This window comes from Oryx dammah, unplaced genomic scaffold, assembly GCF_014754425.2.
Source record: "Oryx dammah isolate SB20612 unplaced genomic scaffold, SCBI_Odam_1.1 HiC_scaffold_27, whole genome shotgun sequence".
Taxonomy (NCBI): Eukaryota; Metazoa; Chordata; class Mammalia; order Artiodactyla; family Bovidae; genus Oryx; species Oryx dammah.
Window position 1 is genome coordinate 72,139,369 of NW_024070211.1, and position 72,089 is coordinate 72,211,457.

At 38.7% G+C, this 72,089-nt stretch overlaps 1 long non-coding RNA gene across 1 annotated transcript; it reads right to left on the reverse strand.

The window, feature by feature from the left end:
• Positions 1-34,638: 34,638 nt before the first annotated feature.
• On the reverse strand, positions 34,639-46,555 carry LOC120854410. Its single transcript, XR_005718977.1, has 3 exons — positions 46,545-46,555; positions 36,904-36,910; positions 34,639-34,730 (listed from the first exon to the last, which is right to left on the reverse strand). It is a non-coding gene; the product is annotated as an uncharacterized LOC120854410 (long non-coding RNA).
• Positions 46,556-72,089: the final 25,534 nt, after the last annotated feature.

Here is a 72,089-nt window from a genome sequence, read left to right on the forward strand (position 1 = left end):
GAAATGACCTTGGATTTAAATTTGAAATACTAGCACAGGCTAAATGCCTGAAAAGGGGCATTGCATTCAAGAACAGGAGGTAAAGTGTTTCTCTGTTCTTTTTTGATGTGTGATGCATCCATCAGATCACTTGCAAGAAATGGATTGTTGCATTCTTCCACCTCTGGCAGCTGTAAAAAAATTTCTTGTCCCCTTCCCCTCCCCTCCAAGTAAGAGCAGCCTTAGTCTTACAAGGTGGGACCCAGACTGCAGCCAAAACCAGGCAGGAGATCATTTGGGAAGAATTCATCTTTTCACTTTATTGCTTTTTTTGCACTAACTGTAAGGGTGGATGTGGTTCGTGGGATCCTCCATTTCCCAAAGGGTCTATGTTTCTTGCCTGTCAGTCAAAGACAAAAGGAATTCTCCCGTCAAAAAGGGTTCTTGTGTTATTTTGTTGGTTTGTCTTTTATCTTCAATAATATAGCAAGACTCCTTGCACCCCATGAAATGACATGATATCTGAGATTCACTTTAAATTATTCTACCCAAGATGAAAAGGCTGGGGGAGGGGAATGTGGCAACTAACAGGCTCTCCCTATGGGCTCCTGCAGGGTATTAGAGACCTCTAACTTCGTTCTAAAAGAGAAATGCTAAAACATCCTCTCTTCTATCAAACCCCCTTCAAATATCCTTGTTTTCAAACTTCCAATCTTCTCTTTCACAGACTAAGCAGGATGGAGGTTTTTACCTAATTTGCTATAACACATCCTATGTACGGATTTCCCAAGTGGTGCTAGTTGTAAAAAAGCTGCCTACCAATGCAGGAGATATAAGAGACGCGGGTTCAATCCTTGGATTGGGAAGATCCCCTGGAGGAGGGCATGGCAACTCACTCCAGCATTCTTGCCTGGAGAATCCCATAGACAGAGGAACCTGGTGGGTTATAGTCCATAGAGTCTCTAAGAGTTGGACATGACTGAGGCAACTTAGCACACACACAGGCATCCTATATAGAAGTATTTGGCAGTACCCTATAGAATGTGGGTGCACTTAGCACCCACAGATTTCAGCTTTGACATGTGAACCAAAATTCTTGGACATCAAGAGAGGGATTTCAACATTCTGTTATGTTCACAATACACACATTATCAATTTTTCATACAGACTAAGAGTAAACTTTTTCTTCATGGATAGTTCACTGCTGCATCTGGCAGCATATGGCTCATAGGCCATAATGAACATTTCACATTTTTTAAAATTCCAACACCATCAATAAACTTTTGAATTCACAGGGAAGATAAGAAGGAAATATGAAACCAGAAAATGCCAGAAAGTTTTCTAGAGCAATATCCCAAGCTTCATTATGGAAATACGATATTATCTTGAAAAGGAGAGGTAGGCATTGGCAGAATATCTGCATTGAGTCTCACAACAAAAGATACAATTGATGGATTCCCACAGGACAGAGAAAAACCTGAAACTGCTAAGAGCATCTGGGTTGAAAAAGCACATCTTTATCCTTTCCTGATCTTCCATCTCAAATATACTCAGTGTTGTTTTTAGCTAGAACATTTAAAAGGATGGTACTTCATTACACGATCAATCACCCATATTTTTCTCCCAGATAATACATATCGAAGTACTTTTTAAACTGCAAAATGATGAGTAAATGTAAGATACCATGATCATTAGACTAGCAGTTTATTCTTCTGGTTATAAGATCTCGGTTTATGATCAATGTAAATATTCTCTGTAGAGGAACTTCATTTCTTCTTGCCTCTTTGTTAATGTGTGTGTGCTCCTCCAGTGGAATTTCCCAATCCAAGGATTGAACTCTTGTCCCTTGCATCTCCTGCATTGGCAGGCAAGTTCTTTACCACTAGCATCACCTGGGAAGCTCCTCATCATTAATATGCTGGCACTAAAAAATGCTAAGAAAAGTGGAGACACAAGTTTCTCATTCCTATATTTGCCACAACATAGTAGTATGTTAAGATTGGGGAGATGGACCCTATTAATGCCAAGAAATACTTAGCTTTGTCTGCCTGACATTTAAGAAAGATTGAATAGATTAAAGCCTTCTTTTATTTTTTTAAGTGTAGTTGATTATGTTGTGTTAGTATCATGTGCACAGCAAAATGATTCCGTTACCTATCTATATTTTCAGAGTGTTTTCCCTTATAGGTCACTACAAATATTGAGTACAGCTCCCTGTACCATATGCAGATCCTTGTTATTTATTTCATATATAGTAGGGATAAAGCTTTCTGCAATGCTATCCTTAAGAGGATTTTTGCTGTTCGATCACTCAGCCCTTTAGGAACTTGGACTGAGTACCTACCATACAACATTGATAAATAGCAGGTACTGAGAAGGAATGGAGAAGGCAATGGCACCCCACTCCAGTACTCTTGCCTAGAAAATCCCATGGACAGAGGAGCCTGGTGGGCTGCAGTCCATGGGGTCGCAAAGAGTCAGACACGACTGAGCGACCTCACTTTCACTTTTCACTTTCAGGCATTGGAGAAGGAAATGGCAACCCACTCCAGTGATCTTGCCTGGAGAATCCCAGGGACAGGGGAGCCTGGTGGACTGCCGTCTCTGGGGTCATGCAGAGTCAGACACGACTGAAGCGACGTAGCAGCAGTAGCAGCAGCAGAGAAGGAATCCATCCGAATGGATGCTACAAAATAGATTTCCATGAAGGAAACTTAGAATGTTAAGAAAGAAAATAGTGAGAACAAACAGTTGAGAAGGGCTAGGTAGAGAGCATCCCTAGAGCTGAAGTAAAGCTAAATTTAAATATCCAAAGTCCCACCTCAAAAGCATTTCCTCCTTACTTCTCCATGAATCATAGAGAAAAATCATAGAATGGGGATTTCCCTGGCAGTCTAGTGGTTAAGATTCTGCACTTTCATTGCCAGGGGGCCAGGTTTGATCCCTAGTCAGGGCACTAAGGTCCCACAAGCCACCTGATGTGGCCAAAAATAAATAAAAGCTAAAACGACCTTTAAAAAGATCATAGAACAGTAGAGTCAAATCCTAGGCCTCCATGTAGACATTCCCTTAGTAACACCTCTATGACTTTTGATAGAATTATTTCCCTAAATGAAAGTTCACAATATGGGGGGAGGTGGTGGTAGGGTATTCCACCTCTCTTATGTTCAATGGATGCAAAACTACTTTGTAAGGGAAAAGATTTATACAGATGCCCACTGCTATGATTATGGAGAATGATTTACTTCCTTAAGACTATCCTGCAATAATACCAGCCCAGGACTAAATGTAAGGTTATAATAACAGTAGCTGCATAATATTTATCTAGCTCTATTGCTCACCAAGAAATTTTAGCCACTATTCAGTTATTCAGAACAAGGAAGAATGTGTTTAACATTAGCTTGAAAGTAGAATAATCAAGGATATAAAACAGAGTTAGAGATTCCTTCTAACCCAATCCTTTGGCTGTGATGTGGCCCCAGTCGCTACTCTCCTGCCTGCTACAGAGCTGTCTATGTTGTTTCCTCAAATCCATGAAGTTAATGTCCTATACAGCTGCTTCTGTTCCATATGGAGACTGGCTCCACTTTGTTCCAAGACCTCCCTCTTCATTCTCTTCCCTGTATTATGGGTGGTCCAGCATTGCCTTTACTGAAGTGGGAAATCACTTGCATAGCACATGACTATACTGGGGCTATAAAACTGGAATTGGTTGTGTTCTTAAGAGTGTTAAAAGAAAAAGAAAGCATTCTTTTTAGTTTCTCACAGCTTCTTTCTCGTCACTCTTGGTTAAGTTCTTGAAGAGAGCAGTCAAAGAATTTTCTGAAGCAGCCCCTCCCACCATCCATTGTCAATGAAGCAAGTTCTGTCCCCGTCCTCCCCATAAATTTCTCAGGTCCTGCTACAACAAAACCCCGGTACAGATGTACTATGTTGTTCCAGGCTCCTGGAGCAAGACTACCACGGACCAGCAATGCTCTATCCTCCTTCTCCATCTGTGGTTTATGTTAAAGGCACTCTTTCAGACACTAGAATTTTGGCAGCACAGCTGAAGGGATGAAAAGGCTCAAAACAACAGTAAACAAGTTGGCAATAATTGCAGCACAATTGCTACACGATGTTTTTCAGAGCATGTAAAAGCTGTCAGTTATTGGTCTATTCATTTAGTGTCTCTTCAACATTATGATGCTATTTGAGTAGAACCATTCCCTGCCCTAAAATCTCTTTATGGACTCAAGATTCAGAACCCTGGCATGTTTCAGTACATATGTGATGATTTTGGATGCCATGTAATACATATCATACTCTTAATGACAGTTTTCATTTAATGTTCCAGCTACAAGAGACAGCTCTAAGAGGAAAATTTTAGATTTTTAAAAAAGTTTACGGATTGATAAAACGTAGCAAACCTAAAAACTGAAAGCAAAATGAAATAACCTGGGTCTGAGTTGTCGGCATGATGTATAGAGAGGAACCACTCAATGACTTCCACTAAACATCTTAATACACACCAAGAGGGGACACACACATACACACACACACACACAGAGACAACTACAATAAACAACTAACAAAGGGCTTAAACTTTTTTCAGTAATCTATTGTTAGGATACATTTGCTGGTTATTCCCAGACTGTTGCATATACACTGTAAAATAAACCAAATTAGTAATTAGGTTGATATCATTGTAAAGTGATAATCAACCACTAGAAAAAGAAATACAGGTGTAAGATCTAATGGTTTAGTTAAAATTCTGTGGTCTTGAATATGAATCAGAAAAATCTGTATTTAAATCCATGATATACTTTATCTTTATAAAATTATATAATTATAGTATACATTTTCTTAGCTCTGAATGATGAAAAAAACAGCTGGAAACAATGACCAACCCTCTAGCAATGAGTCCTCCAAGAAATCAAATCAGGCTTTCCAAATACCAATTTCCACCAGAATGAATCAGGGTTTCTCATTAAGATCCCATTCAGAGGCAGGAGGTAGACACAGAAGGACTGAAATATCTTATATCAGAGAGCAAGGAAGCTTCCAAAGACCTCTAAGCTCATGCCAAAAAGATTCAGGCACCAGTTTGAAGAGGAGGCTCCTACTGAACAACATGAGAAAAAAATGACCCTCACTGCAATGGTTTAAAACATAATGTGTTTTTAAATGTTAAAGTACATAATAGTATTTGTAAATGCTTAGTCACCATAGGAGGGTATTAAAGAACTAACTTATGACTTTGAAAGCAAAGAATCAAGGCTCTCCTTTATAAAATGTACCACAGGCAACATGTAGGTGAGGGAAAGTTTCCTTTTATCAAACTATTCTGCTAGTAAATGAGGATCAAGGGATACAATTAGAATCTTGCTCCCTAGATCCATAAAGAATTAATGGATCTAGGTAATAATCATTCATGATTATTATTCTTCAAAGACAGACAACCTGATAATATGTGCATACTGAAGGAAATATATAACGATATCATCTAGAACATATTCTGGCTCAAAAATAAAGTAAAATGAATTTAATCAAGCTTCTAGATCTAAATACCAAGTTAAAGGAAATGTAAGCATAGAGAAACATGGTAAACAACACCATAAGATTCAATCAGCAAAATCTAGAAAAGGAAAGACTTTATAGGACAATCTATTTTCTTCAACAAATACATTGCAAGGGAAATAAAAGAGTCTTAGCAGCTCAAAGAAAATTAAGAGATGTAGCAGCCAATCACAGTGTATTTACTTACTTAGACTCCTATTTGAAGTGTAAAGAAATTATGACACAATTGTGAAAATTTTGTATTAAAGAATTATTAATATCTGGGGTATAATAATGACATTACTATGCTTTTAAAAGGTCTTTATCTTTCAGAAATAGATGTTGAAATAATAAAATATCTGTCAGTGGAATAAAAATTCATATTTGAAAGCAGGACAGGAAAGCGTAAAATGTTTTCACTGCCCTTCAGCCTCCTCCCTCCCCTCTCTCATCTGCATCTTTCATTAACCTGAACTCCCCAATGGCAGAAATACCTGCTCACCTATAAAGATCTACATTTCTCCTTCTGGCATCACCCATGTAAATCCTTACATGATAACATACCTTTGTCAATCCTTCATGACCCACTACTTACCTTGTACGTGCAGCCATCTTTGGTGAACTTTATGTAAGATGCTAATATATCGTTTCCCTTAAAGACAGGGGTTGGTGCAGAACAAACTAGTCAGACAGTCTGGGGAGATACTGGGCAGCACCCATTGGAAGTTCTTAGCTGAAATACTTACTTATGCCCTTATTAATTTTGGTAGTTATATCACTCATTATTCTGCCTATTTTATAAGATCATTCTGTCTTGCGTTAGCAAATATGTGACTGAGCCTCCAATTAAAATAATGATGACTAGGCAACTTGAAGAGACTGATCAAATATATAGCCCCATAAGATCCCTGATTGTAATAGTGTCTAACTCTAGATACAGGAAGAAGCCTATATAAGAGGGAAACATTCCCCAAACTGTAACAGATGTTTGTGTGTGTGTGTGTGCGTACTCAGTCATGTCCAACTCTTTGTGACTCCATGGACTGTAACCCACCAGGCTCCTGTGTGGATGGAATTTTCCAGACAAGAATACTGGAGTGGTTGCCATTTCCTGCTCCAGGGAATCTTCCCAACCAGGGATTGAATTCACGTCTCTAGCATCTCCTGCACTGACAGGCACATTTTTTACCAACTGCACCAGCTGGGAAGCTCCAGACTAGTAAAACAGGCAATTCAGAGGCTTTTGGTTACTGTTAAAGGTCTAGTCCAGTAATAGTACATTGAATAGCTTATCAAAATCCTCTCCTGGCCTGGGAGTGAGCATTCCCAGGGAAAATTGATCATGAAATGTTTCTCAAATCTTGGTCAAAATTAAGACCAAAAGGGAAGGCATTATAAAATGAAGAATGTTGCTCACTATCCAGTTCTGCAAGAATCAAGTCATTAGCTACTGCAGTCACTGACCTATAGTACACTCTGAAAAGAATTCAGAGCTAAGAGCAGGATGAGGCATTTTGTACTCTCAGAAAACTGACAGAACTGACCTTCAGATAGTTAGATATTTCAGAAGAAAATTTTGTGAACCCAGTTTCTTGCGTCTTCCCATACTTAGAAAAGCACTAAAACCATTAACCAAGATATCTGCTCTTCCCAAATTGTAGCAACCTTCTACTAAGATGTATTTGATTGCACATAACCCTTTACCAAAAATCATGTATACACTGACCTCCCCTTTTACTTCTTTGGAATAGTTTTCTGAAAGACTGTCTTCCAGCTTATAATCCTCAGGTTGTCTTGAATAAAATTTTCCATTTCTTTCTTAGACTATTGATTAAGTTTTTCATTGACACAAATAATCTGAAAATTGTGAGGATATAAGAACAGATAAACTAATTTGGGGTATTTATAGATAATTTTTTAATCTGGGAAATAGATACATAGAGATTTTCTATACTATTCCAAGTTTATATATGTTTGAAATCACTCAGGATAAGTCTTTCAAAAAGGTGTATATATTTTAAAAGAAATTGAAGAGAAGTAGCTTTTGAGGAAAAAAATAGTTTATGTAATATCACATGCCAAAATAAATTTCAGATGAATTAGTTAAATGTTTAAAAAAGGATATCACACAAAAAGTAAAGGCTATATAGATGAATAAATATTTTTACATTGGCAGTAATAAATTTCCCATCTTAAAAGCAATGAAATAATCACAGAGGAAAATATATGGACTACAGAAAAGCTTAAAATTCCTGTATCTTAAAAACAAACAAACAAAAAAATATCTGTATAAACTCTGACAGAATAATGGTTAATATTATTCCTTCATAAAAGCCATGAACAAATCAATGAGAAAAATACAAGGACCTCAGGGAAAATGGGCACAAAAAGAAAATTCACAAAGCAGAGAATATAATGGATAATATTTATGAAAATATCAGTTTCCATGGGTAATTAAGGAAATGCATGCAAAATAAATAATATGTACAATTTACGCACTTAAAATTTTAAATATTTAATGCTGCCATAAATGTTTTCTATAGGCACTATAATAGACTGCTGTTAAAAATGCAAACCAGCAGAAATTTTCTATAGGGTAAGTATGTCAATATATAGTAAGAAACATTTATAAACAAATATTTATATTTTCTGAGGCAGTCATTCTGTTGGGTTGGCCAAAATGTTCATTTGGGTTTTTCCATTTGATCTAATGGAAAAACCCAAAGCAATTTTTTGGCCAACCCAATACTTTCAGAAATTCAAGGAAAGTACAGCAAGTTACAAGGGCTTCCCTGATGCCTCAGTAGGTAAAGAATCTGCCTGCAATGCAGGAGACACAGGTTCGATTTCTGGGTTGGGAAGATCCCCTGGAGGGGGAAATGGCAACTCACTCCAGTATTCTAGCTTGGAGAATCTCACAGACAGAGGAGCCTGGCAGGTTGCAGTCCAAAGGATCACAAAGAGTCAGACAGGACTGAGAGACTGAACGTGCACACATAGTAGGTTATATGCAAAAATGGTTGCAAATGCCATTATTCCTCCCAGTTTTCAGGCCCCTTCTCAGCATGATTTTCTCCCCCTCCCATCAGGAGGTGGAGTCCATTTGTCTATCCTTTGAATATGACTTTGGCCATGGCACTTTCTTTAGCCAGCTGGACTTGAGAAAATATGACATAAGCGGAAAATTAAAAACCACCTGGCTTCCCAGGTGATGCTTGTGGTAAAGAACCTGCCTGCCAACACAGGAGACATAAGGAGACACAGGTTCAATCCCTGGGTTGGGAAGATCCCCTGGAAGAGGGCATGGCAACCCACTCCAGTATTCTTGCCTGGAGAATCCCATGGACAGAGGAGTCTCGTGGGCTACGGTCCATAGCAAATGCAACGAGTTGGACATGACTGAAGTGACTTAGCATGCAGCATGCCCTTTCCTACTGTTGGGGACCCTTCTGCCATCATGAATAAGTCTGGGCTAGATTCCTGGAGGATGAGAGACAATATGGGGAGAGGCCCAATGACCTCAGCAATGCCAGTCATCCCAGACACATTAGTTAGGCCATCCTAGACCACTCAGTCCTGGCAGAGCCAACCCAGACCAGAAAAGCTTATGTTCTGTCAATCAACAGAATCATGAAAAATAATAAATGTTTGTAGGTTTAAACCATTAAGTTTGAAGTGGTCTCTTAGTAAAAGCTAAATTATTGAAAAGTAATCAGAAAAAAATGGGCAATTACATGTACAAAGATGTTCATTTTAATATCATCTATACTAATAAACTGGAAACAATATGTGTCCAACAAGAAAGAATTAGGTTAATAATAACTACAGATCTGAGATCATAAATTATTAAAAATCATATTTTCAAAATGTAATGACATTTTATCAATGATAGTTTGATCAATGATAAAATATTTAATGATATTAAAATATTTGCAAGAGAAAATTGATTACAGCTGATTAAAATTATATGTAAAATATGATTTCCAATTATGCAAATATGTGTGTTGTATCACAGATGGAGATTTGGTCTGAAGACTTTTTTAAAAAAATTACGGTTTTCAAATTTTCATGCAAGATCTCACTTTGTCTTTAGGGAGATTACTCCTGACTTCTGTGTGGTCCCTTGAAGTTATACAACCTAAAGCAAGAGTGAATATGTAAATGTGTTGAAGCAATCTATATGCAGAATGTTCTGACTGAGATGTTCTGTTTAATAAATGTAAAACAGCTGCATTTTAAAATTATATCTCTGAAGATCAGTTCCTTTAGAGAGTATTTTTTCTTTAAATTTGGACTCAGATGACACCACCCTTATGGCAGAAAGTGAAGAGGAACTAAAAAGCCTCTTGATGAAAGTAAAAGAGAAGAGTGAAAAAGTTGGCTTAAAGCTCAACATTCAGAAAACGAAGATGATGGCATCCGGTCCCATCACTTCATGGGAAATAGATGGAGAAACAGTGGAAACAGTGTCAGACTTTATTTTGGGGGGCTCCAAAATCACTGCAGATGGTGATTGCAGCCATGAAATTAAAAGACGCTTACTCCTTGGAAGAAAAGTTATGAGCAACCTAGATAGCATATTCAAAAGCAGAGACATTACTTTGCCGACTAAGGTCCATCTAGTCAAGGCTATGGTTTTTCCAGTAGTCATGTATGGATGTGAGAGTTGGACTGTGAAGAAGGCTAAGTGCCGAAGAATTGATGCTTTTGAACTGTGGTGTTGGAGAAGACTCTTGAGAGTTCCTTGGACTGCAAGGAGATCCAACCAGTCCATTTTGAAAGGGATCAGCCTTGGGATTTCTTTGGAAGGAATGATGCTAAAGCTGAAACTCCAGTACTTTGGCTACCTCATGCGAAGAGTTGACTCATTGGAAAAGCCTTTGATGCTGGGAGGGATTGGGGGCAGGAGGAGAAGGGGACGACCGAGGATGAGATGGCTGGATGGCATCACTGACTGGATGGACGCGAGTCTGAGTGAACTCCAGGAGTTGGTGTTGGACAGGGAGGCCTGGCGTGCTGCAATTCATGGGGTCGCAAAGAGTTGGACACGACTGAGCGACTGAACTGAACTGAACTGAACTGACTAGATGGCTATATACCATCAAATCATTGCTTGTCCTTAAAGAGAGATGTGCTGTTGTTCTGTGAGGAATAGCTCAAAGATGGAAAGATTTGATCTTCTGTTCATGTGACGTTGGAGGATATCTGGAAGTCAAGGTCCATGTTGGGCTTCATGCAGCAATAATCTTGACTTTGGGAAATATACTCTAAGAGTGGTACAAGTGAGTCATCTGCCCCACTGGTCAGACAGATCATCTCCCTGTGGGTGGGGCTGGGGTCTTCTATTCTCTGAAGGGAATGGAAGTCCCTACTTTGAATCATTCTGTAAAAGGGTTAACACTGAGGCATTCAATAAAGAGTCAAGAAGGCTGCTCTTGGACTCTACTAGAGTGGGTGGATTTCCATTCCATTAAAAACTGTGGCCAGTTTTATGAGTAGGCATTTCTAGAAGCAGTTTTAAGCCGTTCTCTATGTCAGATTTCTTTTCTGTATACCCTAAACGTCAGTAAACTCTTCTGGAAAATGCCCCATTTCCTCAGCTGTGCATCAATGAATTAGGGAAGGGCTGTCCCAAGAATTGATGGGAAAGACCACAGAATGAGCTGTGTCCTGTTCTGAAAGGTGGAGTGGCCATATCACTAGCAGTCATCAGAGAGGACCAGGAGAAGAAACACCTAATTGATCAAGTCCCAGGGGCAGCAGCTGCCGTAGCATGGCTGCATATAGTAGAGGCCATAGCAGAGCAAGTTTATTTTTAAGCTTTTATGAGGCTAAGCCTCTGAAAAACTCTCAGAAGCTGCTGAGGAACACTGTCTCGCAACTCCATTATTGGAACACAAATTTGCATCAATTCAGCTCAGTTCAGTTGCTCAGTCGTGTCTGACTCTTTGCGACCCCATGAATCGCAGCACGCCAGGCCTCCCTGTCTATCACCAACTCCCAGAGTTCACTCAGATTCATGTCCATCCAGTCAGTGATGCCATCCAGCCATCTCATCCTCGGTCGTCCCCTTCTCCTCCTGCCCCCAATCCCTCCCAGCATCAAAGTCTTTTCCAATGAGTCAACTCTTCACATGAGGTGGCCAAAGTACTGGAGTTTCAGCTTTAGCATCAGTCCTTCCAAAGAAATCCCAGGGTTGATCTCCTTCAGAATGGACTGGTTGGATCTCCTTGCAGTCCAAGGGACTCTCAGGAGTCTTCTCCAACACCACAGTTCAAAAGTATCAATTCTTCAGCACTCAGCTTTCTTTACAGTCCAACTCTCACATCCATACATGACCACAGGAAAAACCATAGCCTTGACTAGACGGACCTTAGTCGGCAAAGTAATGTCTCTGCTTTTGAATATGCTATCTAGGTTGGTCATAACTTTTCTTCCAAGGAGTAAGTGTCTTTTAATTTCATGGCTGCAGTCACCACCTGCAGTGATTTTGGAGCCCCCAAAAATAAAGTCTGACACTGTTTCCACTGTTTCCCCATCTATTTCCCATGAAATGATGGGACCAGATGCCATCATCTTCGTTTTCTGAATGTTGAGCTTTAAGCCAACCTGTTAACTCTCCTCTTTCATTTTCATCAAGAGGCTTTTTAGTTCCTCTTCACTTTCTGCCATAAGGGTGGTGTCACCCGTATATCTGAGGTTAGCATAACTGGACATTAAAAATGATGATTAAAGCAAGCAGGCCACAAGACCAAGTCCAAGGTACTGCAAGGCCACTTAGTGGGCTTCCCAACTTTCTTCTAATAAACAGAACAAGATGGGAGTAACAGTGTGTAACTTCCAAGACCAGGACACTAGGACTCCCTCCTTGCCATTTTGAGAATCATCACTGAGGAAGCCAGTAGCTACATTGTGAGGACATGCAAGCCGCCTTATGGGGAGACACACACAGTGAGAACCTGGGACTTTTTGCCTTTTTGAAAGCAGGTCCTCTAGCCCTGGTCAAGCGTTCCGATTACAGTCTACTGACATCTTGATTGCAATTCCATGAAAGACTCTAAATTAGAACCACCCAGCGAAGGCACTGCTGAATTCTTGAGCCATAAAAACTGTGAGACAATAAATGTTTACTGTTTTGTTTTTTTTTAATGAGGGTTAAAGAAAACTAACAAGGTCACCTTATTTTGTAGCCTCAGGGAAACAAGTGCTGCTGGGGTTGATAGTTTATGTGCAAATATGTAAATGTCTATGCAGGAAAAAAGATTAGAAGGAAATGCACCAGGATGTTAGCCAACTGGGTCAATCCTTACTGTGGGGTTATTAGAAATTTTTATTTTCTTTTGTATTCTTTCCAAGTTTTTGCAAAATTTCTATCATAATAATCAGAAAAAAAAATGCTACTTAAAAAAAACTTACCAGATAGCCTTCTTTAAGAATAATATACTGTGACAATTTGGAGGGATGGAGTGGAGAGGGAGGTGGGAAGGGGGTTCAGGAACGGGGTTCAGGAATGAGGAGACACATGTATGCCTATGGCCAATTCATGTTGATGTATGGCAAGAAACCATCAAAACACTGTAATTATCATCCAATTTAAGAACGAGAATAATGTGTAGCTGTGTGAAAGGCTGAAGCTCCCCAGAACTCTTCTCTCTTACCCTACCTGCTTCAGAGAGTCTCCATCTCCTCTTGGAAAGTCTATATTTTGCATTCACAGTGATATAATTTCTCTTTCTCATTCTTCAATCTATCATAAAATATTCTGTTCAATGCTGCCACCCTAGGTTTTTTTCAGGAAAATTTAAATTTTAACAGAGGTGTAAGTTAAAGAGATGCAGCCATCATCAGTGAGAATCTAGTCAATAGCCAAAAGCCAGAAAGGTATTTTGGATTGTTTGGCCTTCCCAGAAACTAAGAAATTATCCCTACAGGCCCCTGGATAATTGAATTTTCTTTTTAAACTGCATTGCATATAAAGCCAGATTCCTTGAACCTTTTTTCAGAGATTAGAACCTCAAAGGACCTGATGGAAGATTTGAAGGACTTCCTTTCCTCCATAGTCATGTATAGGGCTGCCATGTAGCAGCCACATATATAAGCTAAGAACTACCAGTTTGCATCTGGGGAAACTGGCAGCTAAGGCTGATCCAGAGCACACTGGCTTTCCCTTCAGGCCACTCTGCAGAAAGAAGTGACGCCAAGTTCCCAGATCCTAAAAGAACTGAATGAGTTTGTCCACAGCCAGTTTACGAACACTAGTGAACCTAGGAAGGTGATACAAAAAGTGGATGAAAGAGTGGAAGTGGGGATGGTAATATTCCTGAAGGCAAGCTGCCTGCTTCATGACTTGACCAAGGGGCGCCTCATCAACAACCACACAGCTCTCCCTTCCCTGTGCAAATGGAAGCCTTCATCAGCCAGCCAGGGGCTATCTCTCAGCATACCCAGGCAGTCTCATGATCTTATCTAACACACTGTGGTGGGCAACCAGTGCCCAGCGTCCACTGATGGGAGTCAGCCTGGGAAAGAATAGCCTTCTGCCATTTCCAACCTAGAGTAAATGTTCTCCCTCACCCATGGTGCCCCTGAAATGGAGCAGGACTGTATAAGGCCCTCGTGGAAACAAATCCTTTCTGCATCCCCCATTTTTTATTTGTAGAAAATGGGCTTCATTCAGCCAGTCTACATTGCCTGCGTTCCAAAGGGCAAATTCAAACAAACTCCTTCCTTGCTTATCAAGGAAGGGAGGGGATGCAAAAACAAAGGAGGAGCAGCCAGCCAAGAAAACAACAGTATAACTGTGGGACAGGTCCTGATTCCTCTTCAAGAAATATATATATATACACATATATACATATATATATATATACACACACACATATATATATACACACATATATACATATATATATGAGTTCTTCTGTAGGGACCAATGCCCCCGTGCAGGTGAAGGATGGTAACTTCAGGCTGAGCATAAGATTCCTAGAGCACTACTCTGTTACCTCACCACTAACCAATCAGAAGTCACATACCCTGCAGACCTCATCCTACATTTTGCCTACCAAAACTTCTCGCCCCAAATAAGCAGGGAGTTCTGGTTTTTGAACATAAGCCACCCATTATCCTTGCTTGGCTCTGCAATAAACCTTTCATTGCTCCAAATTCTGACATTTAGGTTTGTTTTGCTCACCTGACTTGTGCTCAGTAACACATCTTTAAATTAAGGTATCTCAAAAAAAATGAGAAATGCAAGCAGGAAGTGTATGAGATTAGAAAGCAGCATCCCTGCCATCAAGCTTAAGCAAAGAGAAGAATATAAGAAAGCATACAGATGGAGGACAAGCCTACCTTTCATGATGTAATGAACAAAATCCAGTTTGTGTGTAATAAACCTGGTTAATCCACATCCCAATCCTGAGAGATGGATGGTATCAACTTCATTTTATAGATGAATATAAAAAAGGTTGAGAAAGTTTATATTATGATTCAAGGGGTAGAGCTGGGTGGGATCTGAATCTAAATCAGTCTGATTAGGAGCTTCCCATGTGGCACTAGTGGTAAAGAACCGACTTGCCACTGCAGCAGACAGAAAAGATATGGGTTCAATTCCTGGATCAAGAAGATCCTCTGGAGGAGGACATGGCAACCTATTCCAGTATTCTTGCCTGGAGAATATCATGGACAGAGGAGCATGGTGGGCTACAGTCCACAGGATTGCAAAGAGTCATATACGACTGAAGCAACTTAGCATGTACCCACACATGCAGTCTGATTGGAAAATTCAGGTTCTTTCAATGACACTAAATAGCAGGCCTCTGAAAAATAAATATACCATGATTGACTGGGCTCATGAATAGAGCCCTCTTATCCAAAATCATATAATCTCAAAAAGAACATACTGTCTTGTACTAGGGCTGAATAGACGAGATCGCTGGGTTGTTCAGCACTCATAAGTGCATTCTGAGCAAAGAATACAGTTTAATCCCTCAAACAGAAGCTCTTATCTGTACATGGTTAGATGAGGATTTTTACCAACCACTTCAGTCTTACCTTAATCACCATGCAGCTCCTCTCCAGCTATTATCTGTTAAGCCTCTTTCTTACTCACTGAATATTTCATACATGAAGTAATGGAATGCAGAGTTATGGGCTGAGTACTAGCCTTTTGGTTTCCATTTAAATTTACAGCTTACTGGTATGAAGAGAGTCCCGGGGTGCTAACTAAGGTGGTGATTATACTATCCATCAATTAGCTTGCATTTCAGCCCAACGTTCATGGCCCTTTTCCACTCCCTCATAACAAAAGACTGTTTAACTCAACACATACACACACGCATGCTTTCTCCCAAGCATTTTTACTGAGTTACAGAATGTGTGTCACCCAGATGTGCTTGCCACAATACGTTAATTGTATTGGAAAAATGATCAGAGACATATTTACACTAATCAACTCCCATAGCTGAGACCAGTTTTTCACTATGGTAACTATTTTCTCACCACCCCACTTTAGAATTAATTACCCTGTTGCCATGTTAACATTCTTCTCCACACTTAAAATTTGCAAGCTAGGAAATTTTTGAGAGTTTTCCAGGAAGAATCATTTTTAGGGAAACTTCATTTCTGAACATGGAGAGCCTTTGTGTATTTTTAGATGATTCGATGACAGCAACAAGAATTCGAAGTGGTAAAGACATAAGGTTGCCAGATAAAATACAAGATGCCCAGTTAAATTTGAATTTCATATAAGTAATGATTTTTTCTATTGGATGTCCCATGTGACACTGAAATATATACTAAAAAATGTGTGCTTTTTTATCTGAAAATCAAGTTTTGCTGATGTCTTTGATTTGAAAAATCTGGCAACCCTAGGCAGAGAAAAAGGAAGGAGGACAAGATTCCTAGGTATTACAGGGGTTATAGATATTTGAAGGTGATATAATAGTGCAATCTTTTAGAACAAATGTGCTAAACAGGCATAAGCTGGGTTTTTTTTTGTTTGTTTTTTTTTTGTCACTCAGTCGTGTCCGACTCTTTGCAACCCTATGGACTATAGCCTGCCAGGCTCCTCTGTCCATGGGATTCTCCAGGCAAGAATATTGGAGTGGGTTGCCATTTCCTTCTCCAGGGGATCTTCCCAACCCAGGGATTGAACCCGGGTCTCCTGCATTGCAGGCAGAGGCTTTATCCTCTGAGCCATCAGGGAAGCCCATAAACTGTTTAGCACACCTCTAATTTACACACTGTGATGATTTTAAAGTAGGGAAAGAAAAAAAGCAATCTGGAGAAATGAATGAACAGACAAAGGCCATGGAGGTTGGACATTTTCTGGGGGACCTTTTCATGACATTCTAGACTTGTGACCATCAGTCTGCATGAAAATACAACATAGAAGTTGAACCCTCTGATAATATAGGAGATCAAGGGAAATACTCTTCCAAACTGAAAATGAAGATTCATACTGCTATGTAGCTCTAGCAATTTTTCTAAGCTGATCTTCAGTTTTTGAATAAAACCTGGTATGATATTACAAAGCCTATCTAATATATCCTCATAAACACTATAGAAAAGCACCTTGATTAAAAACAAAATTTTTGAAGGCTACCAAATAGACAGTCTTGTGCTCAAAATTAAAGTGATAGGATGAACAACAGTTTGTACTCCCGAAATGTGAGAGAGATACAAAAATAACTATGATAGCACAAAATATATATGTTGTATTAATAGCAAAAGCATTAATAAAGCACAAATGCACAGCCAGCTGAAGGTGGGAATGTATTCCACCTTCACCAAGGGGAAATCTGACCCTAACCTTGAAGGAAGGGTCTGATTTCAACATAAGACAGCAAACACCAGCTACTCTAGGGTTATGAACAAAGGAGTGAAATGGCAACATGGTCCAAGAAGCACAGAGCAGTACAATGAGTAGAGAACTTGGTAGCTGAGAAGGCTGGATAAGGTATAGCTTAAGAGTCACATTATGGACGAATTTTAAGGCTAAAATGATATATTTGGCAGTTAAAAGCGACCAAAGATTTTCAAAGGCAAGAATACTCATAAGATCTGTTTTTAAAAAAGGTTTTCACAGAAAACAATTTGTAACAAGTCTGCAGAGTTTAGAGATCAGGACACTAATTTAGGAGTAAACTGGTTATCCAAGAAGCATATTTATACCAAAGGAAAAGCAGAGGGAAAGAGACCCATCAGAGACGACTGGCGATGGCTGGTCAGAGAGACAGAACAATATGAAGAACTGGAGTCATGAAAGTCAGTGAACGAGAAAGGATAGTCAAGGAATGAAAGTTTTCAAGTAGGCAGCTCTCAAGAAGGGACAGAGGATTTAGCAATAAAGCATCCCAGGTAGAACTTTCAGAGTGCAATTTGAGAACAGTGGTAAAGGCTAAGGCTTGTTTAGGAGTGAATGGAAGTGTTTCTGTTTCCAGTAATATAACTGATGAAAATATAGCAAATGTGCTTTAAAATGCATATCTCACTTGCAAGAAAGGGAAATATCCTAAGCACTAAAAATACCTAATGACCAAACGAAAAAGGAAACAGAAAACCAGAAAGGAAAGCAAATGCTGGATCAGTAACTATGCTGATCGGATTTCCCCATCCCAGGGACCTGGAACTTGGGGAATAGGGCACAAAGCTTCCACAAGGTGGGGAGTTGGGACTTAGATGGAAACCCAAGAACTCTGAAAGACTAGATGCTCCGTGAAATGACAGATTAGAAAAAGATTCTCTTCACCTACAAAGGAAGACAATATGTAAATTTATCATACAGTTTCAGCTCTTCTTAGGAAAACAAAATTTCTCCATCCACTGGCCACAAGTAGCCAGATAAAAAAATTAAAACTAAGAAAAAAAAAGTGCTTATTATCTACCTGAATATCAAATTTAACTAGATGAAAAAAAAATATTTTGTTTCCTGATAAATTTATTGACTTTCCCACCCCTTCCCCACAACCAAAAGTTATTAAATATAGGCCTATTCCATGTGAGCTTGGGGCTCAAATTTACACAAACACCAGGGTTTGGAAGCCCACAAACCAAAACGCTAACTGAATGATGTTCTAATTGGTCAGCATCGCAAGATTTGTGGTAGAAGTAAATGCAAAGAAATACACACTCACCTAGAGCTCTCAGGATTCTCACAGATAAAGAGCAGATATAAGTTCTCAATATAAAATAACTTAAAAAATGATGACTCACTATATTGTACACCTGAAACTAATATAATACTAATCAACTATACTTCAATTAAAAAAGAAATTCAAAAAACATATCTAAGTAAACAGGCCACTAGGGGAAAGCATTTGTAGAAATAAAACCTTCAAAAGTAGAATTCCTAGAAGTTCGTATATCAGTTTGTGAAAGATACAAAATACAAATAAGAAATCTTTTTAAAAACCAAATTAGACTTACAGAAATTAAAATATAATGATTGATATAAAATAGATATATAATTATTGAAATTAAAAATTGTTCTGTTGTACAATACTGTGACTAAGCTATATTTTCTTGGGCTCCAAAATCACTGCAGATGGTGACTGCAGCCATGAAATTAAAAGACGATTGCTCCTTGGAAGAAAAGCTGTGACCAACCTAAACAGCGTATTTAAAAAGCAAAGACATTACTTTGTCGACAAAGGTCCGTCTAGTCAAAGATACGGTTTTTCCAGTAGTCACATATAAATGTGAGAGTTGGATCATAAAGAAAGCTGAGCACCAGAGAATTGATGCTTTTGAACTGTGGTGCTGGATAAGACTCTTGAGAGTCCCTTGGACAGCAAGAAGATCCAACCAGTCCAGCCTAAAAGAAATCAGTTCTGAATATTCACTGGAAGGACTGATGTTGAAGCTGAAGCTCCAATACTTTGGCCACCTGATGCAAAGAACTGACTCACTGGAAAAGACCCTGATGCTGGGAAAAACTGAAGGCAGGAGGTGAAGGGGACGACAGAGGAAGAGATGGTTGGATAGCATCACTGACTTGATGGACATGAGTTTGAGCAGGCTCTGGGAGGTGGTGATGGACAGGGAGGCCTGGCGTGCTGGATTTCATGGGGTAGCAAAAAAGTCAGACACGACTGAGCAACTGAACTGAACTGATACAAATATCCCCTCCCTGTTGAGCCTTCCTCCTACCCCCTCAACCTGCTCAATCTTAATCATAAGCAAAACGTCTCTGAGGTACTATCATACTTCCTGTCAAATTAGAAAAAGTTAATACATTTGGACATTATTAGTTGTCAGAGAGGATGTGGACCAATGTATTACTCTTAGCATATGACTGGTGGGAGTATAAATTGGTTCAACGATTTAAAGAACAAATGGCAACCTCCAGGAAATCGGACAAGGTACAATGCCCACAATTCATTAATTCTACCCCTAGTTACATATCCTTCACAACTCTTGTATATGTACACAAGGGGATATGATCATAGCAACAGTATTTGAAACAAGAAAAAACTGATTTGTAGTGACAAATGACAATCCATAAGGTGCTCCCTCCATACTGCCTGGTAAGAAATTAAGTGCATTACAGGCATCCCCCTTAAACCTTCACTTGTGAGGTAACTAATGTCCCCAGTGACTGCAAACAGTTCACATTTCACCTTCATACTGACACCAAAGCAGTCTGCCCACAAGTCTTACAAGGCTCTTATCCTATTCAGTTCACAGAAAGAAAGAGTGGCAAGAGGGGGAACATCCCACTGGTGGACTCTGTCTGCAGGAGACCCATTCCACAGTGCATCCAAATGCTCTGGAGCTCAAGCACACCTCTGAAAAGGATGATGAGACTCTGACCACTTTCCTGCCAATGAGTCCCTTTTTACACAAAGTGATACTAATATCTGTCCTGACCCCTTGACACAGTAGTTGCAAGCAAACTAAATGTCCATCCACAGGAGAGTGTGGAAACAAATTATGGAAGTTCGTACAGAGGAACACCATCATCACGGATGAACCTTACCAACACAATAGTGAATGAAAGTACCAAGATACCAAATGATAGAATAATACATACACCTAACGAGATCCAACCAGTCCATTCTGAAGGAGATCAACCCTGGGATTTCTTTGGAAGGAATGATGCTAAAGCTGAAACTCCAGTACTTTGGCCACCTCATGTGAAGAGTTGACTCATTGGAAAAGACTCTGATGCTGGGAGGGATTGGGGGCAGGAGGAGAAGGGGACGACCGAGGATGAGATGGCTGGATGGCATCACTGACTCGATGAACGCGAGTCTGAGTGAACTCTGGGAGTTGGTGATGGACAGGGAGGCCTGGTGTGCTGCGATTCATGGGGTCACAAAGAGTCGGACACGACTGAGTGACTGAACTAAAAACTAAATACCATCATGTAAAGTTTAAAAATATAGAAAACAATATGATGTAATGATTAGGGATGCATGCATATCTAGTATGACTGTAAAGAATGATATAGAAATGAAAATATCAAATCCAAATTTAAGATAGTTGTTACATGATTGCACATTTGAAGGAAGTAAAATGCAAGGCGACAGGAACTTCAATTTTATTGGTAATGTTTTATTTCTTAGCCTGAGTGGTAAAACATGGGTCTTTATGAAATATTTCATAATATTTCATATACTGTTTCTGAAATATTTCATAATAAATATTTTGAATGAATGGGTATGAAGTAAAGAAGTAGAGTTAGAACATATCACTCTTATAAAGGAGGAAATTCATAAAGATTGAAGAAGGTTTCTCCTAGGTTAGGGAGATGTAGAATCTCTGGGAGATCACTTGAAGGGGATTCGAAAGGGAGACATTCTCCAAAATATTCTGGAATCATTTTACAGCACTGAGATGATTATAAATAAAATATCTTCACTGGCCTAGGAATTATATAATTAATATCAGTTCAGTTCAGAGAGGGTTCTTTAGAGTTAACCCTAGTCATGTCTGACTCTGTGACCCCATGGACTGTAGCCTACCAGGCTCCTCTGTCCATGGGATTTTCCAGGCAATCGTACTGGAGTGGATTGCCATTTCCTTCTCCAGGGGATCTTCCCGACCCAGGGATCGAACCCGGGTCTCCCACATTGTAGACAGACGCTTTACCTTCTGAGCCACCAGGAAAGTCCCATAATTAATATATATATATATTTAAATAATGAAGCAATCTTCTTCAACAAGTAATCCATTTTGCCAATCTTTCAATATACTGGGTTGACCCAAAAGTTCCATTTGGGATTTTCTGTACACCTTATGGAAAAAGCTGAATGAACTTTTTTGGCCAACCCACTACTAAACAACCTCTATACACAATATCACTTCACTTGCAAAAAAAAAGTTTCGAGATTATTTATGCAAATGTCAAAATTTAGTCTGGAATTGCACCGATATTCATTATATATATATATACTTATATATATATATAAATACATACTTCTGGTCTTGTATGGTAGTTCTCTCTGTAAGTATTTTCCCAGTGAATGGATGAATAAACAGAATGAGTGAAAACCACTTAAAGAATTAGAGTGTGCTGAAAAGATTCAAATTAATGCTGACTGCAACCAAAGTACAACTTTCAACTAATATGAAGTTCCACCCCACCAGTTAAGCCCTGTGTTAGACAGTGGAGATGTGAAGACAGTTAAACTGCTTCCTAAGAATCTACACCATATTTGCACCATAACATTCATACCTCTCAAGGTAATGACTCCCGTACACTCCTGTACCCTTTGTGAAAACAAGGACTTTGCTCCATTTCTCTTTATCCCTCCTCAGCAATTAGGCATAGACACAGTGGATAAATTCAACAGTTAAATTGTAGAGTCAAATACAAGTTCTTTGGAGGCTCTCTGGTATTTGAGGATCTTATGCACTTATGTGCATCTCTGTTCATGTGGGCAGCAGAGATTTCTTAATAGCTATAAGAGCAGCAAATGTTAGCAGCTAGATATTTCTCTGCTTTCCCACAGTAAAATGTTCTAATTGTTTTCTTTCCTTCTACCTGTCTTATTGAGGTTCTCCCCTACCCATGCCTTCAAGCAATCCAATTACTTTATGAGAGAAAACATAGAAGACTATTGTATAAAAATATCTTATAAATACCACATTTAAAAATAAACTCTAATTTTATTTTAAAAGATCAATTATTTTTACCTTTCTCCACCATCTTCCTCCACAGCTGCATCTGGTTCTGCTTTCTGGCCACCAAGAGTGAGGTTCCTGAAATTTGATCTCTAATCCACTGCAGGATGCCAGCCAAGATCTGGGACTACTCTGGAATAATGTTTCTAGAGCAGGCTAAAATCAGACACTGACTGCCCTGTGCATGGCCATCCCCTGCTCCTGCCTGGCTGCGCTTGGAGCTAACAGAGTGGGAGATAATGAAGGCAAGCACGTGGGCACAGCTTCCTGCCAGGGCAGGAGCCAACCCTGAGGCCACGGACTGAGAGCCTGCTCTGGGAGACTGTGGTCTGTCCAGTTTAACCAGCTCAACCTGAGGGAACCCCACGCCTCAGCATGTAGGGACCAGAGGAGGTAGTGGGACTTCAACAAGTCAGACATCTGCTTAGCAAAGTTATCTTGAATTCAAATTCTTTCAGGGAGAATCATCATCCATCACCTCTACCATGTAAATGGAAAACCTATTGTAGCAAGACACTTTTCTCCATTCTCCACATCTATACTGGTTAAACTCTCATTAGCAGATCAGCCCAAGTAATATTTTACCATTTTATCAAGATGAATATATAGAAAGACTTGTCTTAGAATCAGGCAGCCTCTGTCTGTATTCATTTTTCTTGTAGTAACAACTCAGAGAATGTATGAATCAGTCAGTCAGAGGGGAGGGGAAAGAAAATGTGCTTGATACACCCTAAAGAGTGGGGGTGGGGAGTTGAAATATTTATAACTACAGCATAGTCTTCATAGAGTGAAGCTGAAATATTTCACAAGCAGGCAAAACTGTAAAAGTGCAAAATTGAGATATTCATACATTTCACATTGCCTCTGAATTATTGACAGGAAAGACCACTTTCAGAGCACTCTTTATAAAGCTGAGATAAAGTAGTGAGAAATCCAACTGCTGAGGAACTGGATTCCTGGCTTCTAACAGAGCTTGGTCCATTAATTTATGGCAGTAAATAACTGTTATGAAAGTTCATGTAGAAACCATTATCTAAATGGCTAAATAAGAAAGACTTGCGTTATAGCCAGGCATGAATTTCTGGCAGGGGAAGTACAAGTTCGCTCACAATGTCTTTTTTTAGATTACTTTGAGGAAGAATGTCATCACTGGAATACTGCAAACCTTAGCAAGTTTCATCTTTCTCTCTCTCTCTCTTTTTTTTAATGGAATGAGAAATGACATCAGTTTACATGTCATCTGAGAAGAAAGGAATTTATTTTGTTGAAAGGCATCCAAATCTCCCTTTCTTTGGGAGGCTTTGTTACTGAAACAAACTTTATCATTGTTAATTGTTTGGCCATTTATGGGATTGGGAGCTAAATAAAAGTTTGTTTAATCAACAAGTCTGTACATTTGTGCACACTTTATTGACCTAGTAATTTTACAATTACTATACACCTATGACAGTCTTAAGGCAATGCTACCATTTAAAACCCTACTATTCTAAACTCAGTAGGAAAATGCCATAAAGAATGGGAAATTCATATATATATATATATACACACACACACATTTATATGAAATTATCTCAACCTACCCCACAATTCCTCCATGACCTAGAAACTGTAGCTCCTAACATTTAACTGTCCTCAATTTTATCCCCATTGCTACCCACACAACCCCTGTGTTCTGTTCTTCAGTATCTTTCATCTGAATTAATCCAATATCCTCTCAATCAATCTCCCTACCTTTAACCTTGCTGTCTACAGTCCAACTCCACTATCCTAGTCATTTTGAGGCTCCCCCAGTCTTGTAATAAAGTCCAAAAGCCATCATGGTACCCCAAATCCTTTATAACCTGGGTTAGTTTTTCTCCCTCCAAACTCTTTGCCCAGTTTCCCCATTCACATTTCATAGACCAACCTCAGGAAAATAGCTACAGCTCTTGAAAACACCAAGTTCTCTCTTACCTATAAGCTTTCATACGTTTAGCTTCCCCTATTCTTTCCCCAACTTCCCCACCCCTCCCTGAAACTTTTTCCTGTTGAACACCTACTTGCCCTTTAGGGCTTTCACATGGAAGTCTTCCCAGACACACCTCTGCCCCTACACCTTGGTTTCAGTGCCCTCTGTACTCTCTCTGCGTACTATGTGCTTAAGATATGTAGAATGAATAATTTACCCTAACAAACATCTCCAATTGCATGAAACCTCTGATGTGTCCATGATCATTGCTTGTCATCTCATGAACACACCCTGTACATGCCCATCTCCACACCTGTGCTCACACTATTCATTCATCTTGGGATGGTTTCCTTCTTCCTTAAAGATTTCTCTGAACATTTCAACCCTAGGCAGTAATTCTGACCTCTGAATTCATGGCACATTTTGCATATGTTTTTCTTTTGATATTTATTTCTACACAGTGCCAGTGACATCATTTCTATTTTAACTTTTGAGTTATTTAACTTTTTTATAGATATATATCTAGTCTCCTGCCAATTGCTTGGTCTGTGGCAGGAGCCATGCTTAAAATAACTTGGTCCAAGTTACTTTAAGCAACTTAAAAACAGGAACAGAACTACTCTGCATTCCTCTTCTTTCTTCTCTGAGTTCACACAGTTTGCCACAGTGTACATAAGAGATAATCAATACATATCCTTTAACATTTATTATATGATGAGGATAAAACTAACTAATAAAGACTACACAATGTAACAAATATGTTTCATTTTCAAATGAATAAATTATTTCAGATGAGATCATAAACAAAATGAGAAATTCAGGACCATAAACATAATTTACTGTAGACTGGCACATGAATGTAAAGCCTAGGGAAGCAGCAGCTGCAATGGAAACTCTTGACTATCATGCCAAGAGTGTGAATGTACTCAGCTGTAGGACAAGCCAGATATCGATCAAAAGTGAAATGAAAACAAGATGTACACTCTCCACACCAACTTGTATGTATATTTAATCAAGAGCTCACAGCCATATGGCAAGGGTAAAATAAAAATAAAAGGAACAGTAAAAAAAAAAAAAACACTAAATGTTAGAAGTAAAATAAACATATTAACACAGTAAGTGGGTTAAACTCCCCTAATAAGCCCCTAATAAGCATCTCACACTGCATCATAAACAAAATCCAATTATATGCCTCCTAGAAGAGATACAAATCAAACAAAATGACTCCAGAAGGTCTGTTCATCCTACAGACACTTTTGTAGGATATCCCCTGTATACCAGTACCACGCTAAGTGACTACGTGATCTCTCGCTTCAGTCATGTCTGACTCTTTGAGATCCCATGGACTGTAGTCCACAAGATTTTCCTGGCAAGAGTACTTGAGTGGGTTGCCAAGCCCTCCTCCAGGGGGTCTTCCCATGAAAGGATCGAACCCGCATCTCCTGTGTCTTCTGCATTGCAAGTGGATTCTTATACCACTGAGCCACCAGGGAAGCCCAGTGACAAAAACTTAACATGTTAAGAGAGACAGGTATACATGGCAAATGCAGACAAAAAGAAAGCAAGAATCACAATATTAACATTAAAGAAGCAGTGGTAAAGCAAAAAGCATTTATGTAAAAATATTTGTCTTTTATTTACATGTCTGTTAATGAAGAATAAAATCCACAAGGATCCCCACTGGAAGTGATAGATATAGCCACCTTATTATAAATGTGTCATAAGTATTAAATAAGAAAATTAATATAAAACACCAAACTCAACACCTGCCACACAGCACATGCTCAAAAACTAATAGTTGTTTTTAGTATCTATATCAGTAATAGTAGTATTAGTAAGATATAATTGTTATTGGTATTAATACTACAGATAACATAGCATTAAAGTCTATAAAGAAAAATACTGTAAATACAAGAAAATGCATAAAATCATAAGATAAAATGAGTAAGTTTTACCAGTTTTTCTGTTGTTCTTAAAGCAAAAACTGACCCCAGAAAAGGTAACAAGATGTAAACAATGATGACTGACTCTATGTGTTGTTTTGTTTGTGTATATGCATATATGTCCTGGCTTCCCAGGTGGTGCTAGTGGTAAAGAATATAACTGCCAACGCAAGAGACACAGCGACACGTGCTCAGCGGGTGTGGAGAGACCCAGGGAATATGGAAGATCTCCTGGAGGAGAGCATGGCAGCTCACTCCAGTATGCTTGCCTGGAGGATCCCATGGACAGAGGAGTCTGGCGGGCTAAAGTTCAAGGGGTGGCAAAGAGTTGGAGATGACTGAAGTGACTTAGCATGCATGCATAATATATGTACACATACACATTTTTACATAGTCTTCAAACTCTATGATCTACAAAATAATATGTTTCCTTTTCCATTACTCATGGAATATTTACCAAATATGAACATTTATAAAATAAAAATCACATTCCTAAAGCAAAAGATAGGCATTGTTCTATGATATCTATGAGAAAAAACTTAGAAATAAACTAATAAATAGTAGCAAACAAATTGTTATTGTTTATTTATATTTAGTTTTATTTATTGTTTATTTATTATTTATATTATTATTTATTATTTATATTATTAATTATTTATATGTATTGGTTCAGCTAAAGAGCTCTCAGATCAAAGACAACATAAAAATTAAACTTATGGAATAATTAAAAACAGAAGTGGTAAAACACTATGTAAAAAACTTGTGAGATGCAGGGAAAATTGTATTCATAGGTAAAGCAACATCTTTTAAAGATTTCAACATTTAAGAGTAAGTAATAAATTACCAAATCTTAATCTTCAAAAATACTGAGATATAAACTTAGAAAAGCATAGAAAGATTAATATGGATTGAAGTAGAAAGGATTTTAAAAACAAAATATAAACAGTTTGAAAATAAAATTAATGTCTAATTTTCATAAGGACAAAATAAACCCATGATAATACTATGATGAAAAAAAAATTTACAAAGATTCACAAATAAAAATTATAAAGTGAATATGAGAGTACATGGAGATAATAGATCTTTCCCCCTCTCTCCCTCTCTCTCTCTATATGTATATATTCAACTATATAGAAATACAAATACATGCTGGTCTTGTTCAGTCCCTCAGCCATGTCTGACTCTTTTGCGACTACATAAAATGCAGCACGTCAGCCTTCCCTGTCCTTCACCAGCTTCCAGAGCTTGCTCAAACTCATACCCATTGAGTCAGTGATGCCATCCAACAGTCTCATCCTCTGTTGTCCCCTTCTCTTCCTGCCTTCAATCCTTCCCAGCATCACGGTTGATTCTGAGTCAGCTCTTTGCATCAGGTGGCCAAAGTATTGGAACTTCAGCTTCAGCATCAGTCCTTCCAGTGAAGAATAGATTGATTACCTTTAGGATTGACTGGTTGAACCCACTGCACTCGAAGGGATGCTCAAGAATCTCCTCCAACATCACAGTCCAAAAGCATCAATTCTTCAGCAATCAGCTTCCGTTATGGTCCAATTCTCACATCCATACATGACTACTGGAAGAATGATAACTTTGACTACACAGATTTTGCCACTAAAATAATACCTCTGCTTTTTAATATGCGGTCTAAGTTTGTCATAGCTTTTCTCCCAAGGAGCAAACATCTTTTAATTTCATGCCTGCAGTCACCACCCACTGTGATTTAGGAGCCCAAAAAAATAAAGTCTGGCATTATATCCATTGTTTCCCCTTCCATTTGCCATGAAGTGATGGGACTGGATGCCATGATCTTAGTTTTTGAATGTTGAGTTTTAAAGCCAACTTTTTCACTCTTCTCTTTCACTTCCATCAAGAAGCTCTTTAGTTCCTCTTCGCTTTCTGCCATAAGGGTGGTATCATCTGCATATCTGAGGTTATTGATATTTCTTCTGGCAGTCTTGATTCCAGCTTGTGCTTCATTCAGCCTGGCATTTTGCATGATGTGCTCTGCATATAAGTTAAATAAGCAGGGTGACAATACACAGCTTTGAAGTACTCCTTTCCAATTTGGAACCATTCCGTTGTTCCATGTCCGGTCCTAACTGTTACTTCTTGACTTGCACACAGATCTCTCAGGAGGCAGATAAGGGGGTCTGGTATTCCCAGCTCTTCTAGAATTTCCCACAGTTGTTGTGATCCATACAGTCAAAGGCTTTAGTATAGTCAATGAAGCAGAAGTAGATGTTTTTTCTGGAATTCTCTTGCTTTTTCTATGATCCAGTGGATGTTGGCAATTTGATCTCTGGTTCCTCTGCCTTTCTAAATCCAGCTTGAACATCTGGAAGTTCTTGATTCACATACTGTTGAAGCCTGGCTTGGAGAATTTTGAGCATTACATTGCTAGCATGTGAGAGGTGTACAACTGTGCAGGAGTTTGAGCATTCTTTGGCATTGCCCTTCTTTGGGATTAGAATGAAAACTGACCTTTTCCAGTCCTGTGGCCACTGCTGAGTTTTCCAAATTTGCTGGCATATTGAGTGCAGCACTTTCACAGCATCATCTTTCAGGATTTCAAATAGATCAGCTGGAATTCCATCACCTCCACTAGCTTGCTCATAGTGATGCTTCCTAAGGCCCACTTAACTTTGCAATCCAAAATGTCTGTCTCTAGGTGAGGGATCTTACCATTGTAATTATCTGGGTCATTAAGACTTTTTTTGTACAGTTCTTCTGGGTATTCTTTTCAACTCTTCTTAATGTTTTCTGCTTCTGTTTGGTCCATATCATTTCTGTCCTTAATTGTGCCCTTCTTTGCATGAAATGTTCCCTTGGTATCTCTGAGTTTTTTGAAGAGATCTCTAGTCTCCCATTCTATTGTTTTCCTCTATTTCTTTGCATTGATCCCTGAGGAAGGCTTTCTTATCTCTCCTTGCTTTTCTTTGGAACTCTGCATTCAGATGGGTATATCTTTCATTTTCTCCTTTGCCTTTTGCTTCTCTTCTTTTCTCAGCTATTTGTAAGGCTTCCTCAGACAACCATTTCGCTTTTTTGCATTTATTTTTCCTGGGGATGGTTGTGATCACTGCCTCCTGTACAATGTCATGAACCTCCATCCATAGTTCTTCAGGCAATCTGTCTATCAGATCTAATCCCTTGAATCTATTTGTCCCTTCCATTGTATAATCATAAGGGATTTGATTTAGGTCATACCTAAATGGGCTAGTGGTTTTCCCTACTTTCTTCAATGTAAGTCTGAATCTTGCAATATGGTGTTCATGATCTGAGCCACAGTCAGCTCCTGGTTTGTTTTGCTGACTGTATAGAGATTTTCCATTTTTGACTGCAGAAAGTATACTGAATCTGATTTTGGCTTGATATTGACCATCTGGTGATGTCTATGTGTACAGTCATCTCTAGTGTTGTTGGAAGAGGGTGCTTGCTATGATCAGTGTGTTCTCTTGGCAAAATTCTGTTAGCCTTTGTTCTGCTTCATTTTGTACTCAAAGGCCAAACGTGTCTGTTACTCCAGGTATCTCTTGACTTCCTACTTTTGCATTCCATTCCCCTCTGATGAAAAGGACATGTTCTTTTTGGTGTTAGTTCTAGGTCTTATAAGTCTTCATAGAACCATTCAACTTCAGATTCTTAGCATTAGTGGTTGGGGCATAGTCTTGGATTACTATAATATTGAATGGTTTGCCAGGGAAATGAACAGCGATCATCCTTTTGTTTTTGAGGTTGCACCCAAGAACTGCATTTCAAACTCTCTTGTTGACTATAAAGGCTACACCATTTCTTCTAAGGGATTCTTCCCCACAGCAGTAGGTATAGTGGTCTTCTGAATTAAATTCACCCATTTCTGGGCATGTTAGTTCACTGATTCCTGAAATGTCAATGTTCGCTCTTGTCATCTCCTGTTTGACAACTTCAAATTGACCTTGATTCATGGACTTAACATTCCAGGTTCTTATGCAATATTGTTCCTTACAGCAATAGACTTTGCTTCCATCATCAGTCACATTCATAACTGGCTGTTGTTTTTGCTTTGGCACAGCTTCTTCATTCTTTCTGGAGCTATTTCTCCACTCTTCTCCAGTAGCATATCAGGGGTACCTACCGACGTGGGGAGTTCATCTTTCAGTGTCCTATCCTTTTGCCTTTTCATACTGTTCATGGGTTCTCAAGGCAAGAATCCTGAAATGGTTTGCCATTTCCTTCTCAAGTGGACCATGTTTTGTCAGAACTCTCCACCATGACCTGTCTGTCTTGTGTGGCCCTACATGACTTGGCTCATAGTTTCATTGAGTTAGACAAGGCTGTGATCCATGTGATTAGTTTGTTTGTTTTCCCATGACTAACCCTTTCTCCTGGGTTCTGCTGTGCACAAGATTTTTTGTGTGTGTGCCCTCCAGGAGTCTGTTTCCTCAGTCCTGTTTAAGTTCTGTAATCAAATCCCACTTGTCTTCAAAGTCAAATTTCCTGGGGGTTCTCAGTTCCTTTGTGGATACCCAGATTGGGAAATCTGTTGTAGGCCTTAGAACTTTCCCAATAGTATGAAAATTTATTTGGCATAATTGTTCTTCACTTTGTGAATCGTCTGCTCAGTGGCTCTCTGGTGGGGCTATGGGCGACCTCCTCCAAGAGGACTTATGCCACAAGTTGCGCCTCCCAGGTCTGCTGCAGCAAGAGCCCCTGTCCCTCTGGCAGGCCACTGCTGACCTGTGCCTCCAATGGAAACACTCAAGCACTCAAACTGGTCTGGCTCAGTTCTGGTGGGGTACCTGGGTCCTGGTGTCCACAAGGTTGTGTTTGAGCCCTCCAACCATCTCTGGAGGGTAAGAGGTTTGATTTTAAATGTGATTTCCCACCCTCTACTGTCTTGTTGGGTCTTCTCCTTTGCCCTTGGATGTGGGGTATCTTTTTTTGGTGGAATCCAACATTCTCCTGTCAGTGGTTGTTCAGTGAGTGGTTAGTTGCAATTTTGGAGTTCTCTCAGGAGAAGATGAATGCATGTCCTTCTACTCCACCATCTTGAAGAGGCCAATATCACAGTAATCCTAGTCTATGCCCTACCACTAATGCTAAAGAAGCTGAAGTGGAATGAAGACCTACAAGATCTAGAACTAACACCAAAAAATAGATGTTCTTTTCATCATATGGGAATGGAATGAAAAAGTAGGAAGTCAAGAGATACCTGGAGTAACAGACAAATTTGGTCTTTGATTACAAAATGAAGCAGGGCAAAGGCTAACAGAGTTTTGCCAAGAGAACACACTGGTCATAGCAAGCACCCTCTTCCAACAACACTAGAGATGACTGTACACATAGACATCACCAGATGGTCAATATCAAGCCAAAATCAGATTCAGTATACTTTCTGCAGTCAAAAATGGAAAATCTCTATACAGTCAGCAAAACAAACCAGGAGCTGACTGTGGCTCAGATCATGAACACCATATTGCAAGATTCAGACTTACATTGAAGAAAGTAGGGAAAACCACTAGCCCATTTAGGTATGACCTAAATCAAATCCCTTATGATTATACAATGGAAGGGACAAATAGATTCAAGGGATTAGATCTGATAGACAGATTGCCTGAAGAACTATGGATGGAGGTTCATGACATTGTACAGGAGGCAGTGATCACAACCATCCCCAGGAAAAATAAATGCAAAAAAGCGAAATGGTTGTCTGAGGAAGCCTTACAAATAGCTGAGAAAAGAAGAGAAGCAAAAGGCAAAGGAGAAAATGAAAGATATACCCATCTGAATGCAGAGTTCCAAAGAAAAGCAAGGAGAGATAAGAAAGCCTTCCTCAGGGATCAATGCAAAGAAATAGAGGAAAACAATAGAATGGGAGACTAGAGATCTCTTCAAAAAACTCAGAGATACCAAGGGAACATTTCATGCAAAGAAGGGCACAATTAAGGACAGAAATGATATGGACCAAACAGAAGCAGAAAACATTAAGAAGAGTTGAAAAGAATACCCAGAAGAACTGTACAAAAAAAGTCTTAATGACCCAGATAATTACAATGGTAAGATCCCTCACCTAGAGACAGACATTTTGGATTGCAAAGTTAAGTGGGCCTTAGGAAGCATCACTATGAGCAAGCTAGTGGAGGTGATGGAATTCCAGCTGATCTATTTGAAATCCTGAAAGATGATGCTGTGAAAGTGCTGCACTCAATATGCCAGCAAATTTGGAAAACTCAGCAGTGGCCACAGGACTGGAAAAGGTCAGTTTTCATTCTAATCCCAAAGAAGGGCAATGCCAAAGAATGCTCAAACTCCTGCACAGTTGTACACCTCTCACATGCTAGCAATGTAATGCTCAAAATTCTCCAAGCCAGGCTTCAACAGTATGTGAATCAAGAACTTCCAGATGTTCAAGCTGGATTTAGAAAGGCAGAGGAACCAGAGATCAAATTGCCAACATCCACTGGATCATAGAAAAAGCAAGAGAATTCCAGAAAAAACATCTACTTCTGCTTCATTGACTATACTAAAGCCTTTGACTGTATGGATCACAACAACTGTGGGAAATTCTAGAAGAGCTGGGAATACCAGACCCCCTTATCTGCCTCCTGAGAGATCTGTGTGCAAGTCAAGAAGTAACAGTTAGGACCGGACATGGAACAACGGAATGGTTCCAAATTGGAAAGGAGTACTTCAAAGCTGTGTATTGTCACCCTGCTTATTTAACTTATATGCAGAGCACATCATGCAAAATGCCAGGCTGAATGAAGCACAAGCTGGAATCAAGACTGCCAGAAGAAATATCAATAACCTCAGATATGCAGATGATACCATCCTTATGGCAGAAGGTGAAGAGGAACAGAAGTGTCTCTTGAAGACATTGAAAAAGGAGAGTGAAAAAGCTGGCTTAAAACTCAACATTCAAAAACAAAGTTCATGGTATCCGGTCCCATTACTTCATGGCAAATAGATGGGAAACAATGGATATAATGCCAGACTTTATTTTCTTGGGCTCCAAAATCACTGCAGATGGCAACCTCAGCCATAAAGTTAAAAGACTTGCTCCTTGGAAGTAAGCTATGACAAACCTAGATACCATATTAAAAAGCAGAGGTATTACTTTGCTGGCAAAATCTGTGTAGTCAAAGCTATGTTTTTTCCAGTAGTCATGTATGGATGTAAGAGTTGGACCATAAAAAAGATGAGTGCTGAAGAATTGATGCTTTGGAACTATGGTGTTGTGGAAGACTCCTGAGAGTCCCTTGATCTACAAGGAGATCAACAAATCTATCCATAAAGGAAGTCAGTCCTGAATATTCATTGGAAGGACTGATGTTGAAGCTGAAGCTCCAATACTTTGACCACCTGATGTGAAGAACTGACTCATTAGAAAGAACTGACTCCCAGCCCTGATGCTGGGAAACACTGAAGGCAGGAGGAGAAGGGGATGACAGAGGATCGATGGTTGGATGGCATCACGGACTCAGTGAACATAATTTTAAGCAAGCTCTGTGAGCTGTTGATGGATTGGGAATGCTGGTGTGCTGCATTCCATGGGATCACAAAGAGTGGGACACAACTGAGCGACTGCACTGAACAGACCTGTGATATTGAATGGTTTGCCTTTGAAATGAACAGAGATCATTCTTTCATTTTTGAGACTGCACCCAAGTACTGCATATTGGACTCTTTTGTTGACTATGAGAGCGACTCCATTTCTTTTAAGGGATTCTTGCCCACAATAGTAGATTCAATGGTCATCTGAATTAAATTCGCCCATTCCAGTCCATTTTAATTCACTGATTCCTAAAATGTTGATTTTCACTCTTGCCATCTCCTATCTCACCACTTCCAATTTACCTTTATTTATGGACCTAACATTCCAGGTTCCTATGCAATATTGTTATTTACAGCATCAGACTTTACTTTCACCACCATATACATCCTCAGCTGGGTGTTGTTTCCACTCTGGCTCAGCCTCTTCATTCCTCTGGAGCTATTTCTCTGCTCTTCTCCAGTAGCATATTGAGCACCTACCAACCTGGGGAATTATTTTAGTGTCATATCTTTTTGCCTTTTCATACTGTTCATGTGGTTCTCGAAGCAAGAATACTGATGTGCTTTGCTATTCCTTTCTCCAATGGACCATATTTTGTCAGAACTCTCCACCATGACCTGTCCATCTTGGGAAGCCCTACATGGTATGGCTCATAATTTCACTGAATACATATAGAAATATGTATAAATACAAACATATATATATATATGTATATATATAGAGAGAGATAAAGAAAGAGAGGGATCATTCATAAAACACATTTTACTTGGCCTAACAATTTTGAAGAGCTCCTTAGTCTAAAGACAAGTTTCTCTTGAAAAAAAATTATTAAAATTAACTGAATAAAAATAGGAAAACTGGACAAGTTAAAGAAGAACTTAAGGGAAATTGTTCCTAATTCTTTTTTTAGAAAACTGTTGCACTGTTGAACATGACTAACTTCAAGGGAAAGATAATTTCCATGCAATGATAACAATGTAATCATCATCATCACCATCATCATCTTCATCATATTATCTCAACAGAAGCCACATTTATTTAAGGTTCACAATGAGCCAGGAACTGTAATAAGGGCTTTGCCTATTTAATTGCACAAAACATTTTAAGATAGGTACTTGTGTTTACATTTTATAGGTGACAAAAATGATAATTAGACAAGTTGAATAACTAGCCCAGTTTTATGAAACTTCCAAGTGAACAGCCCAGAATCATACAGACATCTGTGTATATCCCCAAAGACCATGGGCACAAAGGCTATGCTTCACTGCCTTATCTATATAAACAGTTTCTAAAACACAGTAAAAGATGAAGATCTTCCAAATTCATTTTGTGAACTTGCATAAACCTGATAGCAATCTTGATGAAGCTAGTAACTAATAAAATTGGAAAACTACAAGCCAGACTCATTTATAATGTCTCAAATAAAAGAGTAATTAAGATCGGCAGTTTGAAAAGGAAGATAGTATCACAAACAAGAATGGTTTGCTATGATATAATCTATTACAATACAAGATCTAGTAATCAAGTTTATACACATTTATAGGAAGCTGAAATTATGTTTGTGAAATTCAACATTTATTCCTGATTTTTGCTTATTTAAAAAAAGTAAATCAATAATAGAAGCATACTTCCCTAATACAGGAAAGAGGTTCTATGCAAAACCAACTGCTAAATATATTAAATAATAAAACATGACTATCCTTCCTCTTTGTATCAGAGGCAATGACAAAACATTTTGAGTTGACACAATGAGAATAGAAAAAGAAAGAAAGGAAATATAGAAATATTGGGAGGAAATTAACATTTTCAGGCTTTTCTTTCTTTGCTTTGTAAAGTGAAGGAAAGTAAGTAGATCAAGTTTGTTATGCCCATACTCCAGGTCATGAATGATGTAAGTGCTTTAAACAAGTTTGAATTGAGGTAGAGCATAAGATCATACTTTCTTTTTTTGTTGTTATGAAGTTTCTTATTTTAACCTCAAAAACTTCCTTGACCTTCTACATGTTAATTTTTATTGCATGTGCTGATTCAAAAATAGATTATAATTTAAACCTACTATGAGTTCAGTAAACTTCAACATGTTTAAAGGATATTTTAATCTATTAATTCATGATACTGTATTATGTATACACACATATATATTACATAATTTTAAAAAGTTTTTATTGGGAGTATAGGAAATGGCAACCCACTCTAGTATTCTTGCCTGGAGAATTCCATGGACAGAGGAGCCTGGCAGGCTACAGTCCATGGGGTTGCAAAGAGTCAGACACTACTGAACAGCTAACATACACACAGATAGTAGCTTTACAATGTTGTGTTAGTTTCTACTGTACAGCAAAATAATCAGTTATATTTATACATATAACCCCTATTTTTTGGATTTGCTTTCCACTGAGGTCACCATAAAGCATTAAGTAGAGTTCCCTTTGCTATACAGTAGGTCCCCTTTGCTATATGGTAGGTTCTCATTAATTATCTATTTTATACATAGTATCAATAGTGTATATATGTCAATCCCAATCTCCCAATTTACCCCATCACACTCTTTCCTTCTACTACTATATGCTTTTGAAAAACAGTAGTACATGTATTGCTGCCTGGATTAGGTATAAATTTATACACGCTTTGCAATAACCCAGCATTTCCCTCCCACTCAGAGTTCATGGCTCATTGGCAAGAACAATAACTGGAGACATCCCCAGAAATCAACAAAACAAAAAATCTGAGTGGGATGATCTCTTGATCTGACATGATCTGCAAGACTACTCAGGAATGGCTTAGTGACTCACCACCTTATAAAAGCCATGAAAGGCACCTGATAACATGTAAACTTTAGTTCTCATATTAAAGTAGAAGGACTGATTCACCCATGTGATTCCTAATGAGGAAAGACAGAAAAGGGAAAATCAAGTTCTCAAATTTTAATAGAGAAACATCTTTGGTTGTTGTTCAGTTGCTAAAGTTATGTCTGACTCTTTGTGACCCCATGGAGTGTAGCACGCCAGGATTCCCTGTCCTCCACAATCTCCCATAGTTTGCTCAAATTCATGTCCATTGAGTCGGTGATGTCATGCAACCATCTCATTCTCTATTGTCCCCTTCTCCTCCTGCCTTCAGTCTTTCCCAGCAACAGGGTCTTTTCCAATGAGTCATTTCTTAGTATCAGGTGGCCAAAGTATAGGAGTTTCAGTTTCAGCATCAGTCCTTCCAATGAAAATTCAGGGTTGATTTCCTTTAGGATTGACTGCTTTGATCTCCTTGCTGTACAAGAGATTCTCAAGAGTCTTCTCCACCACCACAGCTCAAAAGAATCAGTTCTTTGGTGCTCAGCTTTCTTTGTGGTCCAACTCTCACATCCATTCATGCCTACTGGAAAAATCACAGCTTTGCCTAGACGTACCTTTGCCAGCAAACCAATGTCTCTGCTTTTTGATACACTGTCTAGTTTTGTCATAGCTTTTCTTCCAAGGAGCAAGCATCTTTTAATTTCATGGCTGTAGTCACCATCTGCAGTGATTTTGGAGCCCAATATCCCCATCTATTTGCCATGAAGTGATGGGACTGGATGCCATGATCTTAGTTTTTGAATGCTGAGTTTTAAACCAGCTTTTTCACTCTCCTCTTTCACCTCCATCAAGAGGCTCTTTAGTTTCTCTTCACTTTCTACCACTGGGGTGGTATCATCTGCATATCTGACATTGTTGATATTTCTCCTGGCAGTCTTGGTTCCAGTTTTTGCTTCATCCATTATTGCATGATGTACTCTGTATACAAGTTAAATAAGCAGGATGACAATATACAGCTTTGACATATTCTTTTCCTGATTTTGAACCAGTCTATTTTTCCATGTCCAGTTCTAACTGTTGCTTCTTGACCTGCATGCAGGTTCCTCAGGAAGCAGGTAAGGTGGAACACCAGACCAAGATCTATATTGAATATTAAATAAAGCCAATAATAATCACAAGGCAAGAGAAGAGGATACAGTGTTGAGTTAGACAGTTGTTCACTCTCTAAGGAAGGAGAACACATAGTTCAAAAACATAATTTCCACAGCCTCCCTATGGAGTCATGTATGTACATGCAGAAAGATTTAAAAATCGAATAGTGAATGATGACAATTAAATGGAAAGCAGCAACATATTGATGGGGAATTTGTCCATTAAAGTTTTTCATCCAAAATGAATTTCAGCCAGAAATCAGTTCTTTATTCCTCCCTGTAGTATGCATTCTTGGTGGCTCCCTTCAGAACACTGCCAACAGCATTACACATTTGCTTTATATAACTTTCGAGTTGTTCTGCAGTTTCCTTTTGGCCAGAGAACTTTATAAAGCCTACTAAGGGAATAAGAAGCACAGACACATTGTCTCTCAGGCTTGCAATCCATTGTCTGCCCAGTTTCTATCTAAATTTCCAGTACAGTTGGAGCGGCTAGTGATCTCAGCCAATTACTGTTATCAATTAGTTTAGTTGACTGTATGAGAATAAATTGATGAACTGCATTCAATTTTCTTTACATCATTTGTCACCTTTCACACAGATTTTTTTCATCCTGGTAGATGTAGAGACAAGCCCAAACCTTGCCCTAATAAGTGATAAATTTTTTACCTTGCCCCTCTGGACTTCAGTCTCCTGATCAGTAATAGGGAGAACATCATCACATGGAATTATCACAGTAATAAGTTTTAAGTACCTGGTTCACAATCAGGCTTTGCCAGGGGAAGTTTCCTCACTTGCCCTTTCTTGTTCTAATGCATCCTATGTTCCCAATATTAGGGATTAGTCCATGGTCTGTCTTCTGGCTGCCACCTGTGTCCAGCTCTGGTTTGAAGGCTGTTAAATGAATTTTAATATTATACACAGCCTTGAGAAAGCATTTTATCAGCTCCTTCAAGACTCAAAACTCAGTGTAATCTTTCCTTTTCTATTCTTTCCTTTACTCTGCCAACAATTGTAACGAGTGTCTTTGATTCAAAGCATATTAAAGAATGTATTGCTAAGCTGCTCTATAATGATTCTCAGATGCATGCCTCATTTCAAATAAATGGTACAGTTCTTAAAAATAAAAAGAATGTTTTCTACTCCTCTGCTCCTATACAAGAAAGGCCAGTTTGGTTCTTTATACATAGTGGGCGCTCATTATATACTTGCTAACCCACTATTTTATAAAATAAATCAGAGAATTTTCCATAAACAAATATGAGTCTATCTCATTTATCAAACACATTTTTATGAGTGCCTGACCTTAAAAGGTCCTTTAAAAATAACACTATTGCACATTATCTTTAATTCATCAAGAGATGCAGATGGTTAAATAGTATGCAGAAATTTCTACAAATTGTCTTGTTCTTAAAGCTGCAAACCATTTTAGCCTTGATTGAAATGAATTCAACAATATCTAGGACTACTTTCTATAGAAACGGAAACTAGAAACAGTTTCTATGGCTGTTGTTCACATTTTCAAGGGTAAGTACTGTATTTGGTCAAGCAAATAACACACTTCTGCAAAAACTCAACCTTTGTGTTACCTTTATCTACTGAGTAGTCATAAGATCACAGACCTGAGAACTGAAAGAAAATTATCAAAATCAGGAGGTCCAGACTTCTACCTTTAGGGAAGAATCTATCATTATTACCATTTTACTTATCAAATAATTAAAACCCTGAGTGTTCTGATCATTTTTCCAAAGTAAATGTTGGGGTAGGGGGCAGTTGTCATGGTTTTGTTGGTGATTAGACATAAAGTTCTCTGGTCTTTGGGTCTGGCATTGTTTTTGATTCATCATATGCAAGTTCAAAATTTCCTCAAAAAAAAAAAATTTCCTCAACTCTCTAAACTCAGGATGACCAAGATGACTGAGATAAATAGTAGCACTTACCCCAATCTCTTCCCAGTCCTGCATCAGGAGCAATAATTTCCTGCCTGTGCCACAAAGGCTCCATTTCCATCCCTTTGGCTCTCCCTGAGCAGCCCCAACTTTGTAGATTCTGGGCCTATGTGGGCTCATGTCTTATCTTTTCCTTATGTCCAACTGATGGTACATTTTTGAAGACAGCAATTGTTTCATATTCACAAAATCATTCCAGTGCCTGGCACAATATCAAACACAGTAGTTTCTAAATAGTTTCTGAATGAATAAGGTATTCCTGGTGCTGAGCTTTCACAAGTAGTTTGATCAGTGAAATTGGTGGAGGAATCAATGCCATATTTTCCATCTTCTTTACCATCACAGAGGTTCCTACTTAGGCTCTTCTCAGTATTTTGGAAGTGTCATAACCTTCACCTGGAGTCTTGGGGCAGGTTCATGCATCACATAGCAGAAGCATGAGGCCTGGCAATTCAACTGAGTTACAACTCCAACTCAGACAAAGCTGCCTTCATCTGTGAACTTTTAACTGTATACATTGACCATCATTCACTCAATCATTTAATCGTTTCTTTGGGCTCAACTCTGGCATTTATAAATGAGGAAATAAAGGGAAATTATTTACTCTTATAGCTAAAGAGATCATGGCAACCTTATGAAGAAATACTCTCCCAATTGCAGTGACATCCCCCATATCTTACAGGTGATTCTATTCTACTGTGAAATTATTCACCTTTTCTTTTCTGCAAGTTTTTACACAAATACCTAGTTTTAACTTCCTACTGTAGTCAATTAAGGTAACATGAGGTGCACATTTTTTTTCTAGAGGTGAAATTATATTTCATTAATATAAACCATCAGGCCCACAGTAAGAACTCATTTCTAATCTTAAATTTCTATTGTCTAATATGGTCTTACATTACAATGAAAACACTAGCCAAGGACCTGGGAACAATATGTATGTCAAGAGAGACCAGAGCCCCAGCAGGAATTCAGAGATTCCATTTGTGAAGCAACATGGTTCTGGTGCCCATTTGAGCAGATGGGGGTCCCAAAGGTACAGGGGGCCAGAAGAGATTGGAGACATTCTGCCTGTATATTCAAGGCTAGAGGGATGGGGCCACAGAGGACAGAGCTTAGTAACCAAAAATTTCAGAGATTATAGCATCCACAAGGGGTCCCTCGGCTGCTGAACCTGCTCTACTCTGTCAGATCTGTTGTTAGGTATGTGGCCTCAGAAGTTTTCAAAGGTTTTAATGTATCTCCCTCCCCCTTTTCAATTGCAATGTCCACCTTAAAAACAGGACAAAGGCGCTTATTAAAAGTTAGTCAACAAAAGGCATATGGTTTCTATAGTCAAACAGACCTGAGTTCAAATATTGATTCTACCACCCATTAGCTATTTGCTGGACTGGAGCCCACCAGGTTCCTCTGTCCATAGGATTTCCCAGATTGAACCCATCTCCTGTGTTGCAGGCAGATTCCTTACCATTTGAGCCATCAGGGAAGCCCCCATTAGCTATTTGATTTGGACAAATCAACTTCACTGAGTCTCAAGTGCCCCATCTGCAAAATAGTCATCTTTTGAGGAGGAAGTGAGGTGAGATACACAAAGCACTTGCCACATGATAAATATAAATACAGTAGCTATTGCTATGGTTAGTTGTTAGAATAGGGTCTGGTACACAGTAGGTGCTCAATGAGAAAGTATTAATGGAATCCTATCATTAGGATTCTTATAGCAGATCTGAACAATGGGACAGGGACAGTTGCCTGGTACATAAGGTCTGGAGTGTAACCTCCAAGACAGCAGAGAGAAACCTAAAATAATCATGGGAAATAATAAAGATAAATCTTCACCCCTCCCCTCCTTCTCACAACTCCCTTGCTTCAGAATTGTTTCTTTCTAGACACACATGGTACTGGAAAGGATCTTGTCTTAATGGAGTAAAGAATTACCAACAATCCAAGTACAAATTAAAAGTTGTCGAGTGTGTGATTGTCTTCAACAGTCTGGACTCTAAATACAAATAGGATTTTACTTAAAGTTTCACAATTGGAGATGTCTTTTTATTTCTCCTTTGATTCAAATGCTAATAAACAAGAGATGTTTTCCTTCCAACCAATTCTCCCTTCACCACCACCACCATCACAGAATAACTTTGTCTCCTTATAACATTAAACACACCTCATTGTGTGTCCTGACCAACACACACCCCCACCACCTTCTGCAGGCCTCTCAATGACTGAGAACAAGCCTGGCAATACAACTGCTGATCAAGAGTGCATGTTCTAGGGGAAAAGAGGAGGTGGCTGGCTACATGTATTATCCATCCATTAATGAATGATATCGATAGTTCAAACCACTGAATCTCATTTAATGTGTTTTCACTCCATCAGGGGGAACCATTGCTGCTCAAGATAAAAATACTCTCTTAGCATGGAACCTTTGGTGAACTTCTTAAAAATTAATGACTGCATTTATTTATCTTTCCTGACTTTGGCCTTCCATCCTTCTGTCCCTCAGGAAAATTGCATGCTCTTTCCAAAGGCTAATGGTGGGCATCTACTTTCTCAAAAAAGTCAAGTGACATTGTAGCCTGTAGCTCCAAGGACAAGAAGAACTATAGCAAGACATGACACAACAACAAATGAATGCTTTTCATGTTGTCTATCAGCCTTCACCCTGAATGTGTATGAGTAAAATAAGAACCTGATGTTACTTTGCCATGCAGTCAAGATACTTTGATTGTGAGTGGATCACACGACCTTAGGGCTTTGTAAACTTTGGAAAGTGATGAAGGGAGTGAGGAGAGGGTGAGGCAGAAGGTCCTCAAAGCTCTGAGTCAGAGCTCAGCTATTCGGGGGATTCCACTCACATCCCTTGAGGTTAGTAAAGCAGAAAAGACAAACAGATCTGGCCCCTGGTGATAAACAAGGGAAAGAACCCAAAACTCCACAGAATGTTGATGGATGAAAGAAGCACTAAAAAGAACTACCTTAAAGAACTGGAGCATTCAAAACAAAGGTAGTATTAGTAGAAATGTTTGTGCTAGGTGAAAGCTATGACTTGGTCTAGAATCTCCCCTAACAGAGCCCAACCAAATGTATATCCTCAACCAATGGTAGAGGTAGGGTCCTCAGGATCATATGGAGCAGGAAGGAAAATCAGACTTAAGATTAGAAAATGGCTATACAGAATCCAGATGTGGATTTTGAAGACTGGATTGTGGTCCCTGGGGTAGACTAGGAATCATCAGTCATTTAAAAATACATTCTGTGAACCTATATTTAGAGTACAATGAGAGATGCAAAGTAGTGGCATATAAAATACTAGTAGGTCCTAACCACTAAGAAATTATATTCTCATTAGAAAGTGGGTCATGTGAAATATTGAGAACTAAAAATAAGAGAGACTTGTTCTGTAACTACTGATACAATGAAAACAACTGGAATAGCAGAAGGAAGAGTGATTTTTCCCCTGTTCTGGGTGTGGGCATTTCCAGCATGTTCTTATTGCTAGGGGCTAAGTTGTGTCCAACACTTTGTGACCCCCACCGACTATAGTCCACCAGGCTCCTCTGTCCATGGGATTTTCTAGGCAAAAATATTGAAGTGGGTTGCCATTTCCTTCTCCAAAGGATCTTCCCGACCCAGGGATTGAGACTGTGTCTCCTGCATTGGCAGTCAGATTCTTTACCACTGAGTCACCAGGGAAGCCCTTCATTTCCAGCATCCTCCACTTATTTTGGAGGATACTTCACTGTGTGTACTAAGGACTGGATGGAATGCTCCTTGGCCTCTTCCCCACACAGCAGGACAACACATCTGAGGCTCAACCAGCCACTCATTCCCCTACCTTTTTCTGGATCTAAACCTATTGATGTAAAGACTTGGAGACAAAGGAGCTCATTTATAGTGTCCACAGTGGGATTCCACAATGGCCATGATGTCCTGGCCCTGTGGCTTACTCAAGGCAGCCCCTGGCTTCCTGCTTCTGAGTGACTGGACCTGCCTCAGTTCTGGTCTGTTTGCTGGTTCTCCAGGTTTCTGCTGACTCTGATTGTGGCTCTGTAAGCTGCTTTCTGTTGCTATGACCCAAACTATGACTTTTGCAGCCATCCTAAAGTAAAAAGTAAAGTGAAGTCACTCAGTTGTGTCCAACTTCTTGCAATCCCATGGACTGCAGCCTACATACAAGGCTCTTCCATCCATAGGGAATCCCTCATTTTTACTGTATTATTGTCAGCTTTTAAAAATAAGAACTATGCTTATTTATCTTTCCTAGTCCTGGAGCTCTCGATACACATGGCTCCTCAGGAAGACTGTATTTAATGGAAAAAAATTTTTTTTGTTCAATTTCTTTTTTTGTATGTTTTTCTTTTACCATCAGCTGGTATGACATAAATGCCCATTTTGATACTGTTGAAAGAACCCTGCCCTTGGAGCCCTATTAAATTTTTCTTCTTAGTTGGAATTCTTCAGGGCTCAGACAAGTCACTAACCATGCTGTCTCAGTTTCCTCTTCTGGAAACAGGGGCAATAATTCTACTTCATTGGACTAGTGTGCAAATTAAATGAGACATTAAATTGGGCAATAATAGTCTTTTCAATATTTGGCACTGAAACAATTGGGTATGCCCTGGTAGAAAAATGAAGTTGATGCCTTCCTACCTCATAGTATATACAAAGATTAGCTAAAAGTGGATCACAAACCAAAATGTAAGAACTAAAACTATAAAATTCTTAGAAGAAATATGGAAGTATATCTTCATGACCTTGGATTAAGCAGTGAATTTTTAGAAATAAAAAAGAACAAGCAAAAAAAGAGATAAATTGGACTTATCAAAATTTAAAATCTCTGGAGTCTTGAATATGAAAAGTGAGTTCAAAAACTATACACAAGTTTATACTGCTAGGTACTCCCAGCTCCTGGCTGGGAACTCTATTACCCACAGCTATCTGTCTGGGACTGGAATTTATGCTACAGCAGTGAACAAATACTACAATTTCATAATCGAGGCTATGACCCAGAACACTGCCCAGATTCCTGGCTCCCTAGTCAGCAGCCAAGCTTCATGGTTCCTGGGCTCCCCAGTTCTGTGTGGCTCTTCTCTAGAGGGGCTCTGACACCCCTGAATCAGCTTTGTCCTTGGGACAGTCCCTCCCTGCTGCCAGCCTCTTCTCATTGGCTCCCTCGACCTGCTATCTCTTCTGAAAGCCTGGTTGATCAGGATTAGGGGCTCCCCTCACATTGGGGAACTTGCCCTTTACCCCCAGGGCTGTTGCTGCCTGAATGTCTGTGACACAGAGCAGGCTCTGAAGACGCTACTACCTGAGGGGAAGGCCTGATGTACAGATGGGCCTCTCAGCTCCCACAGTCTCTGGCCTCCAGGATGAGCTATCCCATCTTCAGGAGTTATTAAGGAAATAGATACCATGAATATCTCCTGAGGATCACTCCAAGGAAAGAAATCCAAATACCATTCTCTCCCAATCCTGTTGAAATTGCTGGCTTTCTCATGGGCAGGGCAGAGGGTGGTCTGGGGTGAGAGAGAGTTTTGTTTTTCTTATCTTTGGTTTTTCTTATCTGGTCTTGCTGCCTCAACTTTCATACACCAACCCATAAACAAGATCACTGACTTGAGGTTCCATTGCAGATGAGTGGTGCTAACCTTATCCAGCTCTTACTCTGCCTTGTTTAGTTTAAATAATTTCTTGTCATTTGAAGAATTAAGAAACAAAAACAATCCAAAACAACTGCCTCTTTTGGGGCAATTCTATTGCTTTGAGATAGAAATTTTGAATATTGCACTGGTAAATTGTGAGAATCAGTTCTACTGTTTATCAGTGCCAACAAAATGGCCTACAGACCTCCTTCTCACCTCCTCTTGTTGCTTCTTTAATTCCAATTTCTACTTCTTCCTTTATAGTTTTCTATGTGTATGGAGTATATACAGGACACCCTATCTCTTCCAATTGTATATTTTTGTCATGACATTTCTATTTAAGGAGTTCATTAAAGCATAATACTTATAACACACACTCGCACACACAACTTCTGAGGATCAAAGAATACTATCAAAAAATGAAAACACAAGCCATAGAATGGAAGAATCTATTTGCAAATGAGACATCAGATAAAGGTCCAGTACCAGAATGTACTGGATTTGTTTACAGTGAATGAGAGCAATTGGTAATAGCAATTGGTTCCTTTTGTGGGTGGGGAGAGGGATGGACTAGGAGTTTGGGATTAACAGATGCACACTATTATACACAGAATGAATGAATAACGTCCTGCTTATAGCACAGGGAACTATATTCCATACACTGTAATAATATAAAATGAAAAAGAATCTGAAAAAGTGTGTGTGTGTGTGCACTGCATGAGCACACGTGTGCATGTGGGTTGCCATTCCCTTCTCCAGGGGATCTTCCTGACCTAGGGATCAAACCCAGGTCTCCTGCATTGCAGGCAGATTCTTTACCATCTGGGGAAGTCTATATATATATACATATACACACACGCATATATATATATAGTATACATCCTGGAGGAGGGCATGGCAATCCACTTCAGTATTCTTGCCTGGAAAATTACATGGACAGAGAAGTCTGGCAAACTACAGTCCATAGGATCACACAGAGTAAAACATGACTGAAGCAACTTAGCACGCATGCATTCATATAGCATATATATATATACATATATACATTTATTTATGAAACTGAATTACTTTGCTGTACACCAGAAACTAACACAACATTATAAGCAACTATACTTCAATAAAATAAGTCAAAAAAAACTATATAGTAGTGATAATTGCACAATCTGTGAAGACACTAAAAATCACGGTTACATATTCTAAGTGGCATATAAATGATATCTCAATGGAGTTACCAAAAAATTAAATGACACAGTATAGACATAATAAAGTACATATATAAAATGTACACACTGAAACTTTACATACAAGTATACTTGTAATAAGTGTTGAAAATGTAGATTTTTGTTGCTTTTATTTATGATGATTGATGATTGATTGATTAGGCAGAAAGTACTAGAAATAGTATGACTAATGAAAGAGACTTCAGGCTAGATTAGCATAAGAATTCTTCCCACCTAAAACCATTAAACTGATGTCTTTTTTGGTAAGAATCCTGTATATTTCTATCAGGAGCTCTAAATTGTTTTCATATGTGTTTCGTTTGCCGTAAGTGTATCCAATACCCCAGATAGTCCTGTCATCCTTGACCTTTACCCCTTCAGTCAAACCATGTTTCTGCAGAAGCATTCTCTCCACTTAGGGGTTAGATTCTGACTTGATGTAGCCTCATCTCTCACCATTTTTCCACATTGTTTACTTATCTTGAATGAATTTACCACAAAATCTATTATTTGATATTCAAATTCTCCATATAAAGTCAAGAGTTTGTTGGGTTTTGGGTTTTTTGTTATTGTTGTTGTTATTGTCATTATTCATTTGTTTTATCTGTTTTTTCATATAAGTATAGCCAAAAGGTAGAAGAGCATATGCCAGAATTATAAGAGTGAGTGTCTCTGGGTGATGATGGGATTATATGTAATTTTTCATCTTCTTCCACATAATTTGTGGTGTTTTACAAATGTTCTATAATGAATCATTATTAAAGACACACTATAAATTAAAAATTACATACTTAAATATTATAAACTAGCCATAAGATGCTTATCTCCAAAGTGAAGATGGTCCCAAAGATATATCAGAATGTTCACTAAACTAAATGTGTGTGTGAAAAAGAAAGAGAGAGTCAGATATGTGTACATTTTGCCTTTGTTGTGGTGCTTCCTGTGGGATTAGGAGGACATTTGTCTTTGCCAATTTCAGATCAAGACTGCAGTCAAATGTTTAATCTAGTCTGCAGATTTAACATGGTGATTTGCATCATTGCTCATATGTCTCTTGAACTTTCCCCTCTTGGTGGGATTTTTTCCTAGATAAAGAAAACCTGAGTGATTTGTATCACCAAGCCACCACCCATACATTTACAGTCTTGGAAAAAGTTCTGGTCTAGGCAATAATTTAAGTCAGAAATATAACTTAATTAATGCACATCTTTCCCAAGCCCTGAGGGTCATTCCTTGGCACTCACATACAGTGGTGTTTACACAGACTGTTCTGGGGATACAATCAGGAAATCCTTTCAGGAGCAACCTTCTCTTCCAACCTCTTAGAGGCTGGGAAAGAACCAGGATAGGGGAGGCTGGTTTAGGTAAGTGTGAAGAAGATGAAAGCGAGATGTTTTCCTAAATGTGTAAGGACAAATGTCAAGAATCACAGTGATGTAATTAAGACATCAGGAAACAACTGAATGTGATCAGTAAGAAGTCTTGTAAGACAGAAAATGTCCCAGAAATCACAAACTGAGGCAACTTGAAGGGCTTTGATGGCCTTTGGATGTATTGAGTTGGCCAAAAAGTTCATTTGAGTATATCTGGGTATAAAGACCTAAATGAACTTTTTGGCCAACCCAATATTTTAGTCAGCCTATACAATATTATTTTTAAATTAGTGCTAGCATTTAAAAATGGGATGGTTTGACCTAAAAAACAGATTTCCAGCTTCTTTTAAATATTTTTTTTTAAATTAAAATATAGAACTAGCTCTTTTTTGGCAGCAATTACTGGTGTTGTGTAACACCTATATCCTTTAGACATTCACAAGACATGCTCTCCAACTCACTCACTTCCTCATGAATCCCTGCTGTCTCTACCACAATGAAATCCAGTGGTATTTCCATTTATTATCATGATTTTGTTTTTCTTACTCCTGGCAGGCTTACCTTGTTTATATCACCTGTAGATCCTTTGCAGATGTTGGGTTTGAAACTCTCCATACTTTGCTCCTACATCCAAACCCCTTCCCTTGACAACTGCCTTATCACAATCATTCCTCTACCAGGAATTTTCCTTTTCTTTTGCTCACTGCTGCTTTGTTAAAAGACAGATCCAAGTTCAATCCTAGGCATCTTAAACTTCTGGAAGAAGAATAGAATGGTATGGTATAACTGAATTTTGAGTCAGTAAACTCAGACTCAAGTCCCAGGAATAACTGGAACTAACCTGTATTATCAGGAAAATGTAGGTTCTGAGCCCAGCTCCTCAATTTTCTAGTTTGAGATCTTCAGCAATGGTTTTAAACTTTCTGAACCTCATTTCTTAGCAGTGAATTTTAAATATTTATCCTTCCTGCTTCACAAGATTATTGTGAAAATCAAAAATATTTTCAGAAAGTGACAAAACTAAAAGAAGATTATAAGAATAAATCAATTTAAGATAATTTGATGGGGCATGGGGTATAAATTATTAAAGTGTTTTAGATGGGTTGGTGAAAAATATATCTTACCCAGTTTTCCAAATTCTCTATCTGAAATAGCAAATAGTATAATAATATACTTCAGAATTTGTTTTATATTTATGTTTTAGTTAGTTATTGGCCACAACTCCTGTGGCATGTGGGATCTTAGTTCCCCGACCAGGGACTAACCCATAACCCTGCAGTGGAAATGCAGAGTCTTAACCACTGGACCACCAGGGAAGTCTTGTTTCTAATTTGTTTTTACCATTTACCCAAGTCTTGGATTGTCTACTAAATATGCAGAAATGTTTTGTGTGTATATGACCTTTCTCCCTAATTTTCCAGAAGACTAGCCAGCTAAAAATCTGTCTGCCACAATGCCTACAGTATCCACTATTACAGAAGCTTCTACATACAATTTTTTAATTGACTTATGACATATATCACCTATGTGCAACATTTACTTTTTTATGTGGGTGTTTATAGGTATAACTATGGCATTCTGATCTGTGACACCTAAAAAAGAGAGACTATAGAGAACCTGGTCACAATACTAATAACTCTTTTAAATTGTTTTTAAAACACACGAAAAGACGCTCAACATCACTCATTATCAGAGAAATGCAAACCAAAACCACAATGAGATACCATTTCACACCAGTCAGAATGGCTGTGATCCAAAAGTCTACAAGCAATAAATGCTAGAGAGGGTGTGGAAAAAAGGGAACCCTCTTACACTATTGGTAGGAATGCAAACTAGTACAGCCACTATGGAAAACAGTGTGGAGATTCCTTAAAAACCTGGAAACAGAACTGCCTTATGACCCAGCAATCTCACTGCTGGGCATACACACTGAGGAAACCAGAATTGAAAGAGACACGTGTACCCCAATGTTCATCGCAGCACTGTTTATAATAGCCAGGACATGGAAACAACCTAGATGTCCATCAGCAGATGAATGGATAAGAAAGCTGTGGTACATATACACAATGGAGTATTACTCAGCCATTAAAAATAATACATTTGAATCAGTTCTAATGAGGTAGATGAAACTGGAGCCAATTATACAGAGTGAAGTAAGCCAGAAAGAAAAACACCAATACAGTATACTAATGCATATATATGGAATTTAGAAAGATGGTAACGATAACTCTGTATGCAAGACAGCAAAAGAGACACAGAGGTATAGAACAGTCTTTTGGACTCTGTGGGAGAGAGAGAGGGTGAGATGATTCGGGAGAATGGCATTGAAACATGTATAATATCATATATGAAACAAATTGCCAGTCCAGGTTCAATGCATGATACTGGATGCTTGGGGCTGGTGCACTGGGACGACCCAGAGGGATGGTATGGGGAGGGAAAAGGGAGGGGGGTTCAGGATGGGGAACACGTGTATACCTGTGGCAGATTCATGTTGATGTATGGCAAAACCAATACAATCTTGTAAAGTAATTAACCTCCAATTAAAATAAATAAATTTATACTTTAAAAAACTTTTCCAAATATGAAATTAATAAATATTTATTACAAATAATTTGGTTTTGGCTGTAATTTTTTTGTATTTATTGTAGATTAAGTGTTAACATTTGATACATTTCCTTCCAGTCTTTCTTCTCTGGGTTATTTTTTCTTTAGTATCATTTAATTGACTACTTTTTCAAAATTCCTGTTTTAACTTTCTATATATCATCTTATGGGTGTAACATTTTATTTCCTTCATTACAACGGTGAGGCTGCATTTTTCTGATTATGGTATTAATATATGTGAATTGAAAACAAATTCAGCAAAACAAAACTGTACAACAAAGTAAACATTATCTTCTCATTTTAGTGGAAGTACTTTCAAATTTTGTTTGTATGCAGACACATACATGTGAATAAAAACATTTTCTAAAAATGAGTTTATAATACACACTTTTAGCCTACATTTTCACTTACTGTTAATATCTCATAGGCATCATTCCTATCTACTAGATCTATACTAGTATTTAATGGCTGTATAGTGTTCCACTGTGTGATTGTACTACAATTTATTTAACAATCACCTACGAAAGGACTTTGGATTATTCAATTTTCACTAGCATAAATGTTACTGTAATAAATATCCTATACATACTCTTTATAGACTTTGAATATTTAAAATAATACTCTTAGCAGTGCATTGCTGAGTCAAAAATTATGCTTTCTCCCAGCCAAACTGCCCCCTTATTCATCTCAATTACATTCCCACTGAGAGTAAATGAGAATAGCCGATTTTTACTTTTTCACCAACGAGGATGGTTTAATCACTGCTAGTAATAGGTAACATAATAATACCTCATTATTTTCATTTATATCCTGTTAATTTGTAATGAGGTTGGACATCTGTTCAAATGCTTCTTGGCAATTTATATTGCTCCTTGGAAAATTGCATTTCATTTCCTTTAACAATTTTCTATTGAGATAGTGATCTTTTTCTTATAGATTTGTAACAGCTATCTCTAGTCCGTAATTTATTTGACAGCTCTCCTGTTGATGGGTAGTTGTTTTCTTCATTTTAGCATTAATATAGTAATGAGTAATTTTGTAAGCTGATATTTATATATCACACATGATCTCTTTTGAATAGATTAAATTAGAATAGATTAAAATAGTTTAATACATTGTTAAAATGCTTTCCATAAAAGCCACACCAATTTACACTTCAGCTAACAGATTATGAGATCACCTACCTCATAGCAACCCATTTTACATCCAATCACAGTAATAAAACAGGATGCAGAGAGATAAAGACACAAACAGCATAGCATACGAGTCACAGAGGGAGAAGACGGTCAATTGTGCTATGGAATTTCTAGAAGCCAGGGCAGAAGAGGATTGCAATGCTTTTGTAGAATCAACATGGAGAGGTATGTATGAAATCTTTATCTCTTGTAAAGATGTCCCCAAAACAAGCTCCTTCATGGTTCCTTGAAAATGGGTGACTGCTGCTAATTTAAGACTAAAAGCCTAATTAACTCATTTAACTTCTTACTTTCCTATATTCCACCACCTAAGTTAAATTACTTATTGTACAAATTACCTGCTTCTCTTAGAAATACTAAATCCCAGTGAAATCAAGGAAAAAGAACACTGCCCAAATATTGGGCCATTTCCTGGTGATAATGTAAAAACAGTGACTCCTAAGACTAGGCTTGGGTGACAAGATGTAGTCATAGCCCTGCATTTTGTCAATCAAAGGACAGAAGAGTGTTTCAGACAACAGCTTAAGCCTTTGAAAACATGCAAATTTTACTCATTGAGTAAGTAAACAAAAAAACTGCAAACCCAAGGTTTCAAACTCAAATCAATGCTATTTCAAAGAAACAAAAACTAAGCAGTTTCTTGGTTCAAGATCTTTTCCCATGAACTCCAATCACATCAGTTCAGTTCAGTCACTCAGTCATGTTCGACTCTTTGCGACCCCATGAATCGCAGCATGCCAGGCCTCCCTGTCCATCGCCATCTCCCAGAGTTTACTCAAACTCACGTCCATCGAGTTGGTGATGCCATCCAGCCATCTCATCCTCTGTCATCCCCTCTTCCTCCGGCCCCCGATCCCTCCCAGCATCAGAGTCTTTTCCAATGAGTCAACTCTTCGAATGAGGTGGCCAAAGTACTGGAGTTTCAGCTTTAGCATCATTCCTTCCAAGTACCCTGTCATAAATTACAGCATGTGGAGGAATGGCAGTGGCAGAAAGAACACAAGCAGGACGGTAATGTCTAGTGCAGAGAGCTGATAAGGAGTGCCTAATTAATGATTCTGAAGTGCTGTCAAGGTATAAAATCCCATAATAATATTAAATAGCACCATCATCATCCAGTTAAGGCAATTAACAGCCTGTTTTTCTTCTCTCAAACATAGGTAATCACATAAAAACAACCCTAACAAACTAAAGCCAGTTATACATACATCTTTAGTTTTAAATATATATGTATACATATTTATATAAAAGCAGTTATATGTATTAAAAGCTAGTTATATGTTTTTCCAAATATGATTCAGCTGATTTTGGTTATTCTTCCCAACTGCTGCTAGTTATGGATCATATCATAATCACTATTTTCTAGTCAATAACATCAAGCTTGCCATGTGATTGAAACTCTATTATAAAAATGCTGTTATATTTGTCATTTGTTTTTTAGCAAACAATTCAAGTCTAATTTTTTTAGGCCATACCAAGTGGCTTGTGGGATCTTAGTTCCCTGAGCAAGGATCAAACCTGCACCCACTTCCCTTCCCTTCCACCAAGGAAGTCTTTCAAGTCTGATTATTAATGATACTGCCCTGTTGTCTCTCTTTCCATTTGGTTCTTAGTATTTATTTATTCTCCCCTTATGAAATCTTACTCCCTCGTGGGATTTTTTTATAATTTTGATGACTTCCAAATCATTTTATTAACTCAGGCCTCTTTTCCAAGCTACACGCACATGCTTCCTGATGCTAATTGGTCAGTTTCACCAGAGGTGCATAGAAAGCTCAGCCCTTCATACTCAAAGACCATCTGGCAAGACTCCTCCACTCCCATAAAAGCTGCTTGTTTTTCCTTTTAGGTAATGATGTCACCAACCTGAGTCACTCATGTGCTAAAGGTCAGCTGGCCTCTCTCTTTTCTCTCCTCCTTCCTTTCCCTTCCACATTCATTTCTGCTGATCCAGGTTTTAGAATCTCTGTTTTATCTGTAACACTCTCTCCATATTTAGGACGTTGGTTTAATTGCTCCTCAGTGTCTGGTAGAATCTACAATTGCAATCCTCAGACACTTTTTTATTCACACATGGATAAGTCTGCCAGCAGGTTGTTTCAGAAATGATAATATAATCACATTACTGTTCTTCAAGTTTTTACTGCCTTCCCATAGCTAATAGTACAAGGCTGTTTTTGGACAAAGGTATACTTGTCAAAGTAGGAGAACAGAAATATTTAAGATGGTGTTTGCTTGATTTATAATTTTAAAATATTTAATTTATGGTATGTGAACCTCTATTTTCACTCTTGTCTTATGCTCAAAAATTTGAAAGGTGGACTTGACTTTGAGATGTCCAACTACTCTGGTTTCTCCCCTTTTCTCTATACATTTGCCTATTTTGAACGTTTCATATAATAGAATATATATATTCAATCCATATGGCGGAACTTTTAGTGGTCTAGATAGGAGATCAAATGAGCTACAACATTCCCTTTTGTCAAAATTTATTAAAGATCTAAATGTAAGACCAGAAACTATAAAACTCCTAGAGGAGAACATAGGCAAAACACTCTCCAACATAAACCACAGCAGGATCCTCTATGATCCACCTCCCAGAATTCTGGAAATAAAAGCAAAAATAAACAAATGGGACCTAATTAAAATTAAAAGCTTCTGCACAACAAAGGAAAATATAAGCAAAGTGAAAAGACAGCCTTCTGAATGGGAGAAAATAATAGCAAATGAAGCAACTGACAAACAACTAATCTCAAAAATGTACAAGCAACTCCTGCAGCTCAATTCCAGAAAAATAAACGACCCAATCAAAAAATGGGCCAAAGAACTAAATAGACATTTCTCCAAAGAAGACATACAGATGGCTAACAAACACATGAAAAGATGCTCAACATCACTCATTATTAGAGAAATGCAAATCAAAACCACAATGAGGTACCACTTCACACCAGTCAGAATGTCTGCGATCCAAAAATCTGCAAGCAATAAATGCGGGAGAGGGTGTGGAGAGAAGGGAACCCTCCTACACTGTTGGTGGGAATGCAAACTAGTACAGCCACTATGGAGAACAGTGTGGAGATTCCTTAAAAAATTGCAAATAGAAATGCCTTATGACCCAGCAATCCCACTGTTGGGCATACACACAGAGGAAACCAGAATTGAAAGAGACACATGTACCCCAATGTTCACTGCAGCACTGTTTATAATAGCCAGGACATGGAAACAACCTAGATGTCCATCAATAGATGAATGGATAAGAAAGCTGTGGTACATATACACAATGGAGTATTACTCAGCCACTAAAAAGAATACATTTGAATCAGTTCTGATGAGATGGATGAAACTGGAGCCGATTATACAGAGTGAAGTGAGCCAGAAAGAAAAACACCAATACAGTATACTAACACATATATATGGAATTTAGGAAGATGGCAATGATGACCCTGTATGCAGGACAGCAAAAAAGACACAGATGTGTATAGCGGACTTTTGGACTCAGAGGGAGAGGGAGAGGGTGAGGTGATTTGGGAGAATGGCATTGAAACATGTATAATATCATGTAAGAATCGAAATGCCAGTCTATGTCTGATGCAGGATATGACACGCTTGGGGCTGACGCGTGGGGATGACCCAGAGAGATGTTGTGGGGAGGGGGGTGGGAGGGGGGTTCATGTTTGGGAACGCATGTACACCTGTGGTGGATTCATGTCAATCTATGCCAAAACCAATACAGAATTGTAAAGTAAAAATTAAAAATAAATTAATTAATTAATTAAAAAAAATTAAATAAAATAAAACCTATGGTATATTCATGCTTTCTAAAAAGATGAAACCAGCCAAAAGATGTACAAATGGAATGTAAACATTAAAAAAAGCAAGGATAAACTTGCTTTATACAAATAAAAGAATAATATGTTTAAAAAAAAAATTTGAAAGGTGGACTTGACTTTGAGATGTCCAACTACTCTGGTTTCTCCCCTTTTCTCTATAGATTTGCCTATTTTGAACGTTTCATATAATAGAATATATATATTCAATATGTGGCCTTTTGTGTCTTCTTCCATTAGCATAATATTTCCAAGATTCATCCATATTTTAGCAGGTATCAGTATTTAATTCCTTTATAAGACTTGATAGTATGGATATACCACATACTTTTTGTTAATTATGCATAATACCTCTAAGAACATTTGTGTACAAGTTTTTGTATGGACATACATTTATGACTCTCTTGGGTATATACTTAAGAGAGGAATTTCTGGATCATATGGGAACTCTATGTTTAGCATTTTGACAATTGTCAAATCTTATCTAAAATGGCCATACCATTTTACATTCCTACCAGCAATACATGAGAGTTCTCATTTCTCTACATCTTTGCCAGCATTTGTTATTGTTCATCTTTCTAATTATAGTCATTGTAATAGGGGCAAAGTGGTATTTCTCCTGCTTTTGATTTGCATTTTACCAATAACTAATGATCTCAAACCCTTTTTCATGTGCTTACTGGCAATTTGTACATCTTGTTAGAAGAAAATTACTTAGAATCCTTTACCCATTTTTTAAAAGAATTATTTGTCTTCTTATGTTTGATAGTAGGAGTTCTTTATATACTCTGGTTGAATATGTCATTGTATGGGATACAAATTCCTTATTAAATTTATGATTTGCAAATATTTTCTTCCATTGGGTAGGCTATCTTTTCACTTTCTTAAATGATGTCCTTTGAAGTACAGAAGACTTAATGTTGATAAAGTCTTTATTTTTCCCTTTGTCACTTTTGCTTTTTGTGTTATATCTGAGAAAATTTTACCTCATCCAAAATCATGAAAATTTACTCCTAGGTTTTCTTCCAAGAGTTTTATAGTTTTAGTTCTTATATTTAGCTCTGTGATCCATTTTGAATTAATATTTGCTTGAGTTGTGAGTTAGAGTTCCAAATTAATTCTTTTATATGTGGACATCCACCTTTCCCAGCACCATTTGTTAAAAAGATTATTCTTTTTCCCTATTGAATTGTCTTAGCACCATTGTAAAAAATCAATTGACCATAAATGTAAGGGTTTATTTCTGAACTCTCAATTTAATTTCATTGATCTATATATGTAGGTTTATACAAATAACATACTTTTTCTTAGTACTGTTTTTCTTTTCTTAGTACTGTTGCTTTCCAGTAACTTGAAAAAAACTGTGAGTTACAACTTTGGTCTAAAGATTGTTTTGACTTTCTTGGTAATTTTAGTTTTTAAGATTTATTTATTTATTTTTGGTTGTGCTGGGTCTTCATTGCTATGTGCAAGGTTTCTCTATTTGTGGCTAGCAGGGGCTACTCTTTATTGTGATGCTCAGACTTCTCACTGCAGTGGCTTCTCTTGCGGCAGGACACAGGCTGTAGGCAGGTGGGCTTCAGTAGTTGCAATGCAGGGGCTCAGTGACTGTGGCTCATAGGTTCTAGAGTAGTAGCTGAGGTGCATGGGGCTTAGCTGCTCTGCAGCCTATTTCCCAGACCAGGGATCAAACCAGATTGGCAGGCAGAGTCTCAACTACAAGACCACCAGGGAAGCCCCCTGTAATTTCCATTTCTTACAAATCTTACTATCAGCTTGTCATTTCTGAAAGAAAAGGCAGCTTAGATTTTGATAACAATTGTGTTCTATTTCTAGATAAATATGGGGAGTATTGTCATCATAAAAATATTAAGTCACTCAAGGTATGTACATGGGATATCTTTCCATTTATTTGGGCCTTCTTTAATTTCATTAGCAATACTTAGTATTACAAGCCCTACATTTTTGTTAAAATTCTTTCTAAACATTTTCTTTCTGATGCTATTATAAATTGAATTGCTTTTTTTAAATTTCATTTTTCAATTGCTCACTGCTATTGTACAGACATGCAATTGATTTTTGTATATTGATCCTGTACTCTGTAGCATTAATTTGTTCATTAATTCTATTTTAAATGGATTCTTTAGGATTTTATACACACAAAATTATGTCATCAGCAAATAAAGACAGTTTTCCTTCTTATTCCAATCTGGGTGCCTTTGGATTTATTTCTCTTATCTAATTTCTCTGATAGAACTACAGTACAATATTGAATAGAAATAATGATAGCAGAATTTTATCTTTTCTTGATTGTAAGGAGGAAGGTCTTTTACTATGAAGTATAATATTCAGTTCAGTCGCTCAGTCATGTTTGACTCTGCGACCCCATGAACTGCAGCACGCCAGGCCTCCCTATCCATCACCAACTCCTGGAGTCCACCCAAACCCATGTCCATTGAGTCGGTGATGCCATCCAACCATTTCATCTGCTGTTATCCCCTTCTCCTCCTGCCCTCAGTCTTTCCCAGCATCAGGTTCTTTTCAAAGGAGTCAGCTCTTTGCATCAGGTGGCCAAGGTTTTGGAATCTCAGCTTCAACATAAGTCCTTCCAATGAACAACCAGGACTGATCTCTTTTAGGATGGACTGGTTGGATCTCCTTGCAGTCCAAGGGACTCTCAAGAATCTTCTCCAACACCACAGTTCAAAAGCATCAATTCTTTGGTGCTCAGCTTTCTTCACAGTCCAACTCTCACATCCATACATATGGAAAAACCATAGCCTTGACTAGATGGACCTTTGTTGACAAAGTAATCTCTCTGCTTTTTAATATGCTGTCCAGGTTGGTCATAACTTTCCTTCCAAGGAGTAAGCGTCTTTTAAATTCATGGCTGCAATCATCATTTGCAGTGATTTTGGAGCCCAGAAAAATAAAGTCAGCCACTGTTTCCACTGTTTCCCCATCTATTTGCCATGAAATGATGGGACTGGATGCCATGATCTTAGTTTTTTGAATGTTGAGCTTTAAGCCAACTTTTTCACTCTCTTCTTTCAATTTCATCAAGAGGCTCTTTAGTTCTTCTTCACTTTCTGCCACAATGATGGTATCATCTGCATATCTGAGGTTATTGGCAATCTTGATTCCAGCTTGTGCTTCTTCCAGCCCAACGTTTCTCATGATGTGCTCTGCATAGAAGTTAAATAAGCAGGGTGACAATATTACAGCCTTGACGTACTCCTTTTCCTACTTGGAACCAGTCTGTTGTTTCATGTCCAGTTCTAACTGTTGCTTCCTGACCTGCATACAGGTTTCTCAAGAGGCAGGTCAGGTGGTCTGGTATTCCCATCTCTTTCAGAATTTTCCACAGTTTGTGATCCACACAGTCAAAGGCTTTGGCATAGTTAATAAAGCAGAAATAGATGTTTTTCTGGAACTCTCTTGCTTTTTCCATGATTCAGTGGATGTTGGCAATTTGATCTCTGGTTCCTCTGCCTTTTCTAAAACCAGCTTGAACATCTGGAAGTTCACAGTTCACATATTGTTGAAGCCTGGCTTGGAGAATTTTAAGCATCACTTTACTAGTGTGTGAGATGAGTGCAATTGTGTGGTAGTTTGAGCATTATTTGGCATTGCCTTTCTTTGGGATATAATATTAGCTGTAAGATTTTTGTAGGTGCCCTTTATCAGGTTGAGGCAGTTCTATTTCTAGTTTGTTGAGACTTTTACCATTAAAAAGTGTTGGCTATTGTCAAGTGCTTTTTATATATCTATTTAAATAATCATACATTTTTTCCTTTTATTCCATTAATATATTGTTGTGTTACATTGATTTTTTTCATATGCATAACCAGTCTTCCATTCCTGGAATAAATCTTACTTAGTCATGGAGTATGATCCTTTTTATATGTTGCTTAATTTGGTTTGCTAGTATTTTCTTGGCAATTATAGTATCCGTATTAATAAGACATATCAGGCTATAGTTCTTGTTTCTTATTTCCCTAGTATCAGGGCAATAATACCCTCTTCATAGACTCAGCTGGAAAGTGTTTCTCTTTTATTTTTTGGAAGCATTTGTGAAAAATTAGTGTTAATTCTTCTTTTTTGCTAGAATACAATAGGTAGCTACCTGGCCTGGGCTCTTCTTTGTGGTAAGTCTATTGATAACTAATTCAATATTTTTATTGTTAAAAGTCTGTTCAGATTTTGGTTTTTGAGTCAGTTCCAGTATTTTTTGTCTATGAATTTGTCTATTTTATCTAGATTATCTAATATAATAGTCTAGTTTAATTAATATCTGGTTTATTTCAACACTGTACAAAAACTTCACTTCTATAGAGCTAGTCTCCTTTGTCCTCTTATTGTAATACACATTACATCTTTATATATTATAAGCTCATCAATATAGTTTTATGCTGATAGTTTGCACATGACTTTTAAATCAGGCAGGAGGAAAAGAAAAGAAGTATAAACAAAAAATACATGTAAACCGCCTTTTATATTTTAGCAGTGCTCTTTTATTTTTTGGTGCAAATTCAAGTTACTGTCTAGTTCCTTTTATTTCAGTCTGAAGGACTTCCTTTAGTAATTTAAGGAAGGAAAGTTCTGTTAGTGATAGATTCTCTCAGATTTTTAACCTGGTAATATCTTGTGTGTATGTCAGTTGTGTCTGACTCTGTGACCCCATGGACTACAGCCCACCAGGTTCCTCTGTCTAGAGGATTCCTCAGGCAAGAGTACTAGAGTGGGTTGCCATTTCCTTCTCCAGGTAATGTCTTAATTTGTCCTTATTTTTGAAGAACAGTTTTGCTGGATATTAATTCTAAGTTGACAGTCTTTTTCTTCAGTACTTTATATTATTCCACTGCTTTTTGGCCTCCATGGTTTCTGATGAGAAACTACCTATTAATATAAATGAGACTCCTTTATACATAACATGACATTTTTCTCTTGCTGCTTTCAAGATTCTGATTTTTTACAACTTGACTATAATTTGTTTCAAAGTGAACCTCTTTGAATCTATTCTACTTGAAATCCATTGAGATTCTTGAATATATAGATTCCCATGTTCCACCAAATATGGAAAGTTTTCAGCTATTTTTTCTTCAAATATTATTTCTGTCCCTTTCTGTTTCTCCTTTCTTTCTCAGATTCTCATTATATGTATATTGGTATACTTGATACTGTCTCATCAAAGTTCTGCTAATTTTTCTTCTTTTTCTCCTTTCTCTTTTCAGATTGAATAATCTCATTTGTTCAGTTTAGTTCAGTCGCTCAGTTGTGTCCGACTCTTTGAGACCCCATGGACTGCATCACGCCAGGCCTCCCTGTCCATCACCAACTCCCTGTCCATCACCAACATGAGTTTACCCAAACTCATGTCCATTGAGTCGGTGATGCCATCCAACCCTCTCATCCTCTGGCATCCCCTTCTCCTGCTGCCCTCAATCTTTCCCACCAATGGGGTCTTTTCAAATGAGTCAGCTCTTCATATCAGGTGGCCAAAGTATTGGAGTTTCAGCTTTAACACCAGTCCTTCCAAAGAATATTCAGGACTGATCTCCTTTAGGATGGACTGGTTGGATCTCCTTGCAGTCCAAGGGACTCTCAAGAGTCTTCTCCAACACCACAATTCAAAAGCATCAATTCTTTGGTGCTCAGCTTTCTTTATAGTCCAACTCTCACATCCATACATGACTACTGGAAAAACCATAGCCTTGACTAGACAGACGTTTGTTGACAGACCTTTGCTTTTTAATATGCTATCTAAGTTGGTCATAACTTTCCTTCCAAGGAGCAAGCATCTTTTAATTTCATGGCTGCAATCACCATCTGCAGTGATTTCAGAGTCCCAAAAAATAAAGTCAGCCACTGTTTCCACTGTTTCCCCATCTATTTGCAATGAAGTGTTGGGACCAGATGCCATGATCTTAGTGTTCTGAATGTTGAGCTTTAAGCCAACTTTTTCACTCTCCTCTTGCACTTTCATCAAGAGGCTCTTTAGTTCTTCTTCACTTTCTGCCATAAGGGTGGTGTCATCTGCATATCTGAGGTTATTGATATTTCTCCTGACAATCTTGATTCCAGCTTGTGCTTCCTCCAGCCCAGTGTTTCTCATTATGTTCTTTGCATTTGACCTGTCTTCAAATTTTCTGATTCTTCTGTCTACTTAAACCTGCTGTTGAACCCAACAGTGATTTTTTTTTTTAATTATTGTAGTTTTCAGCTCTAAAATCTCCATTTGGCTGCATTTTACAAATTTTATCCCTTTATTGATATTCTCTAGTGATATATTGTTCTCATATTTTCCTTTATTCCTTTATACATGATTTCTTTTAGTTCTGTGAACATTTTTATGGTCACTGATTTAAAGTCTTGCTCTAGTAAATCCAATATCTGGGCTTCGTCAAAGATAATTTCTATTGACTGCCTTTTCTTCCTTGTGAATAGAACACACTTTCCAGTTTCTCTGCATGTCTCATTATTTTTTTTGAAAACCGGACATTTAAAATGATATAAAACATCAACTCTTGAAATCATATCACTCCCCCAACTATGGTTTGTTGTTTCAGTTTGTTGTTGCTGTAATTATTCTTCCTATTTGTTCAGTGACTTCCCTAACCATAGACTCTGCATTCTTTGTCATGTGTGGTTAGCTCAGTGGCCAGCTAATGGCTGAAAGCTTCTTTTAAAATAATAGTAATAATGCCCTCAGCTAAGTTCCGGGCTTTGCTGAGGAGATTTCTGTGTATAGAGGGCACACCTTCAATTTGCCAGCTGTTTACAATTCTTAATTTTCACTCCCTGCTTGTGCAGAGGCTCAATGTCAGTAATAGGTGAGAGACTGGGGCTTTCTCAGGTCTTTCCTGAGAAAATGCATACCTCTGTACATGTGCATGCCTTTTATATTTCCAGGAATATATGAGCTTTTGAAAGTCCCAATAGAAATCTCACTCCACAACACTGAAAAAGACCTGAAATTGTTAATTCTGTGGGGCTGGATGTTTATACAATTACAAGAGAAATAACCCACCTTCTAGGATTTTTGTCCTAAATGCAACTTTTCATATCTTGATCACTACTTATTTAGTTCTCTCCTACCTACTTTTATATCTATAGACCCACAGATTCATTGCTGATAGTCAGCATGAATATGATAACCAGAAACCTGTATTGATATTTCAGTCCTGACGACTGGATTTACCTTGCCAAGGCACAAAGTAGATAATGCAGTAAATTAACCAACCACTAGGATGGAAACAAAACTAGGGAGTCTTAAGTGAAGAGAGAGCAACCACAAAGATAAATTATATGGAGGGTTATAACTAGAAGTGAAGGGTATAAACTTAGGTTTCAAAAGTCATGGGATAAAATCTGACTGTACCACTCGCCCCTGGGTCAGAAAGATCCCTTGGAGAAGGAAATGGTAACCCACTCCAGTACTCTTGCCTGGAAAATCCCATGGACAGAGAAGCCTGGTAGGCTATAATCCATAGGGTAGCAAAGAGTCGGACACAACTGAGCGACTTGTCAAAATGTACCACTCACCAGCTCTGTGACTTGAGAAGACACTCTTCTACTCAAAACCTCTGCTTTCTTTGTAAGTGGAAGTAATGTCACTTTATCAAGATATTTTGCAGATTAAATGAGCTAATTATATATAACACTTAGTGTACTGTGTTACTCAGCAAATGATATTATTAAATATCCTCACTGAATATCCTCAAAAAATGATATTAGGTAGTAACTAGAATAATCCAAGTCCTAAACAGATTAACTACAGCTACATAAATGTTTCAGCTTTGAAAAACAAGGTATGTTTCAAAAATGAGACTGTCACCTATAGGTAATCTTGCATCTCCCACCAGAGACATTTCCCAAGCTGACTGATATCCATAAATCTCTCCCAGGGGTTCCACATGCTATCCTCCTATATAAATCATGGACTTCTGGGGAGCATGTCATTCACATGCATTCTTACTATCAACATTCACTGGGCACATATCAGGCACTAATTTAGCACTGGTGAAGGGTGATGAATGAGCAGATAGGGTCCCTACCATCATAAGACGAAATTCCAACAAGGGATGAAGGCAGGTTCTGGTGATTCCATTACAGCATTAAAGACTAGAAAACCTAATATGACATTTCCTTGATGTTCTCACAGCTCAAATTCTGCAGTGATCCAGATTTCACCTCCCATTCAGTGGGATTTGAAAATCAGAGTGAAGATCATATGGTAGATGCTATATTTCTGCTGTTACTGCCAGAGATTTGAGGTATTCTGAAATCTGTTTAGAAAAGTTTCCACTTCCTGTCCTTAGGTTTATGTGTTTTCAATAAACAGAATTGCTCGTTTTGGTGGAAGAGATGACTGCAGAGGCAATGTGATCCTGAAGCTGGCAATGGTGGCATCAGCTTCCTGAATCCTAGCTTTACAGAGATGTATTTGTAAATTTTGTTCTCTTGTTCTGAGCATTATCTCAGAAGCTCTGTCGGCTCCCCAGCACCTGCAAGATTTCACATGCCATCTAAAACAAATATGAAATCCCTTTCTGCTTGAACCAGCTGAAATGGATCATTACTGAATCCAGACCAATGGAGGGAAACAAATAATAGGAACATAAACAACACAAGCATTGATTGTAATATACAAAATAAAGACAGAGTGATGTAAGGTGAGGAAAGATTTTTCAGGACAGAGTGGTCAAAAGGTCTTTTTGATGAAATGAACCAAAGCAGAGCCCTCATACAAAGAAAAAGCTAAGGCAAGATTTAGACAGTTCCAGGACCAGCAATTAGTCATAACACAGGCCCAAATGTGGAAAAGAGCTTATTGTATCCAGTCTTCAGAAAGAAGAGTAGTATGATTATAGATCTGGGGCAAATGTCACAAGAAGAAACTAGAAAATTTAGCATGGATTACAGCTTCTCAAAGTGTGGTCCCAGGACTGGTACTGGTCTGCAAACTGTTTGCTTAGGATACATTATAGGGAATTCCCTAATGGTCCAGTGGTTAGGATGCCAAGCTTTTGCTGCTGAGGACCCAGGTTTCATTCCTGATTGGGAAATTAAGATACCACAAGACACTTGGACAAATAAATTAATTAAAATAAAGGATCCATGATAAGTACAAAATTTAAGAGTAAATGTTTAGAAATATCATAACAATTTGGTAGTGCCACAACACTGAAGCAACATTTTGCCACATTTAATAAAATTATTTCCAGTCCAAAACAGACTGGAAATTAAAAACAAAACTGATCTATGAGATAGTTTAAGAAACATTGTCCTCCATGTCCAATCTCTCAAACTTTTTCTGTAAAGAGCCAGGCACTAACTGTTTTAGGCTTTGTGGGGTCATAGGCTCTTGGCACCCCATTTCAGTACTCTTGCCTGGAAAATCCCACGGACAGAGGAGCCTGGTAGGCTGCAGTCCATGGGATGGCTAAGAGTCGGACACGACTGAGTGACTTCACTTTCACTTTTCACTTTCACGCATTGGAGAAGGAAATGGCAACCCACTCCAGTTTTCTTGCCTGGAGAATCCCAGGGACAGCGGAGCCTGGTGGGCTGCTGTCTGTGGGGTCGCACAGAGTCAGACACGACTGAAGCGACTTAGCAGCAGCAGCAGGCTCTCTGTTGCAACTATTCAATTCTGTTGCTGCTGCTGCTGCTAAGTCGCTTCAGTCATGTCCGACTCTGTGCGACCAGAGACGGCAGCCCACCAGGCTCCTGAAAGTGAAAAGTGAAAGTGAAAGTGAAGTTGTGTCAGACTCTTAGCCATCCCATGGACTGCAGCCTACCAGGCTCCTTCGCCCATGGGATTTTCCAGGCAAGAGTACTGGTGTGATAGCACAAAAGCAGTTGTGGACCATATATCAGCAAAGGGGTTTGGTTGGGTCTAATAAAAATTTATCTATAAAAAAAAAGTCATGGTGATCAGATTTAATCTGTGATGCCTGGTTTGTCAACCCTATTCTAGGCCACAGGAAGACGACTGGGCTTGGCTCTAAAATCAACAAAACCCATTTAATGAAGGATTCCCTCACCTTTGCCCCTTTCTTATCACTGTCTAGATGTGTGTGTGTAAAGTCTTTACATCACTGACTCTAAATCAGAAAGGACTTTGAAGCTCCTCTCACTTCAATTCAGTGTTCTTCTCATAACACCCGTGACAGATGGAGCCTCTGCTTACAGAACTGGCATCTACAGGCAGGATCCATTTGACTCTTACCTGCATCCCCGAAAAATGATGATGACGCCAATGACCTTGCATTAGCCTCGTGAGCAACTGACAGACCCAAGAGGCCACAGCTTTCCATTCTCCAAACCCTCACAGTAAGTTTCCATTTCATCTGAATTCTGAAATCAACTCCAGGGCCCAATATTTTGAGGTATACCATGCCATTTTTCTTTTGTACACAGTTACACTTCTGTCCACAGGTACTCTTGTGAGCGCTGTCCATCACTGGCTCATTTGTTGTGTCTGAAATGGTTGTATGGGACAAGCAGCCACCACATGTGTAGGCATGTTCACCCCTGGACTCCAACACTGTCATGAGCAGAAAGGCCTTCTGCATTTGCATGCCTCCATTCACACAGCACCCACTTCATAAACCCAACCCAACACCCATACAGTAGGTCACCTTATATTCTCCACACACAGAACATAGACCACTGTGTGTGTGAGAACATGCACTCCAACAGCAGGTCTCTCACATGGAGGGCAGAGCTGAAGCAGCCCTTTCTGAAATCTCTTTTATTTAAGATTTCTTTCATTGACCCATAACAAATTTAATAGCTAAAACTTTGCTCTTGCAAGTTTCCTTAAAATATTCCTTCTGAGCCTACCACCGTTTATCTTGGCAGCAGGTAGCTTGAAGAGTTTTGGAAAGTCTCAGCTTGGCATAGCCTCAGAGCTACTGGCACATTAAAGATTAATAAAGAGCATTGAACTGAGTTCAGGACACTGCAATGTGATCCTTCACCATGAAATGTGCAAGATTCTTTGTGCAATGAACAAAACCAAAGCCAAAAAGGGCCAACCGTGACAGGCTAGGATCGGAAACAATCAGGAACTTTGTGTGTCTTTCATTGGTCAATTGATGACTAGCAATCAATACCCCTGCTCAGCTCTACTCTTCCTAAACATTCTCAGGAATTTAAGATGGGCCTGGGAGTCCAACCCCCAGAGCCGGGTATTTACTGAGCTTGCAGAACCAGAGAGATAGTGCAACCACAGCTGCCCTCTTCCAGTATAAGAGTGATTCAGAACAAATTCCCAAGTTAGCAGCTTCTCCAAGGAAAGTTGAGATAAAGCAAGGCAATTCTAAACATTTGGGATTTGCTTGAATAAGACAGAACACTTGTATCAGATTGAATATTAACCCAGGAGGAAAAATACACTTTCTACATGCATAGGCAAGGGGCTGGTGGCAGAATGCACAAGACATTGACGATGAAAATAAAAACGAAACAAGCACGTACAGCATACCTATTGGTTCAAGGGAGGAATCTGTTTGTAATCAACCTCAGGACACTTGGACACAGGCAGCAAATACTGGGATAGATCAACAGAAAATGTATCCTGACTTCTGGAAAAACACTGGCGGACTCCACATGTGTGGTGGGTGATGCCCTGTGTCTATTTACACGTTGCAATCCCCTCAAGCCCTCCAGAAAAATCACAGGCAAACCCTATGCTCTGCAATTCAGAGGTCTGAAGCAGAGCACTTACTTAGCATGCTGGAAGCTCTTGCCTCCACACCAACAGAAACATTAAAGAAAAAAGAAAGAGAAAAGAAAATTCTGACCTTACCGAAAAGGCATAGCAGGGACGGTGAATATGTTCACTTTAGCCCACTCAGTGCTTTCTCTTGCATTCGGTCAGTGTTCTAAGGCTATTGAGGAGAGTTCCTGGGGTTTTCGGATCTTCCTTCAAGAGTTTTAATCACTGGCTTCCCCAGACCGGGTTTAACAAACACTGCTGTGTTCTGTCAATATTTGTATGCAGCACCGCATTGGGCAACCAGCCAACACAGAGTTTCAAGAGGCAAGGGGAGAAAACTGACACCCTAACAAACATGCTTCCTTCTTTTGTCTTTTAAGGTGGTGCTCAAAGTGTCATCTTTGACGATGACAGCAACTAAAAATAGCCTCTTTGGGGGACTTTCTCCATAGCCCCCCAACCCCTGGCTGGGCTGCCCGAACTGGGTTCCGCAAAGTTTGTTTTCTGTCTCTCTGCCCTGAAGTTCTCCACACAATCACCCGGCTTCCCTCTCCACCAGCTGCACTTTAAATGTATTTTAATTGGCTGGAATGTCGAAAGAATCCATTTGGCAGTCGTTTACATGTGAAGCACGCCCAGGGCAGCTGAAAGAGGCCCCAGAAGCAGCCGATTACTTCATCAAAAGCTGCAGTTTGAATACCATTGACTCCTACATAACTACAGTGAACTCAATTCGACAGGCAAGTAGGAGTAATTAATAATTTGCTGAGAAAAATTCTTCATTCATCTAAAAGCCAAAAATGCAAAGGAAAAAAATAAATCCCTGCAGACACAACCATTCTTATGAAAGACTTGATTGATAGTCCCCAGTTCTACTCTCCACAAACATTGACTTTGTATAGCATTACAGGAGGGGGCATGGTGCATAATTTGGTTTGCCTGAGAAGTTAATTTAAGTAATTTTCCTTTTGAATGATCCCCTGAGATACGTCGTTCTGTTACCTCTTTACACATTAGCCATATGCTGCAGTAAATATTGCCAATACTTGTGGCATTTCTTCATTTCTCTTATTTTTTTCTGGGTTGGTTGCAATAACTAGTTTGTGACCTCCGTGAAAGCAGGTCACAAATAAATTCACTCTGTGTCAAAGTGGATAATCATCACCACCCAGAATCTATTCACTGAAGAAAAGGTTAAAGCACTCTGGAAAAAAAAAAAAAAAAATGTCAGTTTCAACAGATTCTAACATCAAGGAGGTAGGTGGAATATACAGATATATAAACATAAGTTCCTCAAAAACAACAAATAAATGGAATCATTTTCAAGTAGTTGTTTACCAATATTTTGCTCAAAGACTTTTCAAAACCCTATGTAAACTATGTTGGCAGATTTAGAATCTCTGAGGAATATGTTTTAAAGAAGCATCTGAAGTAATCCTGATTTTCACCCTTCATTAAGAACCCCTGGTTTAGAGGCAGCATATATAGGAACATCTTGGCAACCTGAAGATGCCTCTCAATGGAAAATGTGAACCAGAAAACACTGTCAAATTTGTTCTGATGCCTTTTCCTCGCTTCAGCAAAATTGTCTGTGGTTCCTAACAAGACAGTACAAGACAGAGAATGGTATACACAAGCTCGCTTGAGTGGATTTGTCCAACAGCTCAGAGATGAAAACCAGCACCCTACTTAAACAGGCTCCTTTCCAGGAACAGAAGACTGGGAGACAGGATGAGTATCAGCTCCATAGACATCTAGCCTGTACAGTCACACAGAACCTCATGCTTCGAAGAGAAGTGTACTTGGACTAATCCTGTGCCAGCACCATCTTTAAGTTCTTCACTTTTGAACTGGTGGCGGTGGTTTAGTCTCTAAGTCACTTCTAACACTTGTGATCTCATGGAATGTTGCTTGCAAGGCTCCTCTGTCCATGGGATTTCCCAGGCAAAAATACAAAGTGGGTTGCCATTTCCTTCTCCAGGGTATCTTCCCAAGCCCGGGATCAAACCTGGGTCTCCTGCATTGCAGGCAGTCTCCTGTAGATTCTTTACTGACTGAGCTATCTAGGAGCCCTGTATTTTCATCTTGCATTAGGCTCAGGAAATTATGTAGCTGGTCCTGAGAAAGATAGCATAAATCTGATTAACATATAGTCAAAGCTGAAAAGTGCTGGGAATATCATATTGAGGGTGTAGATATCACCCTACTTTTGTCTTGCTCAATGTTCTAACACGTTTTGAAGCAAATGCAAGGATTAAGGAGGGTGACCTAGGAAGAAGAATCTCTCCAGTAAACACAAGGGCAGTAAGAGTGATTTGGGTGGGGGTGGGGGAGGGGGGTGTTCTAACTGGTTCACCCTGAACTAATGGTTCACTGTTTGTAACACTTCATCTTATTGGTTCAGAAAGATTTTGCTTCCAATGTAGTCAAACCCCTCTCCCCCACTGTCATTCTGTGGACAGAAAACTCCACGTGTAGCTGTCATCTGTTTTTAAATCCTCCTGAGCCTTGATTCATGGTTTGACAAAGTCAAATTCAGTGCCAAAGCCTCAAAAGCACTGCCGACCCACTGCCATGGGGCCAAATAGCTCACAAGTTACTAGAGATGCGAAATGAGTACCCATGCGTCACCTTCTGCTCTCAGAAGTGTTCTCCAAGACCAACCCTTACACCTGGATTTTGACCTGCTCTAGCCTTAGTAAAAACCATACAAAAAATAATTTTTCTTCTAGAAAAGAAGTTGGTCTCAGATGTCAAATACTTAATAGTGCTGGTATCTTATATCTGTTAGCTGTACTGCTAATGTGCTCTGACAGTGGTACTTAACAAATAAAACAGATTAGTGTTGGGGAAATAGAATAGAATTTAGAGAGCAACTTGTCCAACCTATTATTTTTTTAAAGAGGATCTACTGAGGCAAGAAACAATTAATGACTTCACAGAAAGTTCACAAAATAATGTGTCTAAGTCACATACTTCCTTTTCCTATGCCTGTTCCTATATCAGACTGCCCAAATGGTTCCCCATTCTGACTTGCCTACTGACTCCTAGATATTTTCCTAGATCTAGCCTGCTTTTGTGCCTCCAGATTTATTTCAAGTGCTCAAATTCTGACTCCTTACCTTCCTCTTATGAATCACTTTCATGCAAAAATGACCATGTTGCATCTCTAAGGAAATCCGATCTCACACAAGACATATGGCATAGTCATCATAGAACAAGGCCACCTAGGAATTTTTAGATCTCATGACATAAATTCCTCTCTACCATTTATAGAGCTTATTATGTTTCCTGGTAATCTTACTTCTAGAGGCAAGTTTGAGAAGCTCAGTGTCCAAGGAGTAGCAAAACAATTCTGTTTTAAGTCACTTCCAGATCTCATCAGCAAATGCTGATCTTCTTTATCCATACTCAGAGGTATAGCTTTAGGGTCAGAGATTCCTTAAACCAGTAGTTTTCCAACCTTTTTGGCACTAGGAACCGGTTTGGTGGAAAGAAATTTTTCCATGTACTGGGGTTGGAGGGTGGGGGCAGTGGTTTTCAGATAATTCAAGTGCATTACATTTATTGTGCATTTTATTTCATTATTATTACATCAGCTACACCTTAGATCACCAGGCATTAGATCCTAGAGGTTGGGGACCCTTGCATTAGACTATAGCTGATCTTTATGGAACCCCATAGAGGCATATATTGGGACATGGACACAAAGCTAGAAACTATATTTTGGGAATGTCAAACAATTAATTATTAGAATGACATGGTAGATTGTGGTGTGTGTGTGAAAGTTGCTCAGTCGTGTCTGACTCTTTGCGACCCCACGGACTGTATAGTCCATGGAATTCTCCAGGCCAGAATACTGGAGTGGGTAGCCGTTCCCTTCCCAACACAGGGATTGAACCCAGGTCTCCCACATTGCAGGCAGATTCTTTATCAGCTGAGCCAGGTAGACTGTGGAGGTTATAGCAAAGTCAAGGGTCAGAAGCAGGAAGGCAAAGTGAAAGGTTCTGTGCAGGAACAGGAAGGTCTTGGTGCTATTGAGAAGCAAACTGAAGTGTGATACTGACCATGTAGGTACTGACCCTGACTGGGCCTCAATTTCTTCATGTGTCCATGGGTAGCGTGACACAGCTATACTAACCACACTCACCACTCAAATTAATGTTAGAATGCGTGTGCTTTTCCCATTCCTCAATTATATAGGCACTGGAGCCACTGAAACTTAGAAAGTACTCAGGGCCCACATGGAAAACCTAGGTCAGATGTGGCAGTGGGTCAGAATCCAAGAACACAGATGAAGCAACTAGGCCCCTATTTCTGGCAAACCAGAAAACTCTCACAGGTAGATGGCCAAATTGTTGAGAAAACAATCAAAGCTCAGTTTTCTTGGTTCATAAGGAAATAAAGGGGTAAACCAAAGCAAACAGTAAATGGATTAAGATACTGGTGTTGAAAAGATGCTCAAAAGGGGCTTCCACATGCAAAGCAAGAGCTTAGTCTGAAACATGGCCAGCCTATGACTGGGAGATGTT